This window comes from Nuphar pumila, chromosome 2, assembly GCF_984573655.1.
Source record: "Nuphar pumila chromosome 2, dmNupPumi1.hap1.1, whole genome shotgun sequence".
Classification (NCBI taxonomy): domain Eukaryota; kingdom Viridiplantae; phylum Streptophyta; class Magnoliopsida; order Nymphaeales; family Nymphaeaceae; genus Nuphar; species Nuphar pumila.
In genome coordinates this window covers 81,381,071-81,453,159 of record NC_143250.1, presented here as the reverse complement: position 1 = coordinate 81,453,159, position 72,089 = coordinate 81,381,071, and the positions used below count along the sequence as shown (strand labels likewise).

At 37.4% G+C, this 72,089-nt stretch overlaps 2 protein-coding genes and 1 pseudogene across 4 annotated transcripts; all 3 read left to right on the top strand.

The window, feature by feature from the left end:
• The first annotated feature begins 27,487 nt into the window (after nucleotides 1–27,487).
• Nucleotides 27,488–30,081, top strand: LOC149845842 (protein SLOW GREEN 1, chloroplastic-like). Of its 2 annotated transcripts, none has more exons than XM_089996042.1 (2): nucleotides 27,488–28,634; nucleotides 29,453–30,081. In XM_089996042.1, exon 1 carries the CDS (start codon nucleotides 27,562–27,564, stop codon nucleotides 28,594–28,596), a length of 1,035 nt encoding a protein of 344 aa, XP_089852168.1. In that variant the 5' UTR covers nucleotides 27,488–27,561; the 3' UTR covers nucleotides 28,597–28,634; nucleotides 29,453–30,081. The 2 variants fall into 2 exon arrangements, with proteins under 2 accessions (XP_089852168.1, XP_089852167.1); XM_089996041.1 differs by lacking the exon at nucleotides 29,453–30,081 and adding an exon at nucleotides 28,968–29,170.
• A 10,773-nt stretch (nucleotides 30,082–40,854) lies between these two features.
• Nucleotides 40,855–53,504, top strand: LOC149845841 (uncharacterized). Of its 2 annotated transcripts, XM_089997750.1 has the most exons (6): nucleotides 40,855–41,678; nucleotides 41,760–41,876; nucleotides 46,807–46,892; nucleotides 49,692–51,779; nucleotides 52,389–52,584; nucleotides 52,676–53,504. In XM_089997750.1, the coding sequence occupies exons 2-6, from the start codon at nucleotides 41,795–41,797 to the stop codon at nucleotides 53,329–53,331; spliced, it is 3,108 nt and encodes a 1,035-aa protein (XP_089853876.1). In that variant the 5' UTR covers nucleotides 40,855–41,678; nucleotides 41,760–41,794; the 3' UTR covers nucleotides 53,332–53,504. The 2 variants fall into 2 exon arrangements, with proteins under 2 accessions (XP_089853876.1, XP_089853877.1); XM_089997751.1 differs by lacking the exons at nucleotides 40,855–41,678; nucleotides 46,807–46,892 and having other exon boundaries at nucleotides 41,763–41,876.
• Nucleotides 53,505–59,203: 5,699 nt separating this feature from the next.
• LOC149845840 (dirigent protein 9 pseudogene) lies at nucleotides 59,204–59,788 on the top strand (annotated as a pseudogene).
• The last annotated feature ends 12,301 nt before the right edge of the window (nucleotides 59,789–72,089 follow it).

Genomic DNA, 72,089 nt, shown 5'->3' with positions numbered 1-72,089 from the left:
TACCAGTACGAGCACTAAATTTTTGAAAATATACCAGTACGAGCACTGGATTTTGGAAATGTACCAGTACGAGTATTGTATTTTAAAAATATACCAGTACGAGCACTGTATTTTGAAAATATACTAGTACGAGCACTGTATTTTAAAAATATACCAGTACGAGCACTGGAATTTTAAAAATATACCAGTACGAGTGCTGAATTTTTGAAAACATACCAGTATGAGCACTGGATTTTTGAAAATATACCAGTACAAACACTGAGTTTTGAAAATGAACCAGTATGAGCACTGAATTTTGAAAAGGTACCAATACGAGCATTGGATTTTCAAAAATATACCAGTATGAGCACTGGATTTTTGAAAATGTACTAATACGAGCACTGAGTTTTGAAAATATACCAGTACAAGCACTGGGTTTTTAAAAATATACCAATACGAGCACTGGATTTTGAAAATGAACCAGTGTGAGCATTGAATTTTAAAGTGTACCATTGTGAATACTAGATTTTGAAAATGAACCAGTACGAGCATTGGATTTTGAAAATAAACCAGTATAAAAACTGAATTTTGAAAATGAACCAGTGTAAAAGACTGGACTTTGGAAATGAACCAGTGTGAGTACTGGATTTTGAAAATATACCAGTATGAGCACTGAGTTTTGAAAATATACCTAGTACGAGCACTGAGTTTAGTAGAAGAATCAGCATGAGCGCTGGAAAGGAAGAAAGACATCAGTGCTCATATTGGATTTTGATACTCAACCAATGCTAACAATGTTCTCCAATTGAGATTTGAACTTTGGAAGGAGATCGACACTCTCGAAAATGTTTGAGAACCAAAATTTTAAATTGTTATAAATGATTGTCAGGATCTCAGGATTATCCCTTATCATGAATAGATATATTGATGCAAATTGATGTAGATCCATGCAAATGAATACAGATGAATATGAATGTAAATAGATGCAAATGAATATGAAATTAAGGTAAATTGGTGTATATGCATGCAAAGTGAGAGATTTGTTTGATCCTGCCTGCATACAGGATGTTTTGAAAATAAATATTTTAAAAAAATGCCCAGTGTAATGGGGGAAGAAGATTTTGAACAAAAGGATAAATGATTGACGTTTGAAGAACGCTATCTGAAGGTGACAAAGCAACTAACTTTTTGATCGATTCAGGAGGGAACCTGAAGAGGATCACTTCTCGTAAAAGGACATTGTAGAGAGAAAGAGAACAATAAACGCCGCCGAGCTTATGATAAAAATTGATAATTTTATTGAGACATTAAAGAAAAGATGACAAATCAAGAAAAAATAAATGGGATTACATCATCCCTTTAAAATAATAAAAGCAAGATGAGAAATGGGAATGTGCTGGTGTTGTCAATTTTTTGAATAATTGAGGGAAAGCTTGGTCAGGACGACTGACTGGTGCCTTCTTCATCTTTAACAAGGAGATTCTTGTCAATGCAATCTTAAACAATATTTTTGAAGACAAAGCAATGTTCGGTGTCATGACCCATTGTCCGATGAAACTCGCAGAACTAATCTTTAAATCTTCCCATGATCATCGGAGGATCGACCATCTTTGGAATTTTAACCGTCCCCTTGGCTATCATATATTCCAGAACTTGCTCGAGCGGTTGTTCTAAGGAAGTAAATTTGTGGTCATATCCCCAACCGTCATGCTTTGACTTCCCTTGGGATTTTAATTCTAGTTGGGTATTTAAGGGGGGGATTGTCATTCCGCTTGTCCATTTTCTCTTTCTAACCTATGTGAACATCTCTGGCGGGATTTGGGTTTCCTGAGCTTCTAGTATGATTTTTTCTACCACCTCTTTTGGTGTGGCCTTTGTTGTTTCTGGTGGTATTTGCAAAGAAGGTGAAATGTGACTTCTTCTTGGTGTTTGGATTGCTCTTTGAGAGTGTGAGGCTTTCATACACACCATTTTCTATCCTCATTTTGAGTCATTCAGCTCGTTCTATCAATTCAATGAAAGACCGTGTCGAGGAAGTGGAAATCAAACCTCTCAGAGGTTGAAAGAAATTATTCAGGATGACTGATAATGCATGCCCTTCTGATATTCGATCCTTCATTTTATTATAAGTGGATCTCCACCTGTGGATAAAGGACTTTCTCATTGTCCTTCTGCTTCAGGTTACAGAGGTGATTCAGGGTGGGAAGCGCTTTCATGTTGAACAAGAACCGCTCAATAAACAGGTTTACCACCTTATCAAACTCTTTTAATTCGATGGGGTTGATGTGCTTCGAGTACCATTTTGCGGCGGTTTCCTCCAGGCTGCAAGGAAAGCATCTAAATAAATCACGATTGTCTCTCTTGAATCAATTGCATTCCACAAAGAACATAGCCATGTGAGCCTTGGGATCGACAATCCTATCAAATTTGACAAATTTATGAGGGAGATCCTCTAGGCTATCATACCCTTCCAAACCATTATAGAAATCTTCACTCATGAAGACCTTCTTGCCTTTATCACGAATCTGCAGATCTTTGACTATCTTAGTCATTTCCTTCAATTGTGACTGAACAAGGTCATCCATAGACTGGCCTTTTAGCTTAATGGCTGACCCCTGCCCCTAAGTCAACTTCTGAAAAGCTTACTGAGCCTCACATTCTTCATCGGTATCGCCCCTTGACTTGGCTTCTTTTGAAATATCCTTATGTTGAACTCATTTCTTTGAAATTTTTGTGTGCTTTTTTAGAGTACGACACCTAGTCTTCTTCTTGCTAGGAATCTTGCCAAAACTGGCCCCTACTTGCTTTGCCATCATCTTACTCATCATTTTCGAAAATAATGAATACATTTGTGGATCAACATCATCATTAGCTTGTTGGTTCTGATTTCTGGTAGATCGTGGAGAATCCATTTCTTACTTGCTGCTACTGCTAGGGTGTTGAGGCGACGTTGTTTTCTTTCCGAATCTGGTTTGAATCATTCCACAATGCCAAAATCTTTGTAGGACAAAGAGATGATCAAGGTGATGGAAAAATTTTTGAAGGTAATGACTTTGAGAATAGAAGGAAGACAATGGATGAAGATTTGAAGTTAGGTTGACAATTTGAAGGATATCCCTTTAACAGGGATTGGGTCATCGTTGGGATCGCGATAATTGCATTGTTATTCTGTGAGAAGAAATAAACAATCGAGATATGCCTTGTTACCTAGGCGAGGTCGTCAACCATGAAGAAAAAACCATTTTTAAAGGAAAGAGATGTCTCTTGACGAAAACAATCTATGAAAAGATTTGGAATGAAAAGAGGGCAAAAAGGAAGGTGGATATACAATTTTCACCGCAATAATCAAGGAATGTACGAGGAAAAATAAGGTGAAGAATTTTGCAAATAGACGAAAGGATTGAAAATTCAGGGAAAAAGAAGAAAAATATATGATTTTTTGAAAAATTGCTGGCAGGATCAAAATAAGGCTAAAAATTTGAGATCCAGAGGAAAGGTAGGAAAAGGGAAGTCACTTGGACCTTTTGAGGAAAAATAGGAGGTTTTTAAAAATCGTCTAGGGTTTTGATAAAATTGTTAGAAAAATAGACGAGATTTGAAAAATGATGTAAAAGGCAAATAAAAGGAAAATGAGAAATGAAAGAGAAGGCATTTAATCACATCCTGCACAAACAATTATGCACATATAACATTCTCTAAGAAGCTGTCTCTAAATGCATCAATTTTGAAATAGCTGTAGAACCCTAATCCTGACTCTAGGCTTAGATCAGTTGTGTCCAATCATGCTATGCCAATATACTTGAGTCAAAACCCGAAATATGTGGCATAAAAATTCATCTCCGATTATAGGCTTGTATTTTCTCAACATCCGTGAGCACTTGCCGATATACTTTGGACTATAGCCCTTGGTACGTGGCAGGGAGGTGTCAACCCAAACAAGTGGCTCAGTTGTGAGGCTTTATCTCGAACTATGGTTATCGAAGAAAGCCCAACAATGTGAAGATCGGGTAAAAATAGGTGGGGTAGTTTTTGAAATATGAGCACATGCAAGCAAACAGAGGGCTCTAAGACCTAAAGAAGTAGATTTTTGAAAATTTTGAAGAAGCAAACAATGTTTACACACAAATCCTAGATTGAGGAGGGTTGTATGAGACCTAAGTCTATGTGAACATGAATAAAGACTCCTCAATTGGTCCTACCAAACCATGCCTAGTCTATATGTAATTCATGTTAGCTGGGTTCGAGTCTAGGCTCCTAGGTTCACATGATATCAGAAAATAAAAGCTGACATTTTGTAGAACATGATTTTGATAATTGAGCTAAGTCAAGGTACACGATTGATCAAGCAAAGACAAGTCTCATTACGGTCGCCAAACCTGTTATCATCGCAAAATTTTTCCCTCTCTCTGTGAGAGAGAGAAACGATTCTGCGAGTCAAACTTGACCAAAGTTTGAAAGATGTTTTTGAAAAGAACTCGCCTTCATTTTTTAAAATTTGCGAGAAAATTTTATAGAATGGGACTCGCCTATCGGTACGAGGTTCAACCGTTTCTGGCACCTTTACCAGGGGTAATTGAACCAACGATCAATGTGTGATTAACTAGGCTCAAATATTCAAATCATGTTCTATTTCTTAAATGCACAGAGAATCAGGCATGTGCTATGAAATTTTGAAAAATGCACATTTGAAAAGATGATGTTTGCTTTTGATGTTTTGAAGAATACTTGGAAAATGAATTCATTGGAAATCATTGATCGCTTTGAAGATTACCTTTTGAATGGAAAATTGATTCTTAGGACAGTTGAAATTTTAAGAAAATCAAATTTTGAAATAATTTGAATACTCTTTTTGAGAAAATTGATGTCTTATTGAAATGAATCAATGAAAGAGGATTTGGCCCTTTGAAATGCTTTCATGATGCAAATTAGCCAATATGAATAAATAAATATAATTTCAAAGAATATTTTTTGAGGATTTTGATAAAATCATTTGAGAAATGTAGTGGATTTCAAAATAGCCTAAGAGTGTAGGTTGAATATGGCTTATACGAAGATGACAAATCTGAGTTTCATTCATATTCTGACTATGGCCATAAATACGAATTTTACTGAGTTTGTCAACTCCCTAAAAACTTGTGTATGTGCCATTCGTGTCAACCATAGTGGATTTCTGAAATGCATGAATCATCATTCAATCAGATATCAGAATTTAGGAAAGCAAATTATATGCAATGCACCCTATTCTATGCAGGAAATATAACTCTTATTCTAATATTTCATTTGTTTTTACATCAATGAAATAAAAGAAAAATAAATAAAATCTTTCTTCTGAATATCCCTGCAAAACTAGAAAATGAGTTAGCACAAATATGTAGGTTTTTTTAGATTTATCCGATAATATCAAGAAATTATCGGATTTTATCTAGATATAAACTCATTCATACTTCCCTGATATAAACATGAGAAATAAATTATGCCAATGCATGAAAATACAAAAATAAAGTTTGGAAATTCAAATTTGAGGTAAAAATGACTAAAATGCCTCTGATAACAAGACTATGGTCTTGAAATCAGGGTTTCTAGAAAGAAATTTTGTAAAAATGAGAATTTTGAAAATCAAATGAATGCAATCGAGAATAAAATTAAACACAAGATGATATGATATGATTATATGCATGCTAAAATCCTAAAAATGCAAAAATATCACTAAAACATCGAATTTCGCTTGTATTTCGCATGAATCAAGCATTTATTTTGACAGTTTGACTAACACACATGGAAATTAAACTCAAATTTACACTAAATTTGTCATAGACAACTATATTGATCCTAAAATGGAATAGAATAATAAAATCAAATTTTTTGGCATTATTCAATATGAAAATTAATAAAGAAAACCTAAAAATGCATGATTTTGCCTACAAACCTGCACCTATCCTAATGACAACATGATTTCGGATACTAACTTACCATAGAAATTCACCAAATTTTACAGGATGACAGTAGACAGTTAGGCAATAATTTTTTCCTTTTACAGATCCATGATTCAACCTATGGTTGGAGAATTATAACTCTGGCAATATTGATTAGATTCTGGCGAATCAAAAACCAGTGAGAAATAACAGGCTTTTGTCTAAAATTGTGGGGAAAATAATAAACAGTAACCAAAATTCACAAAAAAATAGAGGGGAATCGTAGACAAACAAAAGATCATATCCTCTTTTTACAGTTTTGCATTTTGATCTATGGTTGCAGAGGACACGCTGGATTATCAGACACCTAAATCTAATGAAATTATAATAACTGGAAATCAACAGATCTACTTTAAAAATCTAGAAAAAATAAAAAATATGAATCCTAAAATCCTAAAATTATGAAAAATGACAGAGGACATTAGAGGATCAGTTTCTTTTTTGACAGACAGAACATTCAACTTACAGGTTGGAAAGCCACGATCGATTTAAGTTGGTCTAGGGCTCTGACGACCTGTAACAGGCTTGATACAATGGTCTATAGAAACCAATTTTTGAAAGATAGCAACCTTTATCAAAAAAATCTAGTAAAATATTAGATCTCTCTATTAATCCACTGTATTTTACAAATCATAAATCAGATCTTCCATGAGGGAGATCTCATATTAACAATCTTGTCTCTGGGGGATCTAGTGTTTTCACAGGGTTGAAAACCTGGTCCGGTATTGGATTTTTAAAATGGGGATACAGACATCAAATGGCTTCAGGTTTTTTGTAGGAAATCAGGGGCATATAAACTCATTTAAGATAAAAATGATTTTACAGACACAATTTCTACATAAAATAATAACTACATGATGCATGCAAACGAAACCCTATGAAATATTAAGCATACATTAAAGGAATTATATGAAACAATAAATCAAGCTAAACTTATTGCCTAGAATGTGCATCTAACATGAAAAAAAGTAAAAAAAAAACAAATCAGTGAACAGGGAGATGCAAATCATTTTTTTTATGGTTGTGAAGGGGAGGATTTGGTCCATGGATTGGAAGGATCCTCTTCCCTTAATCATTCCATCTCATAAAACAGCCTGCTAGCTATATGAATTCAGCTTCAAAATGGATTCATATGCTATATTTAAACTAATGATAATAACAATAAATAAAAAAATTGTTTTTACCTTGGAAAGGGGGAAGCTCCTCTTGAACTGGATGAAGATGGTGGCTGTAGCGCCGGCTGAAGGTGGGCACCGACTGGAGGTCTTGAAGGGGCAGCAACAGGTGGTTGAAGAGGTTAATCTTGCTGGAAGAGGAAGGCTGAGGATGGCGGCAATGGAGGCTGCACCAATGTTGGCTATTGTAGCTGCTACCATGGAGGGGAGAGGCAACTTATTGCCTTGGTGAGAGGAAAAAAGAGAGAGGTTTGGTGGCTGGAGCAATGATCTGAAGAGAGAGGGAGAGCTGGAAGGAGAGAGAATTGGAGAGAGAGCTGGAGAGAAGTTTAGCCAAAGAGAGAGAGATGGGCAATGTGTGAATGAGAGAGGGGCTAACAAAGAGAGGGGGAAGACCAGAGATGTCCAACCATGTGGTAGGTTGGGATTTAGAAAGAGGAGGAAAGGAAGAAAAATGAAAGAAGGGAGAAGAAAAGGAGGGAAAGAAGAGAAAAAGAAAAAGGGAAAGAAAAAAAGGGAGAAGAAAGGGAAGAAAATAAGAGGAAGGGGGTGGCGACAAGGAGGGAGGAAGAAAGGGAGAAGGAAGAAAGGAAAGAAAGGGAAGGAAAGAAGAAGGAAAGGAAAAAGGGAGGGAAGAGAAGAAGAAAGAAAAGAAAAGAGGAAAGAAGAAAGGAAAGAAAGAGAGAGAGCGAGAAGAAGGGAAAGGAAGGAGAGAAAGAGGGGGTCAACCCCCTTGTGGGGTCCACTCCCTACTCTAAAAAAAAAAAAAAAATAGAGAAAGAAGGAAAAAAGACATTTTTTTTGGAAGATTTTAAGTGTGGCACCACCTAGAAAGTGGGCCCACACACAATTTCAAAATTCATTTTGAAAATCAAAGGGGTAGGATGATATTGTAAGAATTTTTAGAAAGATTTTTGGATTAAATGAGAGATTTTGAGTATTTTTGGGATAAAATTCAAATTTTGAAATTTCATACCCCTCGACAGAGCAAATCCAATTTAAAAATTTGAAAATCAAGTTTGAAATGAATCCAGATTGTTTTCTCAAGAAAATATTTCAAAATTCAAAGTCCTAGGGGTAAAAATGTCGATTTTGAAAACCCAAGGTTTGAAATTGATTTTGAAAAGCTTTAAAATTCGAATCTGAATTAGAAATTTTAAAATTGGAGTTTTGGATCTCAAAAAATGAGAGAAAATGATAAGTAATGATATGGAATGTCATGCAAAATGCAAACCTTGGATGAAGGATTTTAGGTATTGGACCCCGATTGACAGTTGTACTAGTTTAAAAAGTGATAAATTTGATAAAAATAAACAAAATGATTCAAGAAATGGTTTTTGTCCCTACATGGCCATGAATGACACTGAAATTTGGGTTTTAACTGGTTTGAGCTGGGTTCTAGGGTTTCAAAACCCAAATAAATTGTCAAGACACTGGCTCAACTAAACTCCTAGATTGAATGATTGAGAAATAATATCATTTCTCAGAGAAATGGTGAGAAATGATCACTGGAGTGAAGTGAGTTACGAACAAGAACTGGGTTTGAGCTGGAACAAAGAGTAATACTGAGATGAAGTAAAACTGAAGATCAAATACTAGCTCAACTGACTGGACTTAGCTCAATTTCAGCTGAAATGAGCTAAAATGAACTCCTAGACAATGAGAAATAAATTTGAACTGAAACTGAAGCACTTGAACTTCTGGTGAGCTCAAGCTAGACTCAGAGGAATAGGATTGACTAGGAATGACAGACTCAGAGACAATTGGCTTATATTCAAGTTAAAAATGAGCTCATTTCTCAAGAAATGAACCCATTTTGGTAGGAATGATCAGAAATGAACATGATCTGCTCACTGTGAGCTCTGGTGAGCTAGAGATGACTGACATTCTAACTGTTCTGATCTTAAGAATGAGCTTGGTTGACTCTGAATAACAGGGATCTAGGATAACCTAGGGGTAAAATGGTAATTTCCTTGGTAAAAGGGGAGTAAAATAACACCTAAACTGAGACAAACTTGGGGTTGGACTTCTATACTGACTTACCAAAGTTGGCATCTGCAATAGAAGGGGTGGGTATCTGAGAATGGATGAGGAAAATTTGGGGTGTTTACAGACATGCCTAGCCCTCCAAGGCTGAACATTCTAGATGAAAGCATTCTGATTATTCTCCCGATGATTCTACTTGAATTGTCTCAACTAAGCATTATTTTTTTGAAATTGTTGTTGGATCTGCTGCATCATATTTCTCTAGGCAGCATTATAATTTTGCATCTCTTCTAGAGTTAGAGCAGTTGGATCTGGAGCTTCACAAGCTATTCCTTTGCCCTTGTCCATTTTTACCAGTTGAGCTTCTAACTCTTGATTATGTTCTTCTCCAAGATCCACTTTTTCCCAATCTATTTTGTAAGGATCCATTTCTCTTTGCTTTATCTGATCCATTTCTGCATCTGATCATGCATATATTTTGCATTTTATTCATATGATTTTATACATGATCCAGTGAAAAATCGCATTAAAAACCCATCCTTATCTTTATTTTTGAGAAATTGCAATGAAATTGAAAATATCATAAAATTGCATATTTCAAAGCTTGCCCTACGTTTTTAAGTGTTTTACCTCATTTAAAATTTTCTAACTTGTAATCTAATTATATTAGAAGTTAATTAATTAATTTCAATTAGTTTAGAAGTCACTTTTTGAAAAACACATTTTCTAAAGGAAACCTCTTTTGGACTTCGTAAAAAAAAATAGACTTCCATAGAAAAACATGTTTTGATCTAATATTTAGTATAAATAATAGTTTTCAAGCTGCAACCCACATTTTTCCCTTCTGAGAAAACACAGGCCTCTGCTCCCTCTTCTCTTCTCTTCCTCCTCCTTTTCGTTCCCAACTGGTTTTCCCTCGATCTCCTCCTTTCTTTCTTTGATTCATCTTGCTTCTAACATTCTTCTATCTCCGGTTCTTCTTACCTTGGTCGACGGAGGCACGTGTAGCTCAAAGAAAAGCCATCTTTTTTTTCTCAACCCTTTCATCGGAGGTAAATCGCACAGTTTGCTTCTTCTCTCCCATTTCGCCATAGTTCGTAGTGTTAAGCTTTGGCATTGCATATATCATATCATTGCATGTAGTTTCGTTTGATCATTGCATATTCATTGCATCTAAATTAGTTTAGTTTTATTTTCATCATCTGAAAATATAAAACATATATATATATATATATATATATATATATATATATATATATATATATATATATATATATATATATATAATAGTGTAGTTTAATAAGTTAGCGTGATTTGCATGCTAGTAGGTAAGCGTATTCTTTTATTAGTTCTTTAGTTTGATTCATGTTAGTTGATGTTTTTCTTAGATGTAATTAGTTTACTTTCATAAATTAGTTCAACTAGATTTAATTTAGATTCAATAATATTAACCGATTAGGGTTTCACTTTGCTTTTAGTTAATTTATGATTTGCGATAATTAGATTTAATCGTTCCTACGTGTTTTCATTTATAAGTTTGTTTGTTTATGTATTTAATCATGTCTTTCATTGCTTAGACATGTTAGATTAGTTAGTTTAGTTTTAATTAATTTGAATTAGTTATTTCATTATAGTAGAAATCGTAGATAGAAATAGTTAATTAGTTTATTTATATATTTTTTTATTCAGTCGAGTAGTTAGAATTATTTATTATTTTCAACAATCAGTTAAGTATATTTCCAATTCCAGAATTTTTATTTTCTGTACTTAGATTACACTTTAGTTGTTAATTAATTAAGTATCATTTTTAGGTAGAAATCATTTTAGCCGATTTAGGTACTGGTAAATTTATTTTAATTAGTTAATTTTAGTTTAACGTTAAATCTTTTTTTTTTAGTAATTAAATTAGTACAGGTTTAGTTTTATGTTATTAGAATTGTTAGAAATTAATTAGTTAATGTAATTTAGTTAAGTCACATTAGTCGATTATTATTATTTGTGTTTATGTCAATTATCGACTTTTGTGAGATAGAAGTAGTTTGTCATTTGCTTTATTATTCAGTTAATTAAAATTCTTATGTAAATTCGGTTAGTATAGTTCCTTATGTTAGTTGATTTCATTCTTGTTAGTTAGTTGACTTCTTTTGTCATTTAGTACTTTAAGTTGTTATTTAGTTCATGAATTAGTTCTTATTTGTTAATAATTGGTTTTACTATTTTGTCTGTTAGTGTAGTGGTTAGTTACATGTTATTAGTATTTCATGTTAGTTTATTTCATGTTTTTGTGATTTTTGACTGAAACTAACATTGGATTTTTATGAGTTTTGTCTTTTGTCTTTTTATTCTTGTAGGGAAGCGTTCAAATGTGCGGTGAGCCCTCGAAAGTACCCTCGAAGAGCCCTATGAGGTCCCCAAAAGGTCTCCTCAAAAGACCCTTCAAGCCCTTCAGAGAGCTCTTAAGGGAGCCTTTCCACAAAAAGACTAAAAACCAATGATGAAGAAGCAAAGAAGGGAAGCAGTGAAGATAAAAAGGGATTAAAAGCTCAAAGCACTGAAGACCTTTTATTTTATTTTTAGATTAAGATTTGTTTTATTTATTTAATTAATTGGGTCTGTAATAAAACCATTAATTATTTTTTGTAAGTCCTCCGCAGAGGGCAACACTCATTCTTTTATTTAGTTAATTAATTAATTTTTAATTTCAAGGCAGCAAAAGTAGTTTTGTGTGAGGTACAAAAGTACTTATCCCATTTCCTGAGTTCGACCCAGACTTCACCACTAGTGTGAACCAATTTTTATAATTTGATGCACGGTTTGCATAAACATTTTTACTGAAAATATATCTCAAAAATACTCTATTGAAAAAGTTGCATCAGCATCCATGGGTGGATGGGAGGATTTTGGAGGAAAGGTTATTTTGAGTCCCTGGAATGCCTCTTCTCGATCAGGGATCACAATTCTCAAGAGCCCCGAGGTGGTCTCTGGATATTTTGAGATGGAATCATGACCATTGATTCAAGTGGGTTTGGGTTACGGGAACCTTGACCCATTTTAATATTTAGGTTCATGTTCGGATTCATAGAATCCATTTGCAGAACTAAGGCTTAAGATTTATAAGCAAACAAGAGTCCAATTCAAACACACAGAAAATGGATTAAGATTTTTTAAAATATGCTTTCTAGATCTCCTCGACGCTCCATGAATTTGTGAAGTCACTTCAGATAGGATCTAATGGGACAAGCTTTTTTTGTACCAAACATTTCACGATATACCTAAACTAAGGTTTCTAGTACTACAAGCGAGTTGTCGGTCTCCATAATACACCATCGATATACCCAAGCTGATGGCTCCTGGTACTAGTAGGGGGATCCGTAGATCTAAAATATAGGACAGGGGTAGGGTTTTGAAATCTAAATACAAAACAATGGTCCCATAATCAAAATCCTAAGAGATAGAAAAAAATACAAAAGAACAAGCACAAAGCAAAAAATGTATCAATCAGGTTGTATTTCCTGACTTTTCAGAGGTTGAAAATATTTCTAAAAAAAGAAACTAAATAACATGCGATTCCCATAAGGATTTCTATGTTAATCATCCAAAGAATCTAAGACAGAAAAGGAAACACCAAATCTACCTAGGGTTTCTTCCTAAAATAGAAAAGAAAAGTCAATTACACGCGAAAATGCTATGTTTTGTGTTTAAAATGGGGTTTTTGTGCAAAAATAGAAAGTGGATCAGATCTTAGATATTGACATAGATCTGATCCAAAAGATATATCTGAAATCCAATGATACAAACAACATCCAATGACAAAATGCAAACACGGATTTAGGAAAGCGGGGCTTTGAAATGCAAAAAAAAAAAAGATCCAACCCAAGAAAGGGGGATTTTTTCTTGAAAATTTCTAAGTCGCAAAACATTTTTTGTGTATCCAAGATACATTTCTTGCGTATCTAGGATCCATCAAGATGAACGGTTCCTAAATGGGCTGTTTTGAATCGACATTTGAGATTGAGATAAAGTTTTGTTTACTTGGATGAATTTTTGGTCTAAGAAAAGTGAATTTAGAAAGGGATGGCCTTCCTTTCCAGTTTTGGAAAGTTGAGAGGGAAAATCCCACTCAAGAGGTGGGCTGAAAAAGACAACTGACGATAACTAAGCTCTGACGACAACTAGCTCTGATGATAATTAAGGTTTAATGACAACTCAGGTTGTCGTTAACGTCCAGCCTTAACAACAACACTGGGTAAGGTTGACAACGGTGACAACTGAAAGGGGGTCTGACGATAACTCAGGCTATCATTAGAGGTTGATCTCTCTAACGATAACTCAAAGTCAATGGTGACAACTAAAAAGTTTTGACGATAATTCTTGAACAACAATGACAATCCTGGGGCTCTGACGACAATTCTTGAAGGTCTAACGCTGGGTTGTCATTAGAGAGATAGAATAATATTTTGATCATATTTTTTACTCTGATGTTAGATTTGGGTTATTTTATTATGTTGCAAAGCTAAGAAGTCCTCTACAACCTTTCCTTTGGTGAAAAATATGAAATAGGTAATTTTGAAGGGCCAAATCAGATTAAAGATGGTTTTTGTGGTGAAAAACATCTTGGTCCAAAATTGGTGTCTACATATAGTAGCAGTCTTAACTGCTGCTAACGACATGGATGGAAACCAAGTCTTTAGCTAAGGTCAAGAATTGCTGCTAAAGAGCAAATTTTTGAAAAAATAATTGACACATGATCGCTCGGCCAACACTAGGGGTGTCTGACGATATGCTTGTGTGTATATAGGGGTAAACAATGAGCCGAACTAGCTCGAGCTCGACTTGATTAAACTCGTCTGAGTAAGTAAACGATCTGAGTTTGATAAACAATTAAAACCCGATTAATCTCAATTTGTAGTTGTATAATAACAAATGTTTGGATACCTCTAAGATTTGTTTCCTGAAAATTACAATAAGTGGTTTCATCCAAATGGTTATGCCGCTATGCACTTTTGCGTGAGGTTTGGGGTTTGAATCTTGCCCTTTATGCTTCTTTGAAAAAACTTTTTTGAAACAAATCAACTCGACCCGAGCCGAGCTGATTTTGTACGTTGGGTGTTCAAGCCAAGCTTGAACACATACTTTGTTGAACGAGCTGAACTTTTTGCGCCTAAGCTCAGCTAGATCTCTGTTCGTGTGCACCCCAATGTGTGTGTGTATATATATATGGCTCCTTCTATATAAATTTTCTTGTTACGCTCCTAATTGTTGCATTATAGTTGTTTAATCATATTCGACCCATAGATTTAATCTGTATGGTCTATTTAGTGCATAGAAGCACTTGAATCCCTAGAATGTGGCATGCATAGATTTTTTTTTAATGATTAAAAAATCAATGACCATGAAAATGCCAATTTTTTTATTAAAAACAATTTTTTTGTAAGAAAATGCAAATTGAGGGTCTTTTCCTATCAAGTTAACCACGTTAAATCCAACCAAGGGGTCATATTTGATGGAAATAAGGCTCTGTTTGGGAGCACATTACTGGAGTATATATAGTGTAATCGAAGATGATTATCCGATGTGGCACTCATCTCACAGATTTGACTGCCATTTGAGAGAAGAAGTTGGAGGGAGACAACAGTTTAGGCTGGGAACACTATAAGAAATCTGCAGATCAGCGATGGATGCTATCCGATGGTAATCCATCTCAAATTTTTCACTAATTCGTTTAGCGATGGATGGGCGACGACTTAGCGATGGATAGATTTTGTCATAATTTTTTGATCGCTAATTAGCGATAGAACAAATCTGTCGCTAATTTGCGATGGATTAGCGAATGTCATGATTCGTCGCTAATCCATCACTAAATAAGGACTGATTTGGTTTTGCGATAGATACATATCCATCGATAATCCATCGCTAAAATTTTATGATGGATATGTTTCGGTCACTAAATTTCGTCGCCAATTTAACGACAACTTAGTGACAGTTTATATTCCATCACAAAATAATGTCTGATTCAATTTTTGAGACAGATTAATATCCATCCCTAATCCGTTGCTACATCACGATAGATATTAGCGACAGATATTATCTGTCACAAAATTTAAAAAAAATAATTTGAAATATAAATATCGAGAAAAAAATTCTCGTAATACAATTTATATAACCTGTGTATAAAAAACAAAGTACACATAAAAAAGACATATACAAAGTAGGTGAAACAAATTTAGCACAAGCTATAAGTGAAACAAATTTAACAACCCACTATAATCCTCACCAAGTTCAAATTAGTTACAACTAAACACATACAAGGATTTTCGTTTGAAACAACAAGTACGTGAAACAAATTCAACACATGAATCTAATTATCGCCAAGATTTGAAGTATCATCCTCTTCATTGTCTCAATTTGTCCCTTCATCCATGCCTCCATCAACTCCTCTACGATGATCATCTCCAGCATCTTACAAGAGAACCGAAATGTTAGTATTGATAAACAAAATATAATAAAATAAATTATATACAACACACCTAATCTAAGGAAATCAAAGTAACATGTATGAATGACACATAGACTAGCAATAAAGTGAAGAACATTAACATAATTCAGATGTGTTCTAAGGCTGAAAAAAATCATAGTGATTCAATCATGCAGATATGTATTCTAAGGTTGTCAAAAAAATGTCATAGTGATTCAAGCATGCATATATGGTTTATAAGGCTGTCAAATAAATGTGTTATGTATCACAATCATGTATATATGTGTTATAAGGCAGTCAAAAAACTTTCATAGTAATTCAATCATGCATATATGTGTTCTAAGGTTGTCAAAAAACTTTCATAGTGATGAAATCATACATATATGTGTTATAAAGCAGTCAAAAAACTTTCATAGTGATGAAATCATGCTTATATGTGTTCTAAGGTAGTCAAAAACCTTTTATAGTAATTCAATCATGCATATATGTGTTATAAGGTAGTCAAAAAACTTTTATAGTGATGAAATCATGCTTATATGTGTTCTAAGGTTGTCAAAAAACTTTCATAGTAATTCAATCATGCATATATGTGTTATAATGTAGTAAAAAAACTTTCATAGTGAAGAAATCATGCTTATATGCGTTCTAAGGCTGTCAAAAAACTTTCATAGTGATGAAATCATGCTTATATATGTTCTAAGGTTGTCAAAAAACTTTTATAGTAATTCAATCGCGCATATATATGTTATAATGCAGTAAAAAAACTTTCATAGTGATGAAATCATGCTTATATGTGTTCTAAGGTTATAAAAAAACTTTCATAGTAATTCAATCATGCATATATGTGTTATAAGGCAGTAAAAAAACTTTCATAGTGATGAAATCATGTTTATATGAGTTCTAAGGTTGTCAAAAAACTTTCATAGTAATTCAATCATGCATATATGTGTTCTAAGATTGTCAAAAAACTTTTATAGTAATTCAATCATGCATATATATATATATATATATATATATATATATATATATATATATATATATATATATATATATATATATATATATATATATATATATATATATATATATTATAAGGCAGTCAAACAACTTTCATAGTAATTGAATCATGCATATATGTGTTACAATGTAGTAAAAAAGCTTTCATAGTGATGAAATCATGCTTATATACATTCTAAGGTTGTCAAAAAACATTCATAATGATGAAATCATGGTTATATGTGTTCTAAAGTTGTCAAAAAAATCATGCATATATGTGTTATAGGGCAGTCAAAAAACTTTCATAGTGATGAAATCATGCTTATATGTGTTCTAAGGATGTCAAAAAACTTTCATAGTAATTCAATCATGCATATATGTGTTATAAGGCAGTCAAAAAACTTTTATAATGATGAAATCGTGCTTATATGTGTTCTAAGGTCGTAAAAAAACTTTCATAGTAATTCAATCATGCATATATGTGTTCTAAGGTTGTCAAAAAACTTTTATAGTAATTCAATCATGCATATATGTGTTATAATGCAGTCAAAAAACTTTCAAAGTGATGAAATCATGCTGATATGTGTTCTAAGGTTGTCAAAAAACTTTCATAGTGATGAAATCATGCTTATATGTGTTCTAAGGTTGTCAAAAAACCTTCATAGTAATTCAATCATGCATATATGTGTTCTAAGCTTGTCAAAAAACTTTTATAGTAATTCAATCATGCATATATGTGTTATAATGTAGTAAAAAAACTTTCATAGTGGTGAAATCATGCTTATATGCATTCTAAGGTTGTCAAAAAACTTTCATAGTGATGAAATCATGCTTATATGTGTTCAAAGGTTGTCAAAAAACTTTTATAGTAATTCAATCATGCATATATGTGTTATAATGCAGTAAAAAAACTTTCATAGTGATGAAATCATGCTTATATGTGTTTTAAGGTTGTCAAAAAACTTTCATAGTAATCCAATCATGCATACATGTGTTATAAGGCAGTCAAAAAACTTTCATAGTGATGAAGTCATGCTTATATGTGTACTAAGGTTGTCAAAAAACTTTCATAGTAATTCATACATGCATATATGTGTTTTAAGGTTGTCAAAAAACTTTTATAGTAATTCAATCATGCATATATGTGTTATAATGCAGTGAAAAAACTTTCATAGTGATGAAATCATGCTTATATGTGTTCTAAGGTTAAAAAAAAACTTTCATAGTAATTCAATCATGCATATATGTGCTATAAGGCAGTCGAAAATCTTTTATAGTGATGAAATCATGTTTATATGTGTTCTAAGGTTGTCAAAAAACTTTCATAGTAATTCAATCATGCATATATGTGTTATAATGCAGTGAAAAAACTTTCATAGTGATGAAATCATGCTTATATGTGTTCTAAGGTTGTCAAAAAACTTTCATAGTAATTCAATCATGCATATATGTGTTATAATGCAGTAAAAAAACTTTCATATTGATGAAATCATGCTTATATGTATTATAAGGTTGTCAAAAAACTTTTATAGTGATAAAATCATGCTTAAATGTGTTCTAAGATTGTCAAAAAACTTTCATAGTAATTCAATCATGCATATTTATGTTATAAGGCAGTCAAAAAACTTTCATAGTGATAAAATCATGCTTATATGTGTTCTAAGGTTGTCAAAAAACTTGTATATTAATTCAATCATGCATATATATGTTATAATGCAGTAAAAAAACTTTCATAGTGATGAAATCATGCTTATATGCGTTATAAGGTTGTCAAAAAACTTTCATAATAATTCAATCATGCATATATGTCTTATAAGTTTGTAAAAAAATTTATAGTAATTCAATCATGCATACATGTGTTTTAATGCTAGCAATAAAAAATTATAGTGATTCAATCATTTATACCTGATGGGTACCAGAGCTCATGTTGAATGTAGACAAAGTTCTCCTGTCCCAAAAAAAGTTTCACAACTCATTATGGACAAGGTTGGAAATGACTTCATGTAAAAAGTCACGCATTGTGTCCTGAAGAAGCTGACAGACACCATCCCAAGAAACAACAGGGTCAATCGGATGGTGGGAGTTGATGCTGGCGGGAGAACTCTGAGAGCCCTGACTGCAGGAAGCAACGACTGGTGTGATGTTCATGTTACTCTCAAACCCGAACATACGACCCTTTTTGGGTTCACCGGTTGCAGTCACCCATGTTGTATGATCAAAAGACGGATGTTGAGTGAAGTCATCGTCATATTGTTCTAACATCTGTTGCTCGTATGACTCTTACAAAGTAATGATTACACTGATAATTAATAATTAAGAATTACAATGTTTATGATAATGTAATTCATGGTAACTTGTATATTACAATGTTTATTAATACAATAAATATATATTATTGTCGCCCTCGCCTTCTCTGATACAAACTTTTGTATTCTTACGTTTATGTGTTTCAACAAACACATCTTTGTAAGACACAATACCTCCTTTTTCGGCTTCCTGCACAGTTAAATGATAAAAAAATTAATTAAAAAGTATCTCACAATACTTATAAATTTGATTATATATATATATATATATTAATGAGTTACCATTTTCTTCTGGTGGCTCCCAAAAGTCCTAGAACCACATGTGTGTAGATGGGCATCAAGCATATTCATTTGGTTTTGTGTAGCCTTTGCTTAGCGATTTTAAAAATCATGGCTTGCCCACTTGTCTCACATTGCATCCCAATAATCCATCCTGATAGTAGAAGGGTCATGGCCCTTCCACTGCTGTGGATCATCAATCTCATCAGTTGCTTTTATTGCTGCAATCTTTATATTATGCAACATGTCGGCAAATCGATTGGCAGCCACCTTCTGCCACACTATCTTCGCATCTTGCTCCTCCTTTGCAGTCGTGAAGCGATTCGAAGCCTATAAATAATTTTAGAAAGTTAGTGCACATGATTATAATAAAAAAATTATATATGAAACACATTATCTATGATAAATGATTGTATACTATGAATGAGGACCATAATCTTTCCAACACCTATTTTGGGTACTCTTTTTATTGAGCGACTGGTCTTGGTAGATGTTGAAGTAGTGACTTCCTAATTTCTCATATTACTTCTTATGACTCGAACCTCGCACTGCACATGAATTGGTACATATTAACAATCGACTATCGATATACACTATTTATAAGATAAGTATTGGACAAGTGACAATGTAATACTTACGGTCGACTATTGATATATATTATTTGAATGAGTCATCATGTGTCAGACTGAGAAGACCCTGCATCCAACATTGTCTCGTGATGTGTATGAGTAACTGGTGTACGTAGGTCATGTGTAGGTGAAATGTCATCTACAGAACAATCAGTTAGAAATTCACACAATGCATATATAAACTAATCAACTATACATTTATTTAAATGATATACCTATTGAAGGATTACGTGAAGACGAAGGTTGAGACTGACTATCACTTGGTCCTCGACCACTGGGTGCTCGACCACTAAGACCTCCACGAACCATATTCTATCAAATAAAAATGTTATTTGGATCAGTTATATAACTCTTGATGTTAGCATGAACATGACATATGCATGAAATGTAAAGATTTAAAGGTCCTACATTAATCAGTTTTATAACTGTGCATGTACATGCTAAGTATGCATGGAATGTAACATGATATACAATTCTATGAACATGGATACATAATCAAATAAAAAATAACTTCATGCAAGCATGAATATAGTCACATCAAACATTGCAATACATTTAAATCATTCATATCACAACAATGTCAAACATGTACCTGCAGCAAACACACTTCAATATCCCGCTAACTACAACCATGACTAGCATGAACTCTGAACTATAAAAATAAGAGCACATGAGAAAGTGATGTGGTATGTATTACAAGATGTATTTCACTAGCTCGAGTATGCTTCCTCATCACTTGTTTGACTTTTATATTCATATTCTTCATCTTCGTCATCTTCGTCGTCTTCTTCATTGGACGCTTATCCACTTGGTATATCATTTGGATCATATTCTTCTATACGTGTATCATCGGACAATGAAGATGTGACATGCAAATCATGTGTGACATCGTAATCATAAGAGAAGTCATACATATCATCTGATTGATAGTAATCACCCTCTTTAACAATCTTGTCTTCTTGTAACTGATCATACTCAGGGTATAGTTTAGACTTTACCTTGTAAACCACTCACCATTCATTTCTATCTGACTTTCTTATATTCAGATATGAAGTATAATATACTTATTGAGCTTGCGAGGCCAATATGAATGGTTCATATATTTCAAACATTGATTTATGATTCACCTGCACAATGCCTGAGGCTTTGTCGACTCTTGTTGTGGGATCAAACCAATGACACTTGAATAAAGTTACCATGTTATTTATACCTAAGTAAGTCAACTTCATTATTTCTTCAATAACACCGTAGTAGTCAACTTCATTTTCACGATAACTGCTACCCTTGACACACACGCCACTATTCATCGTTGACTTAATTATATTGTAGTCTTTTGCATGGAATCGATAACCATTTACGATATACTTGTTATAACATTGCATAACTTTGGTCGGACCATTTTATAAAACATATATTGCTTGATCATTAATATCATCATGGCAGACCTACAAGCATAAACAATGACTGTAATTATGACCAATTAAGTAACATATTATTCTTTACACGAAAACAATGCATGTTATCATTCTTACCAACTCTTTGAACCATGCCTTAAACTTGTTTTCACGTTCTTTCTGTACTTCTAAATCAGTGAGATGTGAAAGTTTTCTTTGCAACTCTAGATCAAATCGTCTGTACTTAACAAATATTTATATTACCGAACCATGTACGCACGTATAGAACTTAGTGTTACATATTAAGTATACTTACTCGATGTAGGGGTCGATCACTGAGCAATTAAAAAGGATATAGATTTGTGTTGCGTCTTGCTGTCGATCTTCCAAGAGTCTTGACCAGCAACTGTCAAAGGCATGCCCAAGTGGTTTAAATATCGATAGTTTGTCAGCCACAGTAAATTGTTCTTCATCATCATTACGAGGTGGGCAAGTGTAACATGTTGGAATGTGAGGTTCAAAGTACATAGATGAGAAATTTGAAATCTCTTCTAAAGTGTATGCCTCACAAATTGAACCCTCCACTCTTGCTTTATTCTAAACCAGTTTTTTTAGGTCAAACATGCATCTGTCAACAATATACATCTCGTAATACAATAAATTCCCAATAGCATTAGAGAGAAAAGTATAAATAAAAATATACATTTCAAATGGATATATCCACCGATATTGCACAGGACTACCAACCCCAAGTTCATATGGTAAATGTATGATCACATGTTCCATAACATCGAAAAATGCTACCAGAAATATCTTCTTTAGCTGACAAATAATAGTGACAATAGAATCCTCAAGATTCTTTACCTCAGTTACTATAACTTTCAATGCATATAATATTCTAAAAAATCTACTCAACTCGGATAATACCCTCCATATAGATTTGTCTAACATATCATGAAATGCTGGAGGAATCAACCGTTACACAATGACATGACAATCATGGCTCTTCAACTCATATAATTGTCCCTCATCTATCTTCACAGCCCGAGCAATGTTAGAGACATATCCAACTGGAAATCTTAACTGTCTCAACCACTGACATACCTGCTTTTCTTGATCTGGTCAAAGCACGTACCTTGCCTTTGGTTTCAGTACTTTGCCATTGTACTATTGAGTTCCAATTCTGGTCTTTTACATATTACTTTTAAATCTATATGGGCCTTCGAATTATCCTTCATTTTTGCTTTGACATTCATTACCGTATTGAACACATTAGCAAACACATTTTTTTCCACATGCATCACATCCAAATTATGTCGTATCAATAAGGTCAACCAATATGGTAGTTCTCAAAATATAGATTTCTTTGTCCAATTATGATCTTTTCCAAATCCAAGGAAGGGCGTCAGACTACGGTCATTTGTTAGTCTATATGAAAAGTATCACAATCGTCTTAAAATCTCTATGCCAGACAACCGTGTAGGTGGACTTTCTATTTTAGTTGTGCCTGCTCGGAACACATTTCTTTGTCGTCAGAATGGGTGGTCGCTGGGTAGAAATCGATAATGACAATCAAACCAGCATGGCTTCATTCCATGCATCAATCTAAAAGATTTTGTATCCTCCATGCAGTATGGATATGCCAACCACTCATGTGTGCTCCAACCAGATAACATATCATACACAAAGAAGTCACTAATTGTTCATAGAACAACAACCTTCATATTGAAGTTTTATTTTTTGTGGGCATTGTACATGAGAGCACCATCATCCCATAGTATTTTAAGTTCATCAATCAATGACCTTAAATATACATCAAGATTTTGGCCCGAAGAGGTCAGACCAGTGATCAATAGAGACAAGAAAAGATTTTGATGCTTCATACACAAGTTTGGAGGAAGGTTGTATGGGGTGAAAAATACTAGCCAACACGAGTATGAGGTTGATATACCACCAAATAGATTAAATTCATCTGTACATAAACCTAGCCTAACATTTTTCACTTCCATTGCGAAGGTCTAATGAGTATGATCAAAGTGCTTTCAAGCTTCTGCATCAACAGAATGTGTGGTCTTGTCTTCATCATGACAAACTTTATTTACATGTCATCTCATGTGTTTAGCAGTCCTCGAAGACATATACAATCATTGCAATCTAGAAGTGAGAGGGAAGTAGCAGAGTGACTTGTATGACACTTTTTTTGATCTCGTGCTAGCATTGCCTTTTGTCTTTGGCTTGAACTGAGGATGCCTACATGATGGACATGATCTGCTATTTTCTTGATCTTTGAAATACATGCAGTGATTTAGACAAGCATCTATCTTTTGATACCCCATATCTAGAGCATTGACCATAACCTTCGCACGATAGAAATTTTGTAGCTATTTCTCATCTTTAGACAACATAGTCTTCACAATAGAGCACAGACGGTCAAAACATGATTGACTTAAATTATACTCTGACTTCAAATTCAGTAGTTGAAGAATTGCAGACAAGATAGTGTGACTCTCGCAACCATTCCATAGTGGCTCATCAACATCTCTAAGTAAGTCATAAAATCTATTAGCTGCATCGTTTGCTGCTTCTTCCTCTACCCCAGTTAGTACATCACTAGGACCTATAGCAGAACCCAATTTTGGTCCTGCGACATCAAATATCAAATTCACGTATGGATTATCGTGCACCACATCCACCCGTATGTCAAAATTGACCCACAATTCTTCATCATAAAACATCTAATTTTGATAACCACTCACAAAACCCTTTCTGTATAGGTGATATCTAACGCCATGAGGTTCTACAAATCGATTGTTCTTACATATCGTGTAGGGGCACTTGATCTAACCGATGTGATCCACTATACTGACAGTTGTCATTGCAAATTCAATAAAACTATCAACAACATCCATATATTTAAGTGATACCTCATTATCAATTATCCTACGGTACATCTATTTACGGTTTGCAATTATTTTATCCTATAATGTTACAGATATTATCTTCACCAGTTAAAAGAGAATCATAATAATGCATCGATGAAAAAATATCAAATTTATCATGCATTGTTGGTTGATATATATATATATATATATCATATATATATATCACAAAGATATTTAAAAAGATAAAATCACATTCATAAACATGATACATTCAATTTAAGCATGTTTTCATAATACAATTTCATATGGAGGGCATAATTAATTCAAAAATAACTTCATGCAAGCATGGATACAGTCACGTCAAATATTGAAATACATTCAATCATTCATATCACAATAATGTCAAACATGTACCTGCAATAAACACACTCCAATATCCCGCTAACTACTACCATGACTAGCATGGACTTTGGACTAAAAAAATAAGAGCACTTCTATTTCCATACATTCAAATCATACTCAGCATGATCTCCGAACTCCAAAAAAGCAGTTCTAGATATCCACAACTAAGTGAGTGTGTGAACAGAAAAGTGTTGCATCCAAGAAAGTAAATAACATGTGATGCGCTTGCATCACTTACTCACCACGGGTATTTACCTAATTTGTATTGCTTTTGCCTTTGCATTTTTTTATTTCTTTTTGCATTGCATTTTTAGCCACATGCAATGCTTAGCACTAAGCATCATGCAATTAGCTTAGCTACGTACCTACAATGCACATTTATATATGACAGGTGCAGCGCTCTGCCACCGCCTGACAGAGAGATAGAGGCGGTATACCTATAGACTTACCAGTAAAAGGGATCCGGCTGTGGATCGGCTGCAGAGCGAGGCTACTAGAATAGGAGGACGACCAACGACAAAGTTACTGACTTGGGTCAAGGGAGAAGAGAGCGATTGAGGTTGTGAGAGAATAAGGAAGATGAGAGGCGGAGGAAGAAGATGAGGTCGACGAGGGTCACAAGTTGGAGGGGAACTTCGACGACTGCCGGCCAGAGGGTGGAGGTCGAACGGGAGAAGATAGAGAGCGAAGAGGGATGAGGGCGACGGTGAGAGGGGAGGCGCAGTCGAAGAGAGAGAGGAGGAAGGCAGAGAGGTTTTGGCCTTTTGTGCCCTATTAAAAGCATGGCGAGGCTACCGAAGAGGGAGGAAGATGAGAGGGGGAGGAAGAAGAGGAGGTCGGCAAGGAAGGGTCGCAGGTGGGTGGGTGGGGGAGGCTTCGATGGCTGCCGGCCGGAGGCTGGAGGGACGAGGGCGACAGTGAGAGGGGAGACATAGTAAGGGGATGAGAGGGAGAGGAAGAAGAGGAGGTCAGCGAGGGAGGGTCGCAGATGGGGGGGGGGGACTCCGACGGCTGTTGGCCGGAGGCTAGAGGTCAGACGAGAGAGGGTGAAGAGGGACGAGGGCGACGATGAGAGGGGAGGCACAATTAGTGGACAAGAGGGGGGGGGGGGGAAGAAGAGGAGGTCAGTGAGGGAGGGTCATAGGTGAGGGTGGGTGGGGGGGGGTGGACTCTGACAGCTACCGGAGGCAGGAGGTCGGACGAGAGAGGGCGAAGAGGGACGAGGGCGGAGAGGGAGGTGGGGTTGCCGATGAGGTAGAGAGGGTGGGCCGGACGTGAGGGATGAGGTCTTTGGAGGGCATCGTCAATGGGTCACCAGAGAGCGGGGGCGGAGATGGCGAGCAGCACGGCGGCGGTCGGCGAAAGAGTGAAGAGAGAGAGAGAGAGCAGAGTTAATTTTGTGCCCTAGCTGCATTGTTTTACATCAAAGATTAGCGACGAAAATATTCTGATTAAAAAACCGTCGCTACTTAGTGACGGAGTAGCGACGGAAAATTTTTGTCGCTCATCCGTCGCTAAGTTGCGACAGAGTTTTAGACGAAATGTTTTTGCCGCTAATTAGCGACCAATTTTGCGATAGAATTTTTGTCACTAATTCCGCAACTAATTCTAATTTTAGAGACGACTAATTTTCTCTCGCTAATCTGTTGTAAAATTGTGACGAAAATAATTCATCATAAATTTTCATCGCTAATTAACATTTTTCTTGTAGTAGAATCAATCAACTTCAACTCCTCCAAAATACACTCTTAAAAAGAGTTGATATTTGTGATTACGAGATTCACCAGCCGGTGAGTCCCCTAAAAAAAAGATTTTCCCATGTGTTACAACATTTATCAAAGTAAATGCCTTGAGATTACTATGCCTCCCATCTATCGGTGAGTCCCCTACAAATATGATTTTCTCATGTCATTAAATGCTTGAGATTACTGTGCCTCCTACCTATATGCTGTTCTTGCAACACAGTTATCTAACCATATATGAATGAGCCATCTTCAATAGGTCTAACAGTAACTTGAGAATCTAGCACTAGTGATCTTATGAACAACTCGTGCACTAAGCATGCACAAACAACATTTTCAGATTTAATTTGAGGGACAGCCTCCAGAGCTCCATCTAACCATCCATACATAACCTTCAAACTGCTTTAACAAAATTCTTAATGTTATTCAGCACCTTAGCATTTGCCATAAGAAACTATATATCCTTGGTGCTGGTCTTCAACCAATCCAATAACCTATACAGACAAGGAACAAGATAATATGTAAGAAATATTAAGGTCATTACTAAACCAAAAACACGAGTTCAAAATAAATTCATTTTGTAGGAAAAAAAAAGCAGCTGTCATAAACACATCTTTTAGCAAAAGATAAAAATGAAGGACAGAAGAAAGAAAAGAATCAAAATTTATGTAGCACATAATACAATATCAAAGTCCCATTAAACCAGAAACAACTCTAGCTAAGTTGAAATTGAAACTTACAACTACTTTGAGTAAGGGCAGTGAAACAATTAAATATGAGTTTTAGTATTTTCTACATTCTTTGCTATTCAAATATCATGCTAGAGGTCCCAAACATGGTGAGGAATATGAAGTAATTGAAAGTCTGAATCCTTTGAGGAGTTGTTTATGCTTCCAAACAAAAGAGAGAGTCCACAACTCCTTTGAAATATATTTTTTCTGCAAATCCCTTAGTTATACTTCCCCTGACTCATTGCAACTCCCTCCAACACGGCCTCCCAAAGCCTAACTTGCAACAATGACGCCGAGGATGGGGGTACGATGATAAGGATGACACAGGGATGAGTGGAAGTGAATTCTCAGATCTTGACACATATCTCGTTTCAAACTGCATTTTCTCATCGAATCTGGATCCACACTGAGGAATATGCTATTAGGACCCAAACCCAGATCCGAACCGTTCACAAGGGTTGCAAGCAGCAACTATCCTAAGCCCTTCGCATTTCCTGACTGAAACAGTAACAGGGAGTCTTTATTACCCCCGTTCAAATCCCAAGGGGCTGAGCGTGGGCCTTTAAATCCTACCAGAACCCTACCAAGCAAGCAAGCAAGGAGAATCCAGGCGATGGCGTCGTTCCCTCTTTTCCTCCACCCAACCACCACCGCCACCACTCGCTCCTCTCTGCCACTCTCCCTCTCCTTCCCCAAAGCGCCCTCTACTTTCCTCACAATCCCCAGACCCGTCATCCTCCGCAGAACCCCCAAAACCGTCCCGGTAATCTTAGCGACCCGAGGCAGCGGTTTTCCTGCGCCGGAAAACCGCCTTCCGGGACCCCTCCAAGCCCTAGAGTCCCTCCTCCGTAGGGGAGGCGTCTTCCTCACTGCCACCGCCGTCTTCCTCGGCTGCCTCTGCGCCCCTTCCCTCGCAAACCCGCTCCCATCCGCTGCCCCGCTCTCCGTCGAGGCGCCGGAAAGCCAGACGGAGGAGGAGAAGGAACGGTTTCTTGAGGAGTACCTTGATTCCCACCCGGACGACGTCGGTGCCCTTAAAGTCCTCATGGAGGTGAAGATCAAGACGGGGAAGCTCCAGGAGGCGATCTCGGCGATCGACCGCCTCATCGCCCTCGAGCCCGCGGAGAAGGAGTGGCCGCTGATGCGAGCCCACGTCCGGAGCTACGAGGGCGACGACGAGGGCGCGAAGCAGGGGTTCGAGGAGATCCTCACCGAAGATCCCCTCTCCGTCGAGGCCTACCACGGCCTGGTGATTGCCGCCTCGCAATCGCAGTCGCTCGATGAATTGGAGGGTATCTCGAAGAGGGTCGAGTCCGCGATGGTCCGGTGCAGGAACGAGCAAATGAAGGAGGACGAGCGCGATTTCAGGCTGCTTTTGGCTCAAATTAGGGTTGTCGAGGGCCGATATGACGAAGCGTTGAAGGTCTACCAGGAGCTCGTGAAGGAGGATCCGAAGGATTTTAGGCCGTATCTGTGCCAGGGGATCATCTACACGCTGCTGAGGAAGAAGGATGATGCGGAGAAGCAATTCGACAAGTACCGGAGGCTGGTCCCAAGAGGGCATCCCTATGCCCGGTTTTTCGATGATAATGTGCTCGCAACAAAGGTTTTCTCGCAGATGGCGGAAAATCAAAGTGGCCGGAGGTGACGTTGGTTGAGTTTGCAACGTGCCCATCTCGTTGCTGGGTAAGTGGGAGTGTTTGCATTTTGGTGGAAGTTTCTCTTTCACATTAGTTGTTATCTTGATATTTATGATGCTGACTGAAAGGAGAAAAGAAATGGAAGAGTGATAGTTTTCTCACGCGCAGTGGTTATTTTATTTTTTGTTTTGGGGATTTTGTTATATGTTTATACTGCTATGCTACCACATCCTTGCTTATGGGCCGTGAATAGGCTTCATGATTGATTTACTTTTATGAGTCTTTTTTAGAGGAAGATGCACATTTGTGCGTTTGATTTTATTAGGCATAGATGATTTCTTTGAAGTTTATTATGATACTTATTCAGTTGTCTTGCTAGTTTGAAAGGTGTTCGCTCTGCATATCGGCTTGAATTCATTATTTAAGATTGCCTCACCATTGTGGAGATTGAGGAAGCTAAATTCTATTTTAGTGTATTAATTGGATGATGAATATAGCTCATGCAGTTCAGCCTTATGTAACATTCATTGTAAGTGCTTGAAATGCGAATCAATTTGCAAGACCAGACATCTCAAATTTAAGGTAGCATTGCAAAAGCCGTTCTAATTTCATTTGCATCTCCAAGATGTGACAGAGGAAGCTAACTACATGGTTTTTTTGTTAGTGGAGGACCAAGATGCTTAGTTTATTTTTGGTACTCCTGTGGAGTGGTCTTACAGCAGTTGCTCATGTTCATATTACTCTATTTTCTCATTGTTTTGGAGATTGGACAAATTTGTTAAAAAATCAAAATACTTTTTTATCATGTCCAAAACATAAGACACTTTTGAGTAAACATTTTATTGGTTTGTTTGCGAAGTGCAGGTATTTTTTTAGGAAGAAAAATGTTGGTTACCATGTGGAGGCGTTAAGCAGAAGATTAGTTGGGGTATAATAGTCCATAGTTCATAAGAATAAGCTTCTAGCTTGAAATTCATGTCGAGCACCAGATGGGTGATTGAGTCAATATATCAAGGTATGCAATGAGTGGAATGGCTCTTCTAGGCCTAGACCCTGATGCAATTTACTATGATCTTTATTTTGAAAGCTTTCTACTGAAGCACAACCAAACTCTGGTGTATCCAATACCATTGAGATGAACTCAACAAATACACACAGGATTCCATCACACTTCAGATCCTGAACTGATATTCTGAGACAAATGAAGTGATATCAAGCTGAACAAATTAGAGCAGTTAAGAAACTCACTCAGTCAAGTATGCTTTGCAGCAAGCCAGTGGCAGAGATTAACAAATATGTGTGGCTATTGACACAGTATCTCACATCCTGAACAAGCACCCTACCATTTTGCAGCCACATGCCATGAGTTGATGCAAGGATAGATAGTATATGGCAGACTGGACTGGTTTCTAATGCCAATGCTAAAACGCTTCAGAAAGAAGATTGTATTTGTACCAATTTCACAGTTACAAGATAGCATATTAGTACATTGCACAAGATCTTACATAAGGCTGCAGAATAATAACAGAACACCCCTCATGCATGAACACACGACAATTTCTCTCTTTTCCTAAAAAAGAAAATGAAAAGTTAAATATATATATATATATATATATATATATATATATATATATATATATATATAGAGAGAGAGAGAGAGAGAGAGAGAGAGAGAGAGAGAGATCAAAGCAAAAATTAAGAAGTTACAAGAAAGCAAGCCTCTACTCGTTAGTTCTTCCCTAGACCGTGTCAAGCCCAGTGCTTGATACTTAGTCTTGGTTTATTTCCACTCCATTCCACAAACCTCCCATAAAAAGGAGCACTAGATACACCCAATTCGAATCTCACAAAATTGACGAATAGAAAATCTCATCCATCAACAGCTTCTTATATAGGAAAGTGTGCATTTACTGCCATTCATTTTTTAGCTGATGTAGATCGCCCTCAGATCTACGGAAAAATTCTACCAAAACTAAAATTTATCTAAGGAAAAGAGGGAAATTTAAGGAAAACACAGCAATAATCACATTCTGTAATAAGAAGAACAAAAGATAGGGATGTCAAAACAAAGAACCATCAAACTACTTGGTGTAACTTGCCAACCTTTCAGAAAACTTGCCAACCTTTCAGAAAACAAGAAAGACACTATAAAAATTTCTTTCATTTCAGAGTTTGTTTATGAAATTAGCGGAAGATTATTCTTTTGTTGAATTTAAAAAGGCAAGCTGACAACTTTGGGCACGTTAGCTAAAAGAACCAAAAAGTACAAAATTCAGGTATCCAAAGAAAAATTCGTGATAAAACCCAAAAACATCTAGGACGTGAGCTAAGAGCATGAAAAAGAAAATCTTGAAGTCATCTTGTCATCGCTCAGAATATACTTAATCATTACTTGTACTCATAGAATAAGTTAGTTTTGCGAAAAACTAGTAGGTGCACAAGAGCGACTACAAGAAACTAAATTAATAGCATTTAATTCAGCATGCTAAGCAGTTTAAAGCAGATCATCAGTTAAACAGGTAAACCGTATCAAAACAAGTAAGCAGTTCAAAACAGCAGTTCAAAGCAAGTAAGCAATGCAACTGTCAAACATAGCATGATGATTCATTTGATCGTAAGCCTAGAACTACCACGCAACAAACTTGTTTTCGTTCCTTAAACGAGGTCTCTGCATTTAATCATTATCATGTCATCGTTTATCGCTCTCACTATTTCTAACAAACTCTTTGTCTTGAATAACCTTAATTTATTCTCATCTCTCAAGGCCTTACGCGGCCAACTGACACCTGTTATGACTCACTTAAGGCATCATACTTTCTCAGAAAAACCCACCATTTCATAGAAGGTCCAAAACATGATCTAAAATCAATAAAGATCTAATTCTCACATCTGGGTTCAACATATAATCATGCTAAAACAGAAAGCCAAATCTATAGATTCATAACTGGTTATTTCAATCAATCTCAGAAGATCATCACAGCTCACCATAACTTTTTATGGTAATCAAAATCACAAGTTTCACGTCGGATCGCTTGGTCTGGGAAATGTACGACTTCACAAGGAATTACCGCTCTAGATGGTATACCTGATCTTGGACAATACACTTCATCACAGGAGTTCACCGTCTTTGCAGCTACCCGCTCTTGGACAGTGTACATCCTCACAAAATCTACCACTATAGCAGATTTACCAGATCTTGATTATATATACCCTCACAGAGCATTCTTTGGAAACCCGATCCTCAACAAATGCCATATTCAATGAAAATTATTGTGATACACACATCAACACAAATGACCGCTCTCATGGTCGATAGCCACTACTATAATTAACAAGATCAACGCCGGATCACCTGGTCTGAAAAATGTACAATCTCACAAGGAATTATCGCCTTAGATGGTATACCTGGTCTTGACAAGAGTTGGCCGTTTTTGCGGCTACCCGCTCGTGGACAATGTACATCCTTACAGAGAATCTACCACTCTAGTCGGTTACCAGATCGTGATCATACATACCCTCGCAGATAATCCTCTGGAGATCAGGTCCTCAACAGATACCATACACAATGATACATGCATCAATACAATTGATTGCTCCGAACAATTGACCGCTTTTCGGGTCAGTAGCCACTAATATGGGCACAAGCATGTATAACAACAATATGCATCGTATCACTTCACATGGTAAAACAAATCATAAGATCACACATTCTTCCAATAAGGTTCCATGAACCATGAATATTTATCTCATGCTTTCAACATTTCTTATCACGTGGCATTTCAATCACATCATACAGAAGCATATAATACTACGCCTTGTATCATTGCCACAAGGAACATTGCATTCCTCAAATAGGACCTCAAAGCATGCGTAAACAACACATGAGAACATGCATATTACATAATATGAATCAACTAAACATCAACATGTGTAATTCCTACGTAGTTCAATAAATTTACAAAGGATTCAAGTTATATGTGTAAATATTCCAATCATTGCATCATCATATGCATTTACAATTCTTATCTCAAAGCACATCGCATTCGACCTTTCTAGCGTGTAACTCACGCACATAGAATTCGTGCAGAACTATCCGGATCCATAGAATTTGGCTCCTAAAAAAAAATATAATTAAAAATATATTTAACGTGATTCCTCAAATACCAAAATGGAATCGAATAATAAAAATACAATCTCTAAGAAAGATGCAAAATATCTCAGATATTGTAGTATGATAATCAAAATGGGTCTGGTTGACAGATATCCAATTGGACCCTGATAGTCCTGCACGATTGGATCTGCCCTGGATCGCATCCTGGATTGGATCTTGAGAATTAGATTTGGATCCAATTTGTCTTCAAAGTTTGGATCTTAGGGTTGCTCTGCATCATTCCCTCCTAGGTCGAAAGGCTTCATCCTCGAAGCCTGTTTCTGCTCAAATGCCACTCTTTAATCCCTGCACACACTCAAAATGTAATCCGTGCATAATCTGTTCAAGGCAAATAAAAAGAACTAAACAAGGCAGGAAATTCTATATAAGAATGACAATAATATTTGATGCATTGTAATGCAATATGCTCTATAAAATGCAATTCAGATAAATTCAAAGCAGAACAATGGAATTGAATCTCAAAAGCATCTAAGACATTATATTTAATAAGCTTACCTTGCATCAATACTTTGGAGATAGTAACAAATTTTGGGTCAATCAAAGATAAAATTTGCTTATTTATCATGTTTTTCAATATTTCAAAAATTTCACTAAAATTTTGATAATTATAAGGCAAGTCACAAGCAAGACAATATATCAATAATTCAAACTTACTAGGAGGATTTACGAAGGATACAAAATCAAAATTATCGACTAAATCCTGATATTTTCAAAATAAATTTAGGGTATGCGCGATTGTCATTTCAGCTTTACCAGAATCACATTTAGGGTTTACATGAGGCTCAAAATTTTCTAATGGTTCACTAAGAGAATTTTCAATATCCAAGTGTTTATTGACATGCATTTCATTAGAATTTCTAATACTTTGATTAGTCTTGTTAATTTAGAAATCATCCTAAAAAATGGTTGTACTAATGAGACTTGACGGATCAATGTTGACAAACATGTCAAACGCATCTTGAGGCAAAGTCATACTTTCTATGGTCTCATAAAATTTCTCGAAGATTGGATCATCAAGACTGACATAGGACGAGTCTTCTAGATGTGTTATTTCCCAAAATGCCGAGATGTGAGGCATCTCTTCATACATCTTTTCAAAGACTGGATCAGTAATGAACACACTCATAGGAACATCCTCAAATTCAGGTGAGGGTTCCTTCTCAATTTCCTCATCAAAAATTGGTCCACCAACCATTTCACGAAATGACTCATCGAGAGGATCCTTTATGAAAATAAAAAGAGTGCGATTAATTTCTTCGCACTGGGACTCTTTTTTGCTATCCCAATCCTCATTTTCCATTATAACTTTTTTGAATTGTTGAGATCCTAAGTCAGAAGAAATAGAACTTTCCTCATCCTCGCAACTCACATACAAGATTTTCTCAAACCTAACCCTAGAATTATTGGATTTAAATGAGGTGGGGTTGGGTCGGGGACTAAAGGATGAGACGAGCGAATGAGGACTCTGCCTCGATTCTCTTTGTGAAAAAATCACATAATGGACCTTCAGATTTGGAGCACCAGACTTCCGACTGAATCTCCTAGGTGAATCCATCTTTCTACCCACATACGAGTACTGATGCGGGTCAGACCCACGAACGGAGTCAGACCACCCATATGCCCTCGAGGATCGAAGCAGATCCGATTTGTGACGAAGCTTTTCTTCTAATTTCAGTTCACAAAGCTTCAATTTTATCTCTGCAATTCGCATTTGCATAGTGCGAAGTTGACTTTGCAGATTCTGTGATTTCTTATCATGTTCTAACTCAAATTCTTTATGAGAGCCATAATAATATGTCTTACATGTTCCTCGTGAACTGCTGGCTATGCTCAAAGGCTCTCTCCCGTTCTCTGGTAAAATCTTCTATCCTACGACTTAGATCTTCGATTTTATGCCGCAGAGTTTGAATTTCATACCTAAGGTCACAAATTTCATTTTCAGGGTTATACTCGCTATGACTCCTATAGCCTGTTCGCCCATGTATGGTGCATGGATCCTAAAAAAAAAATTGACCTCCCACAACACCGGAAATTGTGTCAGATTGAGAAATCCGGCAACCCTCGCTTTGATACCAAAATGATGCGATTACACGATATGGACTCGATGAACACTAATCGATGATCCAAGATCCAAATGGATCTCATCACACATGGAAGCTTATACGACAATGAGTCTGAATAGGACTCTGGGAAAATAGAATTTCGGGACCCGTGCACTTGATTTCGATAGGTGTGATCCAAATAAAAGTTGTGCGTGACTCACACATATTTCTAACGAATCCAAAAACACTGGATTTGGATCAGCGATGTCTGTTCCACGGACTTGGGACTGAGACGGATGAACAAGGCTATGACAGACTTCCAGATTCTATGGACAGTCTGTTCGAAAGGGTTTTTGTCCCTGCAAACAGTCAAGTTTGTAAAAACTCCCAACTGAGAAATTGAAGGTCAGATCTGGACCTTTCCAACGAACTAAAATTTGATTTTTTTTTTGAGTTTTCAATGAGGCGCTACAATTTTTTGAATTTGGAAAATGATATGAGATATTACCAATGGAATTAAGCTTCAAATATTCGACAACAACAGAGAAATTAATATTTTTGAGGCACTTAAACTAATATTCAATTAAAACTCAAAACATGAAAATTTTAGATCTAGGTTGTAGATTTCCACAGAATCAAACAAAATGAATTTTCATGCAGAGAATCTCTAGATAACAAAAAAAATACCGAACACCACTAGGAGTGTTCTGAACCAAACTAGTGATAGTGGAGTCCTGTTAGTCTGAGACTTTGACAACACTTTTCAGGGACTCAAACGGCCGATTCACGAAATGGCCTCAACTACAAAGTTGTAGGAAAATGTCTTATCTTTCTAGGAATCTAAAGAACACTAGAAACCCAGTAGTATCAAGCTCGATATGATTGTTTCTTTGAAGATGTTTCTGACAACTCGGGATTCAGGAATCTGAGTTTTGACAAAAAAATCTGAGTTATATAACAACCAATAAAATTGGATATTTGTGAACAATAGTATCATTCCATAACATAAAAGACTTCTATTCATTCACTAGAAAAACAAAACATAACCTATTACAACTTTTAAGCAATCTTCAACGAGAAACACAAACCACATATGATCAAAATAACAAAAAAATGAAAACACATAAACCAGTGAATAATATTCGGATGAAGATAGTACTGACAAAAATTCGCTGGGAAGCAGCAACGACAATTGTAAATCCACGAACAGCGGGTTGAACACCCTCTTAAAGTTCAACAACCACGAACCAAGACTTGCACAACCACACCAAGGTCGATCTTCTCAAAAGATCACCTTTCACACTCAAAAGATGAGATTCGGTTCTACCTTCACCAAATGAGTTTTCCTTCAACCAGCCACACAAAAATTAATTTTCTTCCTCTCTCTCTCCAACCAGCCACACAACAAATCTCAAAAATAAAGAAGCCTCCTCCTCTCCCTTGGTCGACCTCCACTCATAAAGGCTCTGGAGCATGGGAAAGAACCACATTAAAGAGGCAAATGACCTTCCCAAGCCATGCTCTAAAAAAAGGATTTTGACTAGACTATTTTTGGCTAAGGCTATTAAGAGACTAACAACCATATTTGACTTAGACTAGACAAGGCTAGATTTTGAATGAGATCCAAAATGGTCCACTCCAAAATGACACCAACTAGGACCCCCTTTGAAAATGGATCTTGATCCAGATCCAAAATATGTAGCCAACTGGATCATATACAAAATGCATTAGAAAATGCAAATACGAAAAAAATAAAAACTACCTGCATTCCTCATACACTCTCTAGTGTCACAAAAGAATCCTACAGGGCACCAGAACTATCCGAATCCGTAGAATCCGACTCCTAAAAAAAATTACAAATAAAACATATTTAACGCGATATCTTACATGTCAAAATGAAATCGAATAATAACAATAAAATCTCTGAGAAAGATGCAAAATATCTCAGATATTGTAGCACGATAATCAAAATGGGTCTGGGTTGACAGAGATCCAATTAGGCCCTGATAGTCCTGCACGATTGAATCTGCTCTGAATCGCATCCTGGATTGGATCTTGAAAATTGGATTTGGATCCAATTCATCTTCAAAGCTCGGATCTTCAGGATGCTCTGCATCAGAACCCCTACCAGTTATACAACCATACCATTGGGGTTCGAACATGCATCATGTCAATACATGGTGACATGTACTCACTGCTCGTACCACACAAGCGAAACCCGTCCAGTTGGTGATTCAATGTTAACATTGGTCTTGCAACTTTTGCCCTTGTTAAATGTGAAATAACCTAACAAGATGGTCAGACAGATGGTATGTACATCAGCACAGTAGCAAACATTGCAATCTTGCATAAGAAGGATGTTTTTAAAAATTTTATATAATATAATGGATTATGGTTTTCAGTACTAGAAAAAGAAGCTCGCACAATTCAAAAATGTTTACCTCAAGGCCATAGTGACAAATATAGCGAGATTTATGAAAATCTCACGGTAATATCGCGAGAAATTGTTTGAAAGTTTAAAACGGCAATTTCTCATGAGATTTTCAAAATATCGTGAGATTTATGAAAAAATATAAATGCCATTATTTAAATGTAATATTTAAGTTTTAAATGACTATTTATCATGAAAAAACCATGTATTTTTATTTTAAATAATTGTTATTAATATTTTCTTATATTTTTTTTATATTTTAAAATTATTTTTTTATTGCCAAAAAATCACAAGATTTATGAAAAAATTTCAATTTCTCACGAGTTTTTGAAAAACAAGATTTTGCCGAAAAAAAACGTTTGTCACTATGCTCAAGGCCACCCTCATTAAATGGAAAAGAAAATGTTACTATGTTAAATAGTGGTCTAGTTTACCTGGCAGTGGGCGGCCCCATTAAGTAACCTGGTTCCCGGATACTTGGCTAAAATGGTGGTCCAAGTGAAACTTTTTTTATTTCAGTAAAACGGTGGTTCTAGCACCATGATCAACACCACTGCATGATGAAAGTGGACCCAATTCAGACTTTCAATTGGATATAGCTTTATGGGGACCTTGCAAGGGTTCATATTTTTACTGTGATTGGTCTAGGAATTATTTTTTTAATAATTCAAGAAAAAACCCATCACCAACCACACATTGGCTGACCTCCAGTGTTGGTAACACCCTTGAGGGCCCCCTTCCCACTAGGGAGTACACCCAGCTTCAATCTTACTTAAGGCAAGGGGACTAAACCTGTGGGTTTCGAACTTGTGGTGTCTCATCAACTTGGTGACATTCATAAGTTGCGCCTGCCAGATGAGCCGAGGCCTTGTGGGCGTGATTGATGTTAGAAATTAGTCTCGGCAATGTCACAAATCTCGTTCTTAAAAACATAAAAGAGAAAACCAAGCCAAGGAAAATGTTGTGATATTTTTGACAAATCTATTTTTTTTGTTTGCAAAAATAATCTCAAAAAAATTGGCACATATAAAAATTAAAATGCCATAAAATTTGCTTTTCATACTAATATCTGAACAAAAACATGATATTTTTAGAATATATAAAAGTTGAAAAATATCACATTTTTTTGGCATTATATTAGGTTTGCAAAAATATCATCTGATGATCACGATATTTTAAGAATCTGTAGCAAAGTAACAAGAAGTGAGATTTGGGGCAGGTAGGACCAGACGTGATCCATTTGCAGCCTTTGAGTCTTCCAGTGGAGAGAGACAACGGAGGCAGGAGTTTGACACCATTGTGACAAATATCAGGGCTTCTTTAAAAAAAAAATGAGAGTTCTTTAGGTTTGGAAGAGAGCAAAACTCTCGTAATAAAAAAAAGTTTTGCCAATGAGAGTTTTTGATATGAGAAATTAAAAAAAAAAAAAAATTTGCCTGTTTCTATAGCATGAAAAAAACAAAGTGGGAAAATGTAAAAGAATGAGAAAGAGGAGGGTGGTGGTAAAGAAGAAGAAGAAGTTCCCGTTTCTTAGTTACTTCTTCACAGGACATTATATTTTTGAGTTATAATTAGTTTTTCAATTATATAATCAGTTTCTTAGTTACTTTTATATATTAATCTTATATTTGAGATTTGTTTATTGATTGTTGTTTCATAGACATTATATTTTTCAGTTATATAATTAGTTTTCTAGTTATCTTACTTTTCTATGTTAATCTCATATTTTTTAGTACTTATTTGAGATTTTCTATTTTTTATTGGTTGTTACTTCAACGATAAAGTATTTTTTATTTATTTATATTTTTAGATATCTTTTTATAGTTATTTTAATTTTTTTTTTTAAAAAATTTAAGGCTTACCTTTTACGCCCAGCCTCAGTTTTTGGTAGAGTGCCTGTTTTTCACAACACTGCATTGGAATATACATTTTTATGTTATTTTAAGAATCTATAGCAAAGAAACAAGAAGTGAGATTGGAGTTTGACACCATTGTAACAAATATCAATGCTTCTTGAAAAAAAAAATGTGAGTTCTTTACATTTGGAAGAGAGCAAAACTCTCATAGAAAACAAAGTTTGGACAATGAGAGGTTTTGATACGACAAGTTTTTGAAAAGAAAGTTTTTAGATTGTTTCGTAGCATGAGAAAAATAAAGTAGGAAAAATGTAAAAAAAATGAGAGAGAAGGTGAAGGTGATGGTAAGATGGTGGGTAGGGATGGCAGTGGACCGGGGGACAACGGAGCCCCGCTCCACCTCTCCCCGTTTGAATTGGGGATGAAGGGCATGAAACGGGGATGAAGGTTAAAATCTATCCCCGTGCGGGGATGGACTTACGCTTTTCCCCGCCCTACCCCCGTCTCCGTCACAATCCCTGCCTTGCTCCGCCAGTGGCGGAGCCAGGGGTGGGCATGGGTGGGCAATCGCCCACCCCAGAATTAGAAACCAAGTCGAAATATGATATGACTCGGGTCTTCTTCTTCATTCCCCACGATTTGGAGGTTGCATTCTTTCAAGAAGATCAGAGCAGGGTCGTGCAGGAGTGGAGATCACGCCTCCCTCAGAGTTGCTCTGCCTCAATGCTGTGGCGAGGACCGTCCCCTCCGAGAGAGTGCTGAGGAGGCACCTCAGTTGGAAGACCTTTGACTTGCTGCTGGATCACCACCGAGAAGGAAGTGTCTCAACTACGGAAACAGGCTTTCGATCTCGATGTATGATCCTTACCACCATGGAAGCTTCGTGCCACTGCGCCACCGACAGAGGTCGATGATCACCACGCGAAGTCTGCCCACCCAACAAAAAACTTCTGGCTCCGCCACTGTGCCCCGCCCCGCCCCATCTTCAATCCTTCAAGGGATGACTATAAACAGAGGGGAAACGGGGGCCGCAATACCCCACCCCACCCCAGTTTGGACCGGGGATGGAGGCGGGGGGTGGAGGTTAAAATCCATCCCCAGGTGGGGATGAAGATTCGGATTTTGAGATGGGGGTGGGGGTGGAGACCTTGCCCCCACCCCACACCCCGGTCCACTGCCATCCCTAACGGTGGGTGGTAAGTTAGGAAACATTCCTCCACCATCTTGAATGTTTTCTATAAAAAGTGTATTTTTTTTAAATATATTTTAGAAAAAATCTCTGCATTAAAAAGTCTCTTTTGAAAGGGTAGAAAATCCCCAGGGATTTTCAATTTTGCATAACGTTTCTGCATCTTTCTCTCTTCCAAACGTGCCCTTAGTTAAACTAGTCTGATAAAAATTGAAAATATCTTTATCAGCAAAAACTTAAATTTTGCTGCGTTTAATTTTTTTAATTATTTTTCGCCGATGGAAGCCTGAGAGAAAATACAAGTTTTGATTTTCTGACGATAAAAAAGGAAGGGCGTTATTTTCTGGATTCAGACGTTTTGTCATTATCTTGTGTGCCACTTAGGCGTACGATCTGTCCATTCATCGTCCGACATGGATGCCAAGTGTTGGGTTCACCGAGCACACAGTCGGAAGGACGACCTCACGAAAACAACCGGCCTGGAAGAGCTCATAGCGGTGGTGTCACTTCCGGAGCAGTTTTTTGAAAGTTCAAAAGAGAGAGTCTCACGTTACCCAAACCCCCACACTCTCTCACGTGAGCCACATTAATGCCGCCCAAAAAACCCAACGGGAGACAAACATATAAAGAAAGGGAAAAGGCCTCATCTTCTCTTCTTCTTTTTAACTCCTTCCCATTTTCGCCGTTTCTTCCTCCTCTCCCCTTTTAAAAGAATCTCCCCTCTTCTTTTCTGCTTCCTTTCTTTTTTTTCAAATTCTCCCTTTTATAAATCTCCGCGCTTTTTTTTTTTTTATCCGGCGAGCCTCCTCCCTCCCCTGTCCGATCCTTCTTCACATCTCTCTCTAGACGGTCGGAAGTGAGGAAGCGATGGACGATGCTCTCCTGGTTGGCTTCTAGGCGATTCTGAGTCGTCTGCGGTGCTTCTCTCCTTTTTTTTCCCGCTTCTTCCGTCTTCTTCACTTTATCCAGCTGTCGAGGCTCCGCTTCCGAAGAGTCGCCGGGAAATTTGGATCGCGAACGACGGGGTCGTTGACCGTTGGCTTCTTGATCATTCCGACTCGGCTTTCTTAGTTTTCCGTACTTTTGCTTCTGATTATCCTGCTACTGCTGCCCCTGCTTCTTCTTCTTCTTCTTGTCTTCCCTTCGGCTTCGGCTTCGGCTTCGGCTTCGGCTTCGGTGTCTGCGAATTCGGCTGGAAGTTCTTTTGGGAGCTGCCGCGAGTGAGCGACGGGAGGGAATCTCCTTGTCTTCTTGATGATTTTGAATCATTTTTCTTCGTTTTTTTTGTTCTTCTGCTTGTTCTGCTACTACTGCCGCTGCCGCTAGTGCTTCTTCTCTTCCCTTTCGGCGTTGGCCTCGCTGTCGGCTTCTGGCGATTGCACAGTTCCTCAGCAGGACGCGGTAAGTGATCTTCAAACTCTCTCTCTCTCTCTCTGGGTTGATTCTCATCGTCTTTCTTCATTTATTTGCTTCATCTTTCAGGATTGATAACGACGGAGATTTATCAGAAGAAGAGAATGAACAGGCGAGGGAAAGAGGAGGTTTTGGAGGCTTCCAGAAGCATGCATTCGAGCGGTCAGGGTCATTTCGACGATTCTGGTCTCTGCACGTTTTTCCTTTCCCTGTTTTTTTTCCGGCCTTTGTAGATCTTGTTCTATGTTGTGATTTTCGAGTTTTTTTTTATGTCTCACCTGCGGTTTGCCTTTTTTTCTTTTTCTTTCTTTTTCTAAATTTTCATTTTTCTGTGTGGAAAATATCCAAAGAGCAATTATTTGAAGTTTTTACTGGGAAATGTTGTGTTATGAACATTTTTTCTGTGTTTTCTTGGTTGAATTTGTGATACTCGGTATGATCTTTGATAAACAAAGAGACTGCTTTTAGTAAGACATTATTTATTTAGTTTTACTCAGGATGATCGCCAATAACCTAGGAGATTATGTTTAGCGAAAAATTGTTTCTCCAATTTTACTCTATAGAAGCTTGTAAGTGACCGATGCATTCATGTAATCAGTTAGTATAAAATGTTTGTTATTTTTATGACTTATTTTTTTTTCTGGCCAATTAAGAAGAAAACAAGTAAATTTTTTGTGCAGCTTGACAGTAAATTTTATTGGATATTTTGTTTGTTGGCCTAACCAAATTCTGTGTTTGATGTTTTTTGATGTTTGGATTGTGCTAGTCGTCGACTTCCTTACATGCTCGTTCATGTCTTGTTAAATCCCATTCATAATCATGCAGATTTCTCTTTTAAAAGTTTGTGATGGTTCTATCTAGCCTTCTACTTCATAATCACTGCACTTTTTCCTTTTTGTTTGAAATTTTCATCCATAATCTGCTTAGTGTAGATTTTGTAAGCATCCATTTGTTTTACTTTGTGCTCCTCTGTTATTCCAATGTCTCTGATGGTACGTAGTCTAACCCAAGGGTTCTAGCTGGTTCAGCTATCTTACTGCATGTTTACTTTTCATTCTCAGCCCTTCTCTTTTTTGTCAATTTGAACGTGTCTTCTTATAGTTTAATTTGTAAAAAAAAATGTTTAACATGGTTAACCAAAAACAAATTATATGGAAGAATATCAGGAGTGAAGAGTTCTGATGATGGCAATCATAAGTAAATATGGCTGCCAAGCTCTGTGATTTTTGGATTTTCTCAGCTTCTTGTGATTCCAAATCACAGTCATAGCTCTTTGTTAAATCTAGTGAAACACGAGAAAGTGCACATTGTGATTGTGATTCTTGACATTGCTTCTCTCATGAATCCAGTCAAAGTTACTCACAGGTCTGAACTTGTGACCAACAATCACAGCTTTTGGATTCTCAGCTATGATTGTTCATCTCACCTGTGGACAAAAAGCAAACGTGCCCTAAAGTGCTGAGTTTTCTTGGTGTTAGAGAACTGTGCTTCTAAATTAATTCACAATTATTTGACAGACATGTATGCTCAGATAGGCATTTTAGCTCTTTTACAAGGGCCCCAAGCATATGAATGTGATAGCCAACATAGATCTTTGTCTTGTAGGCTTTACCAAACGTTGATTGAGGCCATGTTTGCAACACTTGTGATTTTGTAACTTTCACAGGTTTCTTGTGATTCTGAATCACATTTTAGAACTTTGACAGGAGCATTGCAAACATGCAAAAATGCAACCCGTGAATGCAATTCTCACATGTGAATGTTGAAGCCTCAAAACTTGTTAAAGTTTTACACAAGTCTGATGGTGTATAAAAATTTCACAAGCATTAATGCTTAGCTGTGAATGTGTTAAAGTAATGATATGACATGACATGCCACATTCTTACGTGATAGATTTTCACACAAGTCAAATTCACAACCTAAAAGCTAACATGAGAAAGTAAATGCTTCAGAATGTGAATCACTTAAATCACTTTCACAGAGACAAAACTTTTACAGCTACACTAACCTGTGATCAAAACAAACATGCCCTAAATGATAACTAATCTCCCCTCATTGTTTTAAGAAAAATTACGGTTGCTGCTGCTGCTATTACTACTACTAGTATTACAGTATTACTGCATGCAAGTTGTACAATCAATTCGTCTTTTGGTACTAGGGTTGACTACATTAGCAATGATTTGACTGCATTGCCTTTTCATAGAACAGAGTTATGCTTAGTTCTTTCTGTATTAATGAATATATAGTAACCATGAGTCATTCTTTGTCTGTATCAACTTTTCCTTTATCCTCTTGTACAATTTTAATGCCTCGATGTTGAGACTTTTTTCTGCTTCCTCCACAAGGATTTGTCTGAATCAGTGTTATTAAAAACGTGCCTCAAGGCGCAAAAAGCGTGCCTCGCCTCAAGGCGAGGGGCTTTATGCCTTGAGGTGCAAGGATAAGGCGTAAAAGCCCCGAGGCGTGCGCCTCATAGGCCTTGAGGCGCACGCCTCGAGGTGAGGCGCGCCTCAAGATGAGGCGTGCACGCCTTGAAATTTTGGTCAAATGAGGGGTCAAAGCCCTCATTTGACAAAAAATTAGGGTTTAACCTATATCTGTTTTCACGCAGTCTCTCTCTCTATCTCTCATATTTTTCTCACAAAGTCTCTCTCGTCTCTCACACACAGTCTCTCTCTCTCTCTCTCTCTCTCTCTCGTCTCTCACATGCAGTCTCTCTCTCGTCTCTCACACACAGTCTCTCTCTCGGCCACACAAGCTTCTTCATTTAGGTAATGCTCCTTCCCCTCTTCATTTACAAAATTTCTTTTTTGTTATTTTTCTGTCATTTAGATATAAAAGAAATTTGTATATATTTTTCTTTTTTGTTATTTTTCTGTGTGAAATAACAGTCTGAAGTTCGATTGAGTTCTACTCTCTTTTAGCGTTAAATTTTGGGCTGGTATACAACATGAAATAGATAGAATTTATGTTGTACAACATGCATTGTATATACATTTATATGTATGTGTATGTGTGTCTATGTGTGTGTGCATGCATGCATGTTTGTATTGGCAGCTACTGATTATGTTAAAAACTCGGTATAACATAATGATTATTTGTGAATGTCTGAGTTGCTAGTTTGGCCTTGCTGTTGGTCATAATGTTTATTCTTAAAACTGGTAAAGAACAACATTAGTGGTTGATTTTTACTATATTGTTGTTTCTAAATTATTTTTGTTGTTTTCTTATCTTGCTAAGTATGCTTGACACCTTATTTTCTTATAATTTTAATTGTGGCTTTAATGTTACTCATCTTCAAGCCATTGTATTGATGGCTCTTTACTCAAAGACCACTGCTTGTATTTTGCATGTCACATAGTAGAAAACAGAATTAGCTTGAATTTCAAATCTGTGTATTGCAGGTCACAGTAGAAAATAGAATTGTTGCATTAATGTTACTTTTACATGTTAATCTCATATTTTTCAGTATTTATTTGAGATTTTTTTATTTCTTGTTGGTTGTTGCTTTATCAATAAAGCATTTTTTATTTATTTGTAATTTTAGATATTTTTTATAGTTTTTTTTTAAGTTTTCAAAAAAAAATTTTGAGGCTTACGCTTTAGGCCTCGCCTCAGATTTTGGTGGAGCGCCTCGCTATGCCTCAACGCTTTTTACAACACTGGTCTGAATATATAAGAAAGGCCTTTTCATGAGTTATTTTTTCTGCCCTTGGCTTGCAAGGGAAAGACCAATCTACTTTGCATCTATGTCACATAGGTGTGGGTGTGGGTGCGGTGATGCGACACTTTAAAAAACTTGGGTGCGGGGGTGCAGGAGGGTATATATATATATATATATATATAATTTTTAACAGTTAATCGTAAAACTAATGAAATAAAAAGCAATTATCATATCATCAATTCCAATAAATCAAATTAACAATCTACAATTGTTATTCTTCATCAATAAAAACTAACACCACAATTATCATATCATACCACAGAGCCGAACCCAACCCTGTAGAAGAAGGGGGAGGCGTCGGGATCGTGGGGAGGGAGATTTTCCCTAATCCCCCGCCCAGGCCCCCTTTCATAGTTTTTTGGAATCCAAAATGGATTCGGTCAAAGTTTACCGAGTCCAGGTCATTTTGACTGCACCCGAGTCGCATCGCGTCGATGCGGGTGTGGCACCCTCTTGGGCAAATCCCTGGGATATAGCTTTGCATGTATAGAGTGATGCATTGTTTCTCCATGGTCATGATTTGTCTTTTCATCTTGTGTGAAAAGATATTCATATCGCATTGCATTTTCATGGCTATGTGCCGTAACTGGTATTGTTATTTTTGCATCAGTTTGATAAACTCAATAACCATTCCAACAATTTTGTATTGTTGTGAAAATCGTTGAGGTGTAGCGAAACGCTCCACCAAATATGGAGGCATAAGCCTCAAGGCATAAAGCGTAAGCTTCAAAAATATATATTTTAAAACATAAAAAAATCTAAAAATACAAATAAATAAAAGAAATGCTTTATTTATATGAGGGAGAAAACTTATTTTAATTCACATGATCTAGCGACACAAACTAAAAGTCACAAATTCACATTACCAATCTTTATATGCAAAATTACAAACCTACACATATACAACGGATTACATGTACGTACACAATCCTTATATGTACTTCTACAGACTACAAACCTACATACACAGTCAATTACATGTACATTCACCTATCAAAACATTATTTTTAAATAATAACACAAACCATGAAACTAACATTCACAATTTGATATACACAGTCTTTACAAAAACCAACACATACAGTCAATTACATATACATACATAATCACATGCATACTTGCACATTTTATAAAAGAACAACATTATTTCAGTTTTGTAAAAATACTGAAGGTTTATTGGCTTGCCATGAGGTCACTCAGGTTGTGCCTTAGCCTTGCACCTCAAGGCAAAAAGCCCCTCACTTTGAGGCAAGGAGCTCTTTTTGTGCCTTGAGGCGCGCTTTCAACAACATTGTTTTCCAATAACTTATCTAATATTTTTATTCTTATTTTTTACTTTTTTGTAATCTGGAATCTTGCTAGCATGGCATTGACTGTATAATTTGTTTCTAGGTAAGGAACTTGCTCAAAACCAGACAAATTTGACATTGAAGGTGATGAATCCTACCTTTCGCGATGGTGATCATCCAAGGAAGCTGGTAATCACAGAATAACAGTTAAACTTTTCAGAGAATTACGGGGTCAAGAATATTTAGGGATAAAAAATCATGTCAGCCACAGTTTTCATTCTATGGGTTTTGCTTAATTATTGATTTTAGGCTCTGTTTTGATGCTTGGTAGTTGTGGTAGGAATTGAGGATTTGGTTTGGAGTTCGTGACATTTCTTTGACAGTGATTGTTTGAGAGAAATGAATTCAGGACGAACTTGAGGAATTGAGAAGGTAGTTGAGTGCTTGCATATTCATATTTTTCACCAAAAAGCGGGATTGGTAACTGTCCACACCTAAGAGGTAGTTTTTTCCAATTCCAGGAATTAAGGATTTTCTCTTTTCCAATTCCATAAACTCTTCTTGTCTCCAGCTCCCAAACAGAGCCTTAGTATTCTTCTTTTGGTAAATTGTAAACTCAACAAGAACTAAGGGTGTGTTGGCTTGCATTGTGTTTGTATATGCCTGCTAAAATTAAGGAACTCATGCAATTCTAAATTAGCCCCTTAGACATAACTTGACCTTGTTGCAGTGTGATTCATGGATGCAAAAGCTGGACCTGGAAAACCCCTATCTGACCTGATTTCATCCATATTAACACAAACCCTGGATACACAAAATAGGTTTTCATGGAGACTTGGACTAGATTGATCTACTCATTGACCTTTTGAAATAAGAACTTCCTCTAACTGTAGGATAGTGTCTATCTGACCTAATTTAGGAACACCATTAAAAAAAACAGTATAAATGAGTTGGAGTACTGCAGTTTATTTCTTGATTTCAGAAGTGAACTGTGGTTTCCAGTCTTTGATTTCCTTCTCTCCCATTTTTTTTAGAAACTTATAAGGGTTTTAGTCAAAGATGAGGAGATTAAGGAGAGATGGAAAGATTATTTTGATAAGCTATTTAATGATAGTCATGCTCAAGATCTTGGAGACTTCTCCATTCCTTTTCATGAGATAAATCGTGACTTCATGCGCAAGATTCAAAAGAAAGAAATTGCAGAGGCTTTGAAGAAAATGAAATCAAGAAGGGCAGTTGGTCCAGATGGTATACCTATCGAGGCTTGAAAATGCTTGGGAGAGAAAGGTTTAGAATGGTTGACAAATCTTTTTAACTTGATTTGGCGAACAAATAAGATGCCTAATGAGTGGAGGAAGAGTACTTTGGTGCCTTTATATAAGAATAAGGGTGATATACAAGATTGCACAAACTATCGTGGTATAAAACTCATGAGTCATACTATGAAACTTTGGGAGAGGGTGATTGAGTCTAGGTTGAGGAAGGTTGTCATGATATCAGAGAATCAATTTGGTTTTATGCCTGAAAGATCAACTATGGAAGCTATACATCTTCTTAGACAACTTATTGAAATATATAGAGAGAGGAACAAAGATTTGCATATGGTTTTTATTGATTTAGAGAAGGCATACGATAGAGTACCTAGGGACGTTCTCTGGTGGACAATGATGAAAAAAGGTGTTTCTCTCAAGTACATTAGTATAATTAAAGATATGTATGAAGGAGTAGTAACCAATGTCCGCACTTGTAGAGGGGTGACAACCAATTTTCCGATAACGGTTGGGTTACATCAAGGATCTGCTTTAAGCCCTTTCCTATTTGCGATAGTGATGGATGAGCTTACGAGATCAATTCAAGAAAATGTACCGTGGTGTATGTTGTTTACTGATGATATTGTTTTGATTGATGAGTCTAGAGCTGGGGTTAATGCTAAGTTAGAATTATGGAGACAGACATTGAAAGCTAGAGGTTTTAAGTTGAGCAAGAGTATGACTGAATATATGGAATGTCGGTTTAGTAAGCAACGAAGTAGTGATGGGAGTGTAGTGAAGCTTGGTAAGCAAAAAATACCGGTGAATGATTATTTGAAATATTTGGGATCCATCATTCAAAAGTATAGAGAAATTGATGGAGATGTAAATCATAGGATAAAGGTTGGGTGGATGAAATGAAAAAGTGCAACTGGAGTGCTGTGCGATCGTAGAATGCCATTGCGGTTGAAGGAAAAGTTTTATAGGACGACTATTAGACCCGCTTTACTATATGGTGCGGAATGTTGGGCTGCCAAGAGACATCATATTCAAAAAATGAGTGTAGCTGAGATGCGGATGCTTAGATGGATGTGTGGAAATACAATAAAAGATAAGATTCGGAACGAGGAGATACGTAAGAAGGTAGGTGTTGCACCCATTGAAAATAAGATGCGAGAGAATCGTTTGCGGTGGTTTGGACATATTCGGCGAAGGCCTAATGATGCTCCAGTTAGAAGGTTGGAGAAATGGGAAAATATATTAGTTAAAAGAGGTCGGGGTAGGCCTAGGAAGACTTGGATGGAGATGATAGGAAAGGATATGAATGCTTTGAACCTCACCGAGGGCATGGCATTGGATAGAAATGATTGGAGGAAAAGGATTCATGTGGAAGACCCAAAATGAATTTCTTTTTTGGTTCATATCGCTGACCCCAATTGTTTTGGGATGAAGGCGTAGTTGTTGTTGTTGTTGTATAAAGGTTATGCTATTCTTATATTGCAAGTTAGCGAAAAAGATGCTGACTTTTAGATTGTGGTGTCATTTAGTGCATGTTGGAATTTACAATGACTGTTGAACTGCTTGGGTTTATTGTTATTTCTTCAGAGTCTCTTTTAACCAAGATCATTGACGCACCTTCTCATTTATTTGCTTTTAAGACATTGCTTAGTGTATCACTCATTTACTTTCCATTTACAAATCGGGTATCTGATGAATTTTTTAATTGCATGACGTTCAGCTTGGAAATGGTCTGAAGAAAGCCTCTATGAAGCCTATGAAGATGTTTATTGCTGAAGAGATGTCCAAAGAAAGAGAATCTAGGCATCGCTCTCCGAGTATCATTGCGAGATTGATGGGTCTTGATGCACTTCCTGTGCCACAAGCAACCTTAAAAGAGAAGAGGAAAGTTACAGAAAATTTATTTCAGAAAACCGCATTTGAGAAGCAACAAAACCAATCTGAATCATTGCTCCATGGTTACAAGAAGTATCCTAGAAATAACACATTGCCTGAGATACATCCATCCCATAGGCATGTCATGGAGCACCAAGAGTTTAAAGATGTGTTTGAAATCAAGGAGATGTCAAGGATCCATAAACGAAGTTACTCAGGACATCAGAGTAGCGTGGTAAGCTCAAAACTTTCAGAATCTGATATGGCATTTGTAAGGCAAAAATTTATGGATGCAAAACGTCTCTCAGCTGATGGGAAGCTTCGGCGTCCTAAAGAATTCCATGATGCGCTGGATGATCTGCATTCAAATAAAGATCTATTCCTGAGGGTCGTCCCAGATCCTGACTCATTATTGACAAAGCATCTCTATGATTTGCAGCCTGTCTCATCCCCTTCCACATCTAGTCATATTACAGTTTTAAGATCATCAAAGACTAGAGTGAAAGTTGAATTTTCTGACAATTATTGTGGTGGTGACATTTATTGGAAGTCAAAGAGAAAGTCTGAAGGACGAATACGTTTGCAGAAAGGTTCTGATGGATGTCCGCTGAACCATAATGTTGCTCCTTTTTCCTCTGGAAGAATTTCTGTTTATCCTTCACATAAGCCATGCCAGTCACAGAGCCAGAAAAGTGATAATGATCTCATGCCCACAAGGATAGTTGTTTTGAAGCCTAGGTCAGTACCTGAGACTAGAGTGTTGCCATCACAACATACTTCAACCAACCACAGAATGCACAGAGTTCGAAGATCTACCAGCCAAGATATGCTTGAGGAAGTTATTGACTGGCAAAAATTATCCAAAAACAATTCAAGAAGATCTGTCAGACTAAGACCGAAGGGTTCAAGGGAAATAGCTAGGGAAGTCGCTAGGAAATTAAGACAAAGTGTTGGCAGAAGCTCCCTCAACATGCCGTCTATGCAATCCACTGCCTTCATTAGAGATGAGGAATCTTACAACCTTGATGATTCTGGAGTTTTTGCTCCTTGTCGACTGTTACATGAAGAAAATAACAAGTACTCCTTGCCATCTTATCCAACAGAGTCATCTGTGAGCAAGGAAGCAAAAGAGCGGCTCTCTGAAAGGTGGAAAATATCACACAGCAGTGAAGTAGGGTATCTTGGAAGGAGTTCTAGTACATTGGGCGAAATGCTTGGCATGCATGAGATGAGCCCTGAAAAGGAAAGATCTTTACCTACTTTAGGAGACATGATTGGCCAGGGTGGTTCTAATGATAGTTTGGCTGGAAAAGATTTATGCACAAGTTGGGATTCAAGTGCAGGCTCAAGTAGCAGGGATTCTAGACAGGCAGGCTATGCCACAGACCTGCTAAGGCCAAGGTCACATTCGGTTTCAACTGAAGGGTTGGGACTTCCAAAGGCAGTTCGCAGATTTGGTTCTGTGGATGACATTGTCAATGATCTGATAGCACGAGAAGTGATCGCCCCAGGGCCTCAGCGGTCATTCTCAGAAAGGCACTCTACTCTGAAAGAGAAACTTTTCACCAGAAATCGGAGATCTGATGGTTATAAATCCCATTCATGCCGGCTGGTGAAGCCAGATAATGACCATTTGAGCGCAGGCATTGATTGCTCCACCATGCGGCATCGATCAAGTTTGAGTGGTATGAGGAGTTCTGATGACGAAAGTGTTCGGTCTGACAAATGCTCTCTGTTTTTTACTGATTTTCCAGCTGATGCAAAACAGCTCCAGGATACCGTGTCAGTTACTGAATGTTATTCCGAGTTAGCTTCTGACCGCCATAATAACCTTCCCTCTCAAGATTTGGAGGCGTCAATTCTAGTAACAAATTTGGAGAAGGATTCTTATGCTTGTCCTGTTTCTCCTGATCCTGATAGTAGCATACCTAAGGTTTGTGATGTTTAACACTCTGCATAACTAGTTATTATCTTATGTTAGTAGATGCTTGTTTGGTTCTATGTTTTTGATATTAAGACAGGACTGTTGACACTCGTTAGGTTCATGTCATCTGAACTGACTGTGCTCTTATTTCCATCAGTTGTGTGCAATGGGCTGAGCTGTTTGGTGTCAATGGCACTACAATTGCCTTGGTGTCATGCCCAACCTGACCCAGAACCATATTAGGCGTCGATTTTTCATTTGATGAGAAATAAAGATTGAACTGATCCGCAGATAATGCATCCGATCTGTACCTGGTTTAAGCATGTATGAGCTGAATATGCGAGTTGCATCTTCATCCAAATCTAGTTATACATAATTAGCCTGGTTGTGACGGATCCAGTTGATCGATCATCACAGTCGGGGCTAGGTCTGGATCAACCTTGATATGATTTATATCTGACGTACATAGAGTTGGTTGCATTTTCAAGTTGTTCTGATGTGTTATTTTGCTTTTTGTTCTCCATTTGATGATTGTTATCATATCTTCATTGAAGCTGAAGTGGCAAGGGCCTTCTGATCTGTGGGTTCTAATTTCAGTTTAAAATTTTGTGGTTGTAGGTTTCATCGTCGGCACGCTCTCTATCAACATCACTGCTTTCCTTCCTGCCGCAAACTGGGCTTGATGATGTCGAACATGACTCACTGCACAAAGAGGTTGCAGAACAACCCAGTCCTGTTTCTATTCTGGAACCCCCTTTTGAAGAAGAGTTCTCTAGCTCAGAATGCTTTGAAAAAATTAGTGCCGGCCTTGATGGTGAGTAAAGCAATTTGTGGATGTGGCTCCGTGCTTGAAAATTATTGCCACCCATTCTTGTCTAAGTTGTACTTTCCTTTCTCTCTGCCAGGGCTACGCAAGCAACTGCGTTTGCTCGGGATGGAATCTTCACAGAGACATGCAGAAGATTCAGACTCCGAATCGTCAGTTGATGAGGACTGTACAGATCGATGTTACGACAACTTGGATCAAGCAGAATGTACGCAAGGAGAGAGCATGGAATCCTCATTCTTGTGTGACGTGCTCATGACTTCAGGCTTTTATGGCGATCAAGGTGTGTGGTATTCATCTGAATGCCCGTTAAACCCATGCTTCTTTGAACAACTTGATAAGAAATACCGCGAGTATGGGAAGAAGTGTTCTGGATATTCAAGGGAGATGAGGGTCCAGCGATCAGAAAGACGGCTTTTGTTCGATCGTATAAATGCAGGCCTCGTGGCAATGCTGAGGCCATCTATGGAGATGCATCCGTGGGTGAAGGTGCGGGTTACAAGCGAGATTCCTAGGCGGCCGGGGGGGCAGCAGTTGGTGGAGGAGCTGTGGGAGCTAATCCAGAGTGGTGAGACAGAGAACGGAGGTGAGCTAATGGAGACGATGGTAAGGAGAGATTTGGCTAGGGATGGGCAATGGCTGGAGTTGGGAGAGTATGTTGATCTGATCGGTACGGAAATAGAACGCTATCTAATTGACGATCTAATGGTAGAAATAGTTCGTGATACACAGTGAGATCACAATCGCATCAAATGTAAGAAATGATGAATCCCCAATCGCATCAAATCTATGTAAATGATGGAAGTCCTATGAATAAATAAACGATTAGCATTATTTTGTTTTTAATTCTTTGTAGATATGCTGGGGAACAACCCTTGGAATTCGAACCTGAGACTGCTTGGTTGTGACTTGTGAGTGTGACTCTATGCCAAAAAGATATGTGGGTCCGATAACACATGATGGTTTTGACTTGCGAGTTCAAAATTTTTTGAAAAATAAGATACACATGATGGGTTTGGCATGAAAGTTTTTTTTTTTTTTGAAAAATAAGATACAAGAACACGGATTTGTCTAACTAGTAAAAAATTACTTTTTGATATTTTAATATTTACCCATATGGGTTGAGAATACGTAGCCAATCGGGTGTTGTAAAAGGTAACTGGGGATACAACCAAAATAACATGTCCCTATGACATTAGTTTAACCTAACTATCCAGCTTTCTCATTGAAAAGCTCAGCATTATTCTCGGCCACTGTAATTTACACTTTTCGAAAAAAGGTTTGGCTATGTGAGACGCCCTTCAGCATTTACTCTATTCAATTCCTAGGAATCTCGGTGGGATGGGCGTTTATGCATTTGGTGTTCTCGAGGCAAAATCTTTGTCAAACGCCTATGGTGGTCCTGTTTGAAATCTGAGCGTTAGCAATGCCGTTTATGCATTTGGGATGGAAAGTGAAGACCTTTTCTCCTTTGTATTTACTCCAAAAGATGGATTTGACAGCTACCACCTTCTTGAAGTGGTAGCAAAGCAGCAGCCACTTCCTCAAATGCATAAACTCCATAAACGCCCATCCCAGCTACCGATCCCAAACTGGCCCGTAATGTTTTTGCTTTTGCTTTAGGATGCCGAGTTGTGACTACCCTTTTGCACATACGCTTGCTAGGTTCATTTCTACGTGAAAAATGTGTTGGATACGAGTATTTTGGTTATAAGCAACTAGGGTTAACTAACAACAACGGTTCGGGTTCGGTTCATGTCGGGTGACGAAAATAGAATCCTGAACCCAGACCTGCATAATTTCAGGCATTTATTTTTGTTAATATATATATATATATATATATATATATATATATATTTATATTGCTGGGACCCGACCTATATATTGCTCGGGTCAACCCAAATATCTTTTGGGTTGGTACTTTCCATGCCCCATACCTGAGAATTCGGGTTGGGGTCAGGTAATTGATACAAACAGGACCTGTTGACAGCCCTGCAAGCAAGCAAAAATGAGGCATTTGGAGCCAGATTTTGTTCTAGTCGATTGGTTGTGGTTTTGTCACCTTTGTCTCTTAGGGGCTACGAGTGTGGATAGATCACACGCGGAAGGGATCATGATAGATCTGGATGTATTTTTTTGGGTTTTTTTTTGCAAATTAGTCCCTGCCTTATGATTCATTTACAAAATGGTCCTTACCTCATATCATTTTGCAAATTCACCCTTCTCCTTTTTGTAGTTATTGCAAAGTGTCCCTTCTGTTAAATGGCAGTTAATTTAACCATGGTTACACGTTAACCACAGCTAGCCCATCAAGCAAATGACCAAAATATCCCTTTTTTCCCTGTCAGCGGACTCCCACCTTTTCTGCCTCTTTTTTTTGGTTACTGTCTCATAATTTTTGTGATTTTTTAGCGTTTGATACACTTTTTTTTTCTCTTGATTTAGGGTTTCATGCGATTAGTTATTGCATATTGACGCAGGCATCCCCATATTCTCATGTTCTTGGTCTGTTTACAAAATCATCATTTCTTAAAGTCTGAGGTGTGGGTAATATTTGCAAAGCTGACCCTCACTAATGCTTTGCAAAAAACATCCTTCAATGAGGTCAGAATGGTAACTTTATGGGCATATAACGGCTACAGGTAGAGGGTGGGGAGACGACTATTAACCCTAAGCACCACTTTGCAAGGGTGAAGTAAAAGAGGGACGGATTTGTAAAACAGCGTAAGGTAGGGACCATTTTGCAAATCAGTCATAGGGCAGGGACTAATTTGCAAAAACCAGACAGCTCGAACTCGACTCATTTCCGCACTAGCTTACAGGAACGAGCAGAGATTGAACCTAGGGGTGTCAACGGGTCTGGTTTATCCGGACCCAACCCGGACCAAACCCTATAGGGTTTGCATATGGTGACAAATAAGAAGATCTGATTAAGACCCGGATCCAGACTCGAATGTCAGATTAATATATGGACCTGAGTATAGTTTGTGAAATTTTATACTAGACCCGGGTCTGACTCGTTAAGACCTGTAATTTTTCAATGTAAAAATGAAAAAAAATATTATTTTACTGGTCCCCTGGTTCATGTAGTTTTTATCGGGTCCGGATATGGTTTCTCTTATAGTAGACCCGATTAGACTCGGGTCCAGACCTGATGTCTTACCCGAAAATCTGGTCTAAGTCTGGTTCTACCTGGGTCCAAACCAAACCGAACCCGTTGACACCCTACTTAAATCCTTTTGTGCTGCAGCTCGCTCATTCAGCTTGATTTAGTTTGGCCGATTCGTATTGTATCAGCCAGAAATTGTTTCCAAAGCCAAGCTTATTTGATTATTTTTTGATATTTTAAAAAAGGTTTAAAATGTGTTTTTAATATTATTTTAATATTTTTGAAGGTGTCATCTGTCATTCATAGTCAAAATAGAATTAAGTTCCAAATTATTTTTGAATTACTATCTACTTCAAACCAAAATTTTACCATAAAAAAAACAGAACCAGGTTTGTGCTACTTGTGATGTGATTTACTTTTTTTTGAAAGGCAGCGGGGCTAGGCAGAGCCCACCAGTTACTATTCATCATACCACTGGGGTTTTGAACCTGCAACGTCGCACCACAAGGAGACGTGCACTGATAGCTCCTACCAACCACAGGGAGCCCCTGTTGGTGCATATGAAGTGATTTCATTTTTATTGCAGGTGTAAGAGTTTTGCAGGGATGAGAAGTTACAATTTGTAAAGTCTGCACACAGATATCAAAAGTTGTATGAGGGTATCACTAGTTTATCAAAGTGAGTAATAAGTTTTTGTATGATCCAATTTAACTTTGTTAATCAATCTAACCTAAACTTATTTTATTGAAGGAATTTCCTTTAAACAAAAATAAAAAAAGAATCGGTTGTCAGAATCGTTGGAGAAATGCTAAGGTGTTGCCAAACAAGATCAGTTCCGTTAAAACCCATTTCCTGCATTTCCCTCCAACTCATTTCCATCGGTTCCTTTCAGCTACCTTCTCCCAAACAGAGCCTTAGTTGCTTGACATTTTCATATGCCCCATAGCTAGGGGTGTCAATGGGTTGGGTTTGATTTAGACCTGACCCATACCAAACCCTATAGGCCAGGATTTGGTGATAAAGAAGGGGTTTCAATTAAAAACTGGGTTGGATCCAAAGGGTCTGATTACTATATGGGTATAGTTTGCAAAATTTCATACCAGACTTGGGTCCAACCCGAGTTTTGATGAATTTTCAATATAAAAAGATAAAAAATATTATTTTACTGGGTATGTACCAGGTTTGGTAAATGTAATCCTTGTAGGATCCGGGTATGGTTTTTCTTATGGCGGACCCAATCGGATTCCGTATCCGCACCACAAAGTCAGATCTGGGTTCAACCTCAGCTGGATCCGAACAAGATCCTACAGGTTGACAGCCCTACCCACAGCTTTTATATATAACTTTTTTACTTGTAATATTCTTTTTCTCTATTTAAACTTCAACTCTTACATTAACTCCACATTAGTGCTATATGTACAAGACACAATAATATTTCATTACCAAGCTTAACGAATGAATGAAGATAGCCGTTACACATAATTTCTACATACATTAGGCATCACGTTTTGAACCCTAATGTGCTCACTTTAACGGATGAGGACAGCTAATAAGAGTTGAGAAAGGTTTATAAATGCTACCAGAGGAATGGGCAAACAAGAGCTGCAAAAATGGATAGTGATTGGAAGCCTGTTCTTTGTTTCATCCTCTTTCTACTGATCACCACCTTCGGCATCTCTGCCTCTCAAAAGGTTTCTCACTCAATCATGGAGTTTGGAAAGGGTAAAACAGTGTTTGGAAGTGAAGGAGAGGGAGGCATCCCTTACTATCACATGCTCCCGCATTTCCCTGTGCCTCCATCAGGCCCTTCTCGCAGCCACAATGGGAAGACACCCTCTCCTGCCCACCCCACTACTCCCTCTTTGAACCCTTGCTGTTGATGGCATAGTTGGTGCTGCTCTATTCTTGTGGTAATGTGATGACCATATTGTAACTTTCTTGGTTCAGTAATTTTCTGTGTATTGCATCACTGAATTTTGTGAAATGGATGCATTATTTTTTTCGACAAAGAAAGTTGGGGTTAGTCAGACCCCTACCAGTTATACAACCATACCATTTGGGGTTCGAACTTGCAACATTCCAATACAAGGTGACGTGCACTAACTGCTCCTGCCAGACAAGTGGAGCCCCACTTGGTGATATGGATGCATTATTGTTAGATGGGTGGAGGGGTGGTAATTTTCTGCTAATGGTAGGGATAAAGATGGTTCGGGTTTGGGTTGGATATCTGACAGAATCTGAGTCTGTTTGGTTGGATTTGGTTAGCAAAACCAGACATGAATGATAATCAGATTTGGTTTTACCAATTTTACATCCAAGTCAGACTGAAAGCCTAGAAAGATCTGACCGATTATATGCAAATGTAGATCTCAATAGGGTGCCCTGATCAGATTTGGGTTCAATATGAAAAGTTTTCTCTTGTTTAAAAGTGCATGGTAACTTTCACAATTTTTTCGGCTTCAAGCGAGCCCTAGTTGTGGCCTAAGACTTTTACAGACCGTTTGATTGCATGCATTTTAATTGAATTTGTTGGACAAAAGATGTACCAAAATCTGTAGTGCTAGCGGCTGATTGGGTCCAAGGTGCCTCGGATGTATATACTCATCACTTGTCCGATTCAGGTGCAATCACGTTGCACAAATAGAATGTGCTACTGCACATTAGCAGACAACGTGTGTTTGTGGGCCCCACAGAAAGGTCAACTAACTATGCGAAAGGGATCTGAGACTGTGTCGGACAGGTGTTGCCTGGTCTTGGACAGCAGAACCTTTTTTGTGAAATGTGATTGCACCTGATCCAGCCTCACCCAAATTCCCAAACCAAGCCAAAGTAGCGTCTTAAAAATTAAGGAACAAGGTAAGACCACAATAAGCTTATGCGGTCAGTTGGGTAAGATGAATCCCAGTTGGATCTGGACCTCGTTTACATTTTGGATGCACGCCCAAAACTCTCTCTCTCTCTCTCTCTCTCCGGCAAAACTTATTATATCAAGCCGAAGATTGCCATATCTAGTGTGGCTTACTCTATCAATAAAAGTTGATCAACTAAACCATAAAGCATCAAGTTGAGATGATATATGAAACAACTCCATTTAACCAACCCCAACAATGCTTACCTCTCTCTCTCTCTCTCTCTTTCTCTCTCTCTATTTATACGTCCCACGCTCATTCCCCAAGTTCCATAGCATTCTACACGGTACAATTTAGCCACATACCATTCCATCAATCAATCAGACAGCAATCGATAATATTGGCAATCATGGGCTCCCTCGATGGCAATGCTAGAGCGGGTGCTTCTTTCCTTCTCTGCTTAGCCATCATCGGCTGTGCGCTCGCTGCTCGTACCCTGGACGAGCAGACGGGGACGCCCACCGCGCCTCTCTTCCCGAGCCCAACCATCATTCCGGGCCCACAGGCTCCCTTGGCCAGTCCACTGGACCCACCAACCATACCAGCTCCCACGATGGACCCACCAACAACGACGACGACGACAACAGGTGGCGACCACACCCTCGCATTCTTCATGCACGACATCCTCGGTGGGACCCACCCCTCCGCCCGGGCAGTCACGGGCATAGTCAACAATGTCGACGCAAACGGGAACAACATCCAGTCGTTCCTCACCGGGTTGGGTGGTACCACCGCACTGCAGGCGGACAGCACCACAGTGGGTGGGAACCTACCCTTTGTGACGGCCGGGCAGCTGCCCTTGGGGGCCACGTTGGAGAAGCTGGAGTTTGGCACCATAACGGTCATAGACGACCAGCTGACCGAAGGGCAGGAGCTGGGCTCGCCCGTGGTTGGCAAGGCCCAGGGCTTCTACGTAGCCACCTCCCAGGACGGCAGCAGCCAGAACCTGGTCTTCACCGCCTTGCTGGAGTCCGGCGGGTTCGCCAACACCATCAGCTTCTTCGGTGTCCACCGGACCGCCGTCTCCGAGTCGCACATCGCCGTCATTGGTGGCACAGGGAATTACGAGAACGTGAAGGGGTATGCAGTAATCCGGACCCTCCACCCGGTCGACACCCACGAGACCGATGGCGTGCAGACCGTCCTACACTTCCTGGTCTATCTCTCCTACTAGAAGAGCTCAATGGGCCAGCATCAATGAAGATCCGTCTGTTCATTTTCTTCGTCTACGTGGTGTCTTCCTTTTGTTTTTATTGCATGCATGCATTATGATGTGTAGGAGTCTTGATTGCTTGGTGTGTCCCTTTGTCGAGAATGAGTTTCTTCGTGCTTGTTTGGGTTGGGTTGTGTTGTATCCACATGCTGTTAATTCCTGCCTTGTTCAATTTGACGTTCAACCATGTATTCTATGATATTTTCTTTATGGGGTTGTGCTGGCTACAACAGACGCGTTATAAACCCTTCATCCGTAGATCAGTCATGGCTGATATTTTCAAAATATCGTAAGTTTAGCACGATATTCTAAATATATAGCCACTATCTTGACAATATAAGCGTGATGACGTCTTCAAAAAATGCATTGATAACTCCTTTTAGTAAAACTTTTAGATCATTTATATATATATATATGTTTGTAGCCTCATTGTATTTTAACTTATACATATTTTATACGTTTTATATGCCTATGCTTTTCCTGATTTTTTTTAGAAAAAACATGTTTTTTGAAAATATCGCAAGGATTTTCTCGAGCATGAAACCTGTGACTATGTTGCCCAAAAGATTAATGAGCATAAGAGTGCAAAATTCAGTGTGCTTCTTGATATTGGTATGTAGGAGTGAGCATCCTAGAATTTAAAAACTAATTCTGCTTCTAACTGGAACGAGCCTAACAAACGGAATTTAAAGTGTTGAAGCTCGAACCATTTTTGTAGCAAACTTGGATGGAGTTGAAAGAGGTCGGGGTAGGCCTAGGAAGACTTGGATGGAGTTGGTAGGAAAGGATATGAATGCTTTGAACCTCACCGAGGACATGGCGTTGGATAGAAATGATTGGAGGAAAATGATTCATGTGGAAGACCCAAAATGAATTTCTTTTTTGGTTCATATCGCTGACCCCAATTGTTTTGGGATGAAGGCGTAGTTGTTGTTGTTGTTGTTGTAAGCTCGAACCATTTTTGTAGCAAACTTTTTTTTTTTTTGGAAGGCAAGATGGGGTTAGGCTAGGGGTGCCAACGGGTCGGGTTTGGTTCAAACCCTGGTGGACTTGGACCCAATTTTTGGGTATGGTATTAGGTCCGGACCCTGGTCTAATCAAATCCACTATAAGAAAAACCATACTCAGACTCGATAAGAATTACATGAACCAGACCTGGTTCAACTATATTTTTTATCATTTTTACATTGAAAAATTACGGGTCTTAATCGAAACTCGGGTCGGGTCCAGGTCTGGAATAAAATTTCACAAACTATAACCACGTCCATGTATTAATCAGACCTTTGGGTCTGGACTCAAGTCGTAATCGAGTATTCTTATTTATCACCATACTCAGACCCTATAGAGTTTGGTTCGGGTCAGGTTTACCCTAGGTTAGGCAGACCCCTACCAGTTACACAATTATACCATTGGGTTTTGAACCTGCAACATCCCAACACAAGGTGACGTTCACTAGATGCTCCTACCAGACAAGCTGAGCCCCCATTGATAATTTTTGTAGCAAGTTGAGACGAGCATGAGCTCAAGTTAAATGAGCAGGCTCGTTTACAAAACAATCACATTATTTCAAAACTGAAAGTAATATGATTTGAACTGTAGACCAATTGGGTCAAGCTCAAGCCAATTCATTTACAGAAAAAATGCGTTATTTTAATGGAAACTTTCGGACAAAAAAAACACACACACACACACAGATGATGCCATTTAAAAAAAAAATTGATGGCATTCTTGGAATTGAAAAGTAGAATATGAGAGCAAAATGATCTCCTGAAGATAACCAGAGTAGCTAGATCCAGTACTCGCGCTGAGTATACTCCACGAAATAACACTTTTACTGTCGCTAAAATACTGCCCAAAAAAACACAAAATCTTGCACAACTCAAGTTGTGCTGTATTCAAGCAGTGATTTTTCATAATGTTAAGTCCTCGCGCGGCAAGATCACTGGATCAGCTGCTCTTGAGGATAAAAGCCACGAACTAACCATGTATGTGCACCACATTATGACCCAGATTTCTATATATGGCCTTACGTCTTCGTCATACATCTCATATGGATGTGATGTCTTGATGACATTTTCTTTTGGAAAGAACCAAGCCTGTTAATTTGAAGTAAGCGAGAGTAGTCCTGCAATGGGGAATTAGTAGACTTGAAACATTGACTGGTAAAAGGTTACTTTGCAGTTCACAGTATGCAGCTTAAAGCAAAGAATGAGACCATAGACCCAGGGGGTTTGGCTTAGTGGGATAGGGCCTATACTGTTTGACTAGCAGTTCAGGTTCAAATCTCATGGGCTGTCTGTCACCTTCTTGCGCAAGCCGAGCATGGTGACTCTCTGGGGTCGAGGGGTAAGCCCTCAGAGTTTTACGTTGACATGAACAGAGACAGTTAGTATGGCAGGCTGAGCCATTGCCGCTAGGTCTCTGTGCTCTGGGAGCGGTTTCTTCGAGTAAAAATAATAAAAAAATAAATGAATATATATGAGAACCTAAACTAAGGTGAAAAGATGAAAGGGCTGTGTAAAAAGTTAAGGTGAAGAAGGCCGCATAAAATTAGTTCTCAACCGGGTTACAAATGAAAAACTTATAGGAGCTAATTATTAACAAAAAACTGCCCGACTTATTATCAATTTGAAAAGAGCTGCCTAACGTTAGAGATATTACATACAACCATCTATTATGTTTGAATGCATTTCAAATACCCGCATGAAGTATGAACCCAGATTTTTGTCCTCTTTAGTGAAAACAACTCACCTTATGTCATGTTAGCTAGGCTCTTTTTGTTGAACAAATCAACAATGAAGTCACTTGATCACTTCGTTTGGCAAAACCATGGTCAATTCAACCAATTAAGTGCGCCTTTGAAACACAAATTACAAAATCAAGCTGCAAAATGTAAATTTTTTTTTTTAGAAGAAGGCTGCAAAATGTAATAAACCAATCTCAAGTGGCACCTTAGGAATGGCTTCAACTGAATCATTTTATAACATCAAATTATAAAAGCGTGCTGTAAAATATAATAACCCAAATTTTAGGTGGCTCCTTATGAATGGCATGTATTCTCTGAAAGATCAATTGGATTGAATAGAAGACATGATGGCTTGGTATGTAGGCACTCAAATAAGGGCCATAGCCTTCTCCAATTTGCTGCCGTTAGCAGAAGTTCGGGGTGCAAAATACAACTCAGACCCGATTAAACTCAGTCCTAGCCCAGCACAAATAATTAATCTAGCCTGAAACGGGTCGGGATCATGTATAAAATATACAATGCCCAACATGCCTGACCCTTTAACTGAGTTGGACCTAAAGGGCCCGGCACCCCCAACTTGAACCCGAGCTCGACTATAACTGAGTCAGACCATGCTTGGGCCAAGATATGCATCGGACCTGTTGAGTCCTTATTGGACCCTAATTGGGCCTGGTCCGACTGGCCGGATGGCCACTGCTGGCAGTGATGTCGCACGGATGCAGCATTGAAATAGGGAATGGAACTGGATCGGTGAACTGCCACCTCTATCCCCACTACAGGTACAACAAGGGCAGAACCAAGAGGAGGCGGGCAGGATACACAAAGTAAGAATGGGCATCTAGCTGGACTCCTCAAATGGACCAACATATTATCTGGGCATGGGCCCATTGTTTTAGGCTCAACCCCCAAATTATGAAGGCCTAAGACATCTTTTCAACCCACCTCAATCCTTAGGTGGTGTCGAAAGGACCTGAAATCGGAACAACTGAAAGTTCTCAATACTTATAGTAGGCAAATACTGTCTTGTACAAATGGTAGTTGCCAACTCTGGTTTTTAAAGCAAATACAAAAGAAATTGCACCAACCACGTCCTCAATTCCTCAATACCTCTCTAGCACCACTTCGGTGGAGTTGATTGAATTCTAACCCAAGTTCCAAACTTGTAGCCTATCAGCTCCCAAATAGAATCTTAAGTTAGTTCAGGTATATATATATATATATATCAAGCTGGCAGGCAGACTCCTACCAGTTACACAGGATTAAACCAAGAGATTACAGATCATATGGTGATGGAAACCAATCAGGAGGTTTGTCTTTCTATACCCTATTGCTCTCATAGATGCCCAATCGAGGCAAGCTGCAGGACCAATAATTGAAATTTTTAACAGTAACCACAAACTTAGATCAAACTGTAAAAGTGTATCTGCCATTTCCAAGTCCATGACTGAGGAACGCCCTCTTCCCTCCAACAAGTGCCTGCAACAGCATGCTTTCTAGATGATTATATAACAATAGACCTGCATCTAGGGATCGGGCCCAGGATTTCTTTCCAGACCATTCATGTCTCCATATTTCTCCTTTATGATTCATCCAACCGATGTACTAGTTCTGACCAACGTGGTCCTTGATTGAGAATCCCGCCTGCCATGATTTGGAGGACGGCATAAAAACACTATAAACATTTATCTTAACCCATCTTTAAACAGAAGCAATCCAGCGGTCTGCATATAACCATTTTCTGGCAATTACACTTGTCATATCCACACATTCGAAGGACATGAATACGAATATTTATCTTCACCCATCCTTCAACATGAGCAACCCAGTGGTCTGCATATAACCATTTTCTAGCAATTACACTTGTCATATCCACACATTCGAAGGACATGCATATGAACCTCGTTCAAGACACTGTGAATGATGCATTCTCTGGTCATTTTTGTGCCTTCAAAGAGGATTGTATTCCTCAACTCCCACAACTTAGCGAATTACAATTTGGAAAGTTGCCAACGATGCTCTCCTAACCATTTTATCTTTGAAATATTGGGTACCCATCTCCTTAGAGAGAGTCAACAATGTCTGAGATAAGTATCTTCTTTTTTTCCAAAATGTTTAACCACCCTGAACCAAACCTGCCTTGCAACTGGGCATTGAATCATTAGACGCTCAATTGTTTCTTATGCATGTTCACACATGACCACGTTAGTAGCAACATACCCATTCTTCGAAAACGCTCCATGGCCAGCAGTCTATTGCTAATTGTGTAATGCAAGGTAAGAGCAACTCTGGGAACACGAGCACTCAACCAAATAAAACTGTGCAGATCAAATGCCACGCTCTTCAATCGAACAGTCTCCCACGCCACCTTAGAACTAAACGGTTCCCTATTCTGTCGTTTCAAAATATCCATTGTACCTTTGTTATGATTCTGACCATTAACTAGATCTGCAATTTGGGCCACACATCCCGGGAACATGTCTGAACAATGTTACAATTAAGAGCACACATATTCTGAAAAACATCACTAAGCATCTCGGACACTTTAATCCTTTGTATCTGCCACATATCATGCACCATAATCTCTTCCTGAAGAACTTGGATCAAGGGAGATGGTCACACCAAGGGTCAAACTGGACATCATTACCATCGCCTGTTTCCCACTTAGCTCCCACTTGGAAAATCCTCATGCTATGTTCAACACTCTTCAAACACCAAGATATCTCCCGTTCATTCCTAACGAAACATATAGACCCAAGCCGTTTGTATTTAATGAGCAACAACCTAACCCAAGGACCTTTTTCCTTAGAAGCTACCTTCCATGCCATTTTCGCAAGAAAATCAAGGTTCATGTCCTGGATATATTTGATACTCAGCCCTCCTTTGTTAATTGGCCTACACACTACATCCCACGACAAAGAGTGATTGTGGGTCACCGTCCCACTTTCATCACAAAGAAATCTCCACATCAATTCTTCAATTTTATCAATGATCTTCTTCGGTAAATGAAAGTACATCATTCAATAGTTCGGATATAATGCAATGGCAGAGTTAATAAGAACCAAATGCCCAGCTTGAGATAGTAACATGCCACTCCACGTGTCCAAATATTTTTTAATTTTTGCAATTAGAGGGGCACACATGGTTGAAGAATTCTACAATGAGTAAGACTAAATGAAATAAATGTGGACTTTCCCTTATTCGGAGGCCCCAAACTTCTTAACTAAAAAACAAGTGTTATTTTTTTTATAATATTATAATTGAATGATGTAAAGCTTTATCTCTGGCATTACTCCAATCGAACTAATCCCTAGGGGGTTCGCCTGAGCACAAGCATACACATATATTATTCCACTAGAACTAAATCTTGAAAAAGAAATAACCAAGGACAATAATCATGTCTATGGTATTACTTTAACCGAACTAAGTACTAGGGGATATGCCTGAGTGCAAGCTTGAACGTATATTAGCCTACTAGAACTAAGTTCTAGAAAGAGACGACCAATGATAGAATCTCTTTCATAAAAAAAAACCAAAATACAACGCAAAACTTTCTTTTTGAATTTTGGTCAAAATCATGAGCAAGTTACATGTAATTAGACACTTTGTGAGTCTGGATTCAAATCCCTTGGACTTGGGTTCACGTCTAATTTCATAATTTGACTTCAATTAACAATCCCAAATTCAAAATATACAACATATTGTACGATCCTTAAACCATATTCCAAACATTCTATAAACCATAGTTTAAATAATTCATTTAAGCAAGCATACTATCTAACTTTAAATAAAAATACAACAATCTTAATACATCAATTAAAATAGACAGTCTTAATGATTTAGTTAGAAATCTAAGTCAAGTCCCCAGAATCTTAAAGAAAGTTTGGTTCTTGAAACAACCATCACAATTCTTCCATCGTCTTCAACACAAGTACTCATCACCTGAATGATTTATATATAGGGTCATACTCGATAGGTACAATAACATTGCATGCATGTACAAAATTAAGTATACATAAAAACTCTCATTCTTTTAGGACATATACATTTCATCATGATAAGCATAATGTACCAAATTGCCAAATAAAACATAATCATGATATATAATTATCAATTGCATACTTTCAACATCCAAGTTCAAAATATAAACATGCTATAATAGTTTAAACCAAAACTAATACATAATCTCACAAATGGCTTTCTCAGCAATTTTATATTATCATTTATTGTTATGCAATATTATCCAAAATATGCAAATATCTATACTTGAGTTTTTGCATTATTAGAACATATTTTCAATACACGTTTAACATAAATTAAAATTGTTCAAGTATAATGTCTTTGCTTATCTTGCTTACCACTCTCATCGGGTATTTATGAGAAATCATCGAGAAAAAAAAAAACCCATAAATGATGTTTATTATGCTATGTATTTTAAATTCTCATGTAACTTACTGAATTGAATTCTAAAGTGAGTAGTCAGTGAGAGAAAACCCCACGGAGGCATCAACAATTACGATGCATCATATGCTACAACAATAGTTGTGAGACCTATCACCTAGGATACATTGGTAGTCCGGCCTCTTACCTTCCGAAGAGTGGAGACCAGGTGAGACGCTTTACTCTAAAAAATATTAACAACGTGGTCACACGAAGGTTATACCACTTACTCTCTCCAAGATAAGCCATAAAATGAATGAATTATTGAGTCCACTTTATTAAAAAAGGGTTGAATATATATTTTATTACGCATGCTTCATATCATTAGGCATATCAAGGCTCAATTGTAAAGTCTGCAAAATTTTTATTTTTTTTTTAAAATAAAAAAGTATTTTTGTGAATTATTCTAGTATTTAGCTTTGATTAAATATCATTTTCTAAAAGATTAATTAGCTAATATTGGTTGATTAATTAGTGATTAATTATCAATAGTATTTTGGCATTTATTAAAGTTATTTGATAATTAGGGATGTACAAGGTTTTGTATGTGGTATTTAGATCTGGACCTCAATAGAAATCCATGAGGATCAACCCACAACAATGTAAGTTCAGACTATCCACATAGAATCCACTAGATCTTAAGTTATTCAGAATTGGATATCTAAATGATTCAGGTCAACCCAAATGGATTTGGGTAGAGTTAGCCCCATAACGGAGTTTAAACCGGATATAGAAGAGATTTGAATCTATTTGAGACCCCAAATAAATTCTCCTCTAAAGTGGAAAGTGTTTTAGATCAATTTAGAGACCCAAATGGATCCCACTAAGCAAAATGATATTTAGATCCATTTGAAGACCTGAATGAACTCCACTAAGAAAAATGTATTTTGGATCCATTTGAAGACCCAAATGGATCTCGCTAAGTAAAATAAAAATTTTGGATCCACTTGAAGACCCAATTAGTCCTTACTAAGAAAATAAGATTTTGGATCTATTTGAAACGCAAAATGGATCCCATTAAACTAAAATGAAATTGTTTGGATCCACCTAAGACCCAAATAAATCTCCCCTACTTAAATAGGATTTGGGTCCATTCGGCACACAAATGAACCACCATCACTGTCACTCGGTTCAACAAGTGGCTGGATGCCACTTGCGATCTTCATCTTCCTCATTGCTAGTTTCTGCCAGCGCCAACCCCAACCAACCTGACACCACCTGATCACCATGGCCATCTTCTCCACCACCGATGCCTTGCCCATGATGCCTCTCCCTGTCGGTGACTGAACCACCACTGTGATCCCAGCTGACGATAGCCATAATGTTCTCTGTTGTGCGCAAGCTTGCCGATGCCACCACCAACTTGATTTTTGCCTGCTACGACCTAGCCGATGATCACTGCCACCTCCATTCCTTCTCTTCTCACGGCCTCCTCTACTATTTTGCAAACAGAAGTAGCAGCTGCAGTCGGCTGAATCGACTGCACTCCCTGCTGGTTTTTCGGCAGGCTACCACTTGTTTCCATTTTTCTGTCGCCAGCAACATTTTTCCATTTTTCTGTCATCTGCAGATGTCTCAGCCGAACCTCGGCAAACCTGTCCAAAACAGCCAAGCTTGCACTCGCCTAGAACCAGGCTCGGCCTAACCGAGTAACGTTCAGGCCAGTCGAGCCCTTATGCTCAGTTCTTCCTGACTTGACTGAGCTTGACCCTCATAATTGTTGCTCCACCTTCACCGAACCCCAGCTCGGCTCAAGCCAAGCACCGCTCTATTTGGCAACCTCTGCAAATTGCCTTCCACCGCCCACATCGCAACCTTCACCGTGACCTTTTTCGTCACCATCATTAGATCCGCATATCCATGCAAACACCACACCCACACACTTTTCCGTGCTTGCCACACAAAACTTGAGGTGAGTCACGTGTTGTCACTTGTATTCGGATCATTGGCAAAATACGATTCACATCACACTTATCGAGGAGAATCTCCAAAGGCATTTTTCAGATTTCTCTATTTCTTGAGAGACCACATGAATTAAGAGGTAGGTTTTCGATAACTTAACTCACATGCATAGTTTTAGGTTATTTGAAATGCTTAGAATTTTCATATTTATGTATATATATATATATATAGTTTTTAAAAATTATTCATATTACACTCTTTATGAGAAAAATATATATTTACGCAATATTTGATTTTTCACAAACAAGAATGTGCATGTGTTAAAAAAGTTTCAAAATTATCCATATGTGTGTATTTTGAACATGTTTCAAATAAAGACACGTATATGTTAAAGTTTTACGAACATATTCTGACATGTGTATTTTAGATTTTACAAGCATGTAAATAGAAGTGTATTTCAGAATTTTATGAACAAATGTTTGTATATAGCTCAAGCTTCTTGAATATGCATGTTTTTGAAATATGTGCATCATAATTCTCTTGCAGGCTTACAATGATAGTGTAAATGGTACTTCTGGCTTCATGGGATTTTATTAAGCACAAAGAGTTGTTGTCCAGCTACGAAGATAAGGGATAACTGCCACCGATATTGTGAGGTGGTATTGAGATTGTTTTAGTTGAAAGTAAATTCTGATATATCAGGTTGAGGGTGGTGAGAGCACTCTCTCAACACGGTCGTCCCATATCTAGAACCAAAAAATATGAGCAAGGCCAGGATAATAAGTGACAAATTGATTGAATATACTATCTAGGTCGAGGCTTTAATTTAGACATTATCTGTATTAGTACCCATAGAATATTGTGAAAGAGAAACAAAAACGTATTGTATATATAGTGAAGCATGACATGAATCATCTAAGAAAAAAAACATAAATAAAAAAATTATTAGTTATTCATGTCTTTTGAGAACTCTTTGCTTGCATAAGTAAGTCATGCATGAATTGAATGATTACGCATGAGTACGATTATTGTATATAATATTGAGCTGTTATGTTACAATTATTTGTTATGCAACAATAATTACTTATTTACATGAAAAGAATGTTATTTCATGTATGCTGACTTCCATGCAAATATATTTTGTTATTATATTTCTACTGGGGGCTTGTGGATATTGACCCCCTACAAATTACAGGTACAAAATAGTTGTTGGAGCATAGCAGAAGGCTGTGGCGGCATCAAAAGCCAGTTATTTTTCTTTTCCAAAAAATATAATTTAGTACTTGTTTATACTAGTTTTGTACATACCTTATGGTTTACTTTAGAATGAAAATATTCAGATTCTAGATACGAATCATTTTAGAAATGCTTTAAGGATGCAGTCTTACTGTTATCAATTAAATTTGTAACATGCCTGAGGTTTTCAATCAGAGTCAAAAATGTTGTTTTTTCACTGCTATATAAAAAAAAATTGTGTGTTTTTAGGTTTTAAATCTTGGGCATTACAACATTGATATCAGAGCAAGGATATGATTCCTTGGGAATACTAAGCTGCTTTTGGTAAAGACAACATTAGTATAAGAGCTGTAAGATTATTTGAGGATACCAAACTGTCGTTGGTAAAGTTAGCTTTGCTATCGAAACAGAAAATAAATACTGGCTTGTGACACATCCAGTAGACCGACATCGATCTGTAAGTAATATTTTTTTGTTAATTGATTAAAATTGTGATGATTAATACTATAAGTTTGAAAGTTTGCAATTGTGAACCTAGATGTTGAAATAAGGACATCACGAGTATTATTGTGAACTTATAGATTTTTTAGTATACTAGATGGTCAAAAACAACCTCAAGGTTAGGCCGTTGGTGTGAGTTTTGAAAAATGATTTTTAAAAAGATATTTTAAGTAAAAACAAGTGTGAAAGTCAGACAACAAAATATATAAAAACCGGCTCGCATGAGTGGTGGAGTCCGGATCAAACTCAGGGAATGAGAAAAATACTTTGTATTCCACAAATAACTAAGCTTTTCTTTATTGCCTTGAAAACTAAAAGACTTAATTAAATAAACAAACTAATAGTGCTGCCCCTGCAGAGGGCTTAAACAAATAAAATAAAGTACCTTATTACAAACCCAAATTGAATTGAATTAAAATAAAATAAAAGACTAATCTAAAAAGAAATGAAAAGGTTTTCAGTGCTTGAGCTTCTTGTCCCTCTTTCTTGTTTTCTTGAACTTTTGCTTTTCTTATTTCTTGAAGGCTCCTTGAGGGGCTTTTTGAGGGCCTGAAGGGCCTTTTGAGAGGACCTCAGAGGGCTCTTCAGAGGTACTTTCGAGGGCTCACCGCACGTCTAAACGCTTCCCTGCAAAAACACAAAACAAAACTTAAAAACTCATAGAAATTCAAGGTTAGTTTCAGCTAAAAATCACAAAATCATGAATTAAGCTAACATGAAATAAACTCATAACATGTAACTAACCCTACACTAAAAGACAAAATAACAAAACAAACAAACTAACACTCAAGAAACTAATTCATCTACTAACAAATTAATGACCACCTAACTAAGAGATTAAGAAAATACACTAACCGAATGTCAAGAATCAATTAAAACTAACATATTACTAAAATAACTAGCTAACTTGTTGTATGGAATTTAGAGTGACAAAAAAATTAATTAATTAACAAGCAATCAAGAATAAAGCTAACCGACTACTCAAGATTCAAAAGATTAAAAAGAGCTAACTAACTACTAACTAATATTTAACATTAACTAATTAACAATATTAACGTGTTGTACGAATGTCTACAAACTACTTTGACCAATTAACTAAGAGACAAATAACAAACATGAACCAATAAAAACTAACCTATTGACTTCATCATGAATAGAAAATAACGTATAGAAAAAATCAACTATTATTAATCTAACATAACTAAATCTATTGGCAAACAAAATTCAAAGATAACTAAAACTAGCACACTAACATGAATTAATTTAATTTAAACTACCTAATAAATTCTGGAAATGACTAAACTACCTAACTTATTCTATCTATTATAATTAAATAGCTATGAATTAAAAGGAACCAAGAAACCAATTACTATTTTAACAATTATTCTAACAAAAAATCTAAACTATTGCATGGCTGCGGGAAGTAGCAATTAATTATGA

What these genes read in the sequence shown, in the direction of transcription:
- LOC149845842 (XM_089996042.1), top strand. Translation starts at nt 27,562, where the DNA reads ATGGCGTCGTTCCCTCTTTTCCTCCACCCAACCACCACCGCCACCACT.
- LOC149845841 (XM_089997750.1), top strand. Translation starts at nt 41,795, where the DNA reads ATGAACAGGCGAGGGAAAGAGGAGGTTTTGGAGGCTTCCAGAAGCATG. An exon ending in GTGATCATCCAAGGAAGCTG is followed by an intron (nt 46,893 to 49,691) that starts GTAATCACAGAA and finishes CATGACGTTCAG; the next exon opens with CTTGGAAATGGTCTGAAGAA. An exon ending in AATTAGTGCCGGCCTTGATG is followed by an intron (nt 52,585 to 52,675) that starts GTGAGTAAAGCA and finishes TCTCTCTGCCAG; the next exon opens with GGCTACGCAAGCAACTGCGT.